This window comes from Eptesicus fuscus, chromosome 4 (assembly GCF_027574615.1).
Source record: "Eptesicus fuscus isolate TK198812 chromosome 4, DD_ASM_mEF_20220401, whole genome shotgun sequence".
NCBI classification, from domain to species: Eukaryota; Metazoa; Chordata; class Mammalia; order Chiroptera; family Vespertilionidae; genus Eptesicus; species Eptesicus fuscus.
Window position 1 is genome coordinate 8,275,311 of NC_072476.1, and position 71,442 is coordinate 8,346,752.

The following is a 71,442-nucleotide window of genomic DNA, read 5'->3' on the forward strand; positions in this document are numbered from 1 at the left end:
ACGATCCTGTGTTCAATTCCTGGTCAGGGCACGTACTTGGGTTGCAGGCACATGCAGAAGGCAACCAATCCATGTGTGTGTCTCTCATATCAATGTCTCTTTCTCTCTCTCTCTCTCTCTTCTTCCTCCGCCCCTCCTTCTTCTACCCTCTTTCCATTCTCTCTGAAAAGCAATGGAAAAATATCCTCAGGTGAGGGCTAACTAACTAACTAGAAAAGGTTTCCTTGGGTGAGGACTAACAACAACAACAACAGATTCTTCCTCCGAATACAGTCTGATTCTGAGGATTAATTAATTAATTTGTTATTTCACTCCCTTTGGTTAAGGCGTTTTTTGAATCGTCCTTGGGTAGTTTAAGGGATCTTCTGAGGTCCTTTGTATGAAAATAGCAACTGAGTCTGGCATTCTTGCTCTAAACCAGTTGGTTCTGGTGGAGGGAGGTACATGTTGGAAATAACAGCAGGGGAAATGGGCTTCTTGGACCAGCTCTGCTACTAAACTTGCCTTGCAACCTGGAGAATTTCCTCTTGGGGTGTTGGCTTAGATCAGGGTTTTTAAGCTCAAATGTTTGCAGAAGCTGAACAGTAAGTGGAGAAACTGGGGTGTGTGGCAAAATAAGGAGTGGTGGGAACCCTGCAAAGTTGGAGTACGTCCCATTTAAATAAAACAGAACCCTAATCCATTTTCTCAGTGGTTAGAGCATCAGCTGTCAGAGTGAAGAATTGGTGGGAGCTGGAGGGGTGGGGAAGGGAGAGGCAACTAATCAAGGGGTGTCTCTCACATCAATGTTTCTCTTTCCTTGTCTCTCTCCTTCCCTTCCTCTCTCTCTAAAAATCAATGGGAAAAATATCCTCGGGTGAGGATTAACAACAAACAAACAAACAAACAAATGAAAACACCAAAAAATGGAGCAGGTAATTTTTCTCCAAAGGAAATGTGTTTGAGGGCCAGGTCTGGATCAGCTGATACCTCAGGGCCTTTCTTCCAAAGGTGCTCCACAAAACAAAAGATGGTGCTGTTAGTTGGCAGGCACTAAAAAGGAAGGGGCTTATTGTAGCTCCTGTGGCCTAAGGACCATGCTGACAAGCAAACTCTAAGGGGTGAACTTCTCATATGTCTGTGCTCTTTTCTGCAGACAGTAATCCAATGACATATTTAGCTATGGTTTTCCTACTGGGAATGCAGAGCAGGGTTCTGGGGGCAGCATCAAAATTAATTGTGGTTAGGTTATTATGGGTCAAAAGGACCTGAGCCCAGCCAGCATGGCTCAGTGGTTGAGCATCGACCTGTGAAGCAGGAGGTCAAGGTTCAATTCCTGGGTTTCGAGCTTGGTTCCCAGTGGGGGGCGTGCAGGAGGCAGCCAATCAGTGATTCTCTCTCATCATTGATGTTTCTGTCCCTCTCTCCCTCTCCCTTCCTCTCGAAATAAATAAAAAAATATATTTTTAAAAAGGACCTGAAAGTAAGCTGAGTCAAGTTTTATTGGTCTATTCTGGGGGTCTGTGGTCAAGCAGCAGCATCTAACTGCTGAAACCAGGCGAGGGGGCTTCCCTGTTTGCAGTGTTGATGTGCTTGAACCTCCAGTCTGTTTGTGAGGCCACCTTCCCTCAGTCAACCGTCTCATGGAAAGATAATTCTAGCTTAAGCCACTTTTTACCCTCAAACTTCAAGAAGGAACCTAAGAAAATAGGGTTTTGATTCTGTAACTGGACAAACAATGGGTCCATGCTGCCTGTCACTACATAAGCCAATTAAGCAGAGACAGGCTTGAATCACATACGAGCATTTACTCCAATACTAGAGGCCCAGTACACAAAATCCTTGCATGAGTAGGGTCCCTAGGCCTGGCTGAAGATCAGGGCTGATCAGGTTCCACGCCTCCCTGCCTCCTTCTCCCCTTGCTCCCTCAGTGTCTGCTGCTGCCACTGGTCGCCTGCCATGTCCCTGCCTCCCCGCCTGCTCCACCGCCAGGCTTCTACCCCCCACCTCTCTGCCTCCCCGCCTACTTCTTCCCTCAATTCCTCAATGCCCTGCCAGCTCCTCTGCCACTGGTCGCCTGCCATGTTCCGCACTGTCCCCTGGTGGTCAGCATACCTCATAGGGAGCAATCGAACTCCAGGTCTCCCGGTCAAACTCCTGAGGGGACACTTTGCATACACACAAACACACACACACACACACACACACACACACACACACACACACACTAGAGGCCCAGTGCACGAAATTCGTGTGTCGGGGGGGCAGTCCTTCAGCCATGCTTGCACCCTCTAACAATCCAGGACTGCTGGTTCCTAACCACTTGCCTGCCAGCCTGCATGATTGCCTCTAACCACTCTGCCTGCCTGCCTCATCATCCCTAACTGCTTGCCTGTCTCATCACCCCTAACTGCCTCTGCCTGCCTGCCTGATTACCCCTAACTATCTCTGTCTGCCTGCCTCATTGCCCCTCATATTACCCTTTTACTATTATACATAGTTGCCTTACTCCAAGTTATAAGGACCTGCTTATCATAGAGATAGAAAAGTTTTAGTTTTTACTCTTGATCATGGCAATTAACTAACAAATGGCCACCAAAAGGGTGATTTACCAAAGGGTGTATAGCAAATGGTTCTGTTAAGTCTTCTTCCATGAAAACGTGCATGTCGTGCATTGTATCTGCCTGGGTACATGAAAGAGTGAAGTTTCTGTCTGTCTTTGCAATCATATGAGCGAATTGTGTGAGACCCCAGCCCAGTCTGGTTTGGTGCTCACAGAATAATAGAGCTCTTTTTTTTTTCTTTGCTCCATTGGTGGAGATTTCCTAGAAGTTGCAGGATATCTTCCTTTTAATTTTTCCTTGACACTCTGACTTATGTCTCTCACCTTTGCTTTCCCTCAGTCCCCCACCCACAACAGTAACTTTCTCCAGGCTCACTTCACTGGAGTGTCTAGGACTGTGGTCGGCAAACTGCGGCTCGCGAGCCACATGCAGCTCTTTGGCCCCTTGAGTGTGGCTCTTTCACAAAATACCACGGCCTGGGCAAGTCTATTTTGAAGAATTGGCATTAGAAGAAGTTTAAGTTTAAAAAATTTGGCTCTCAATAGAAATTTCAATTGTTGTACTGTTGATATTTGGCTCTGTTGACTAATGAGTTTGCTGACCACTGGTCTAGGAGATCATACAATGCATCCGCCACCAGAACCACGATTCCTAACATTCCTGGTGCTCCCCACGCTCTCGGCTTCTGCTTCTGGTCCAGGGGCTGCCACCAGTACGACAACTCCCAGCATTTCTGGTGCTCCCTGTGTTTCTGCTTGTGGCCCAAGGCCCCTCTCCTCCTACTGCACAGCCTGGTCCGAGACCCCTCCTATCCCACTGTGAGGCTGAGGCACGGACGCTGGCCTTGCGTCACCGTGAGCCCAGCATCCCTTGCTTTGGCCCGAGTCCCCTCCCCTCCAGCCCACAGGCCCTTCCTTTGACCCAAGCCTTCTGCATGCCGGCCTAGGCCGGCTCCATGTCCACCGCCCACAGGCACCTCCTTCAGGGGTCGGCCTGGGTGGGTGGGAAGCTTGGTTTCCTCCGTTGCCAGGGGCAACCCAAGCCTCCTGCTCACTCTGGCTGGCTCCATGGCTGCCGCCATCTTTGTCCCACTAATTTGCATACTCACTCCTGATTGGCTGGTGGGCATCATGAAGTGATGGTCAATTTACATTTTTATTTTTTATTAATGTAGATATATATAGACAAGAGCCTGGTGCATGAAATTAGTGCACTGGGGGGGGGGGGCGGTTGTCCCTCAGCCCAGCCTGCACCCTCTCTAATCTGGGAACCCTCAGGGGATGTCTGACTGCCAGTTGAGGCCCAATCTCTGTCAGACATCCCACTCACAATCCGGGATTGCTGGCTCCCAACCGCTCGCCGTCTGCCTGCCTGATTGCCCCTAATCACTTCTGCCTGCCAGCCTGATCACCTGCTAACCACTCCCCTGCTGGCCTGATAGATGCCTAACTGCTCCCCTGCTGGCCTGATCGTCCCCAACTGCCCTCCCCTGCCAGCCTGGTCACCCCCAACTGCCCACCCCTGCAGGCCTGGTCACCCCCCCCCCCGCCACAGATTGTCCTCCCCTGTCAGCCTGGTCGCCCCCAACTGCCCTCCCCTGCCAGCCATCTTATGGTGGCCATCTTGTGACCACATGGGGGCAGCCATCTTTGTGAGGGTGTGACAGTCAATTTGCATATCACCTCTTTATTATATAGGATTGCCGGCAATATGGGAGAGCAGCAGGTCGCCCACAAAAATCTGCTCTGCCCCCCACCATAAGCCAGTTGTTTATATCAGTAGAAGTACAAAGGAAAGTAGGCAAAAGGGCAAATGGGCAGTTGACAGATATGCAAAATGGCTTAGGGTTTTTCAAAGGGCTTAGTGATGTGCAAGGGCTGGGATTATGGGGGAAATAGCCAAAGGGTGGGCCAAAAGGTCCGTTAACAGGTAAGCAGGCTGGAGATTTGCAAAGGCCTGCAGGTATGCAAAAAGGCTGTCTGGCGCCTCTGGTTTCTGCAGCAAAGTTTATCTTTCCATGATAATAGGCAGCTCCAAATGTGGAGGGCAGGCTGCATTTCCAGGTGAGCTCCCAGGTCCTGAGTGCACTGCCAGCCAGGTCAGAATGTGCCTTCTTTAATCAGAATGAAACAATCACGGTTAACAGAGCAGGATTAATATTTCCTACAATACTAGCTGGTTCCCCAACATTCTATTTCTGCCCCTTTCACTCCCATTTTAAGGGCATTTGTTGGCCTCTGGAGTGGCAAAGAAGTTTCATGGCTCAACTCTGATAATAGCTGCCCTGACGCTATCCTGGGAGGACCCTAAGGCTAGACCGCAGTCCAGGAGGGAAGGTGCTGTGGTATTAGCCTCATTAGCCCTGAGTATGGTTGTGTATATTTGTCAATATCCTCATAGTCTCAAGTGACTGAAACTTAATCTCAGGCAGGAAAACTGCTTGGCTTACAGAATCCAGGACAGGGTATTAACAAGAAGGGAGTGGAGATGCAGAGGGGCCTGAGGAGCACTATGGACCAGCAACTGGAAGGTGTTCCAGGTCCTCTCAGCCCCTCAGTCCCGTCTCTGCACATGAGTTTTCTTGTCTCCTGCAGAGCAGTCATCTCACATGACAGGAACCATAACCACCGACAGGTTCTCAGATGCGCACTTCGTGGCCTCCCCCGGAGACAGAGTGCCTTTACACCCTTCGGTAACAAGCACACACACACACACACACACACACACACACACACACACACACATATTTGAGAAAGGGATTGTGGACAGCTCAGTCTGGATTTAAAAAATTTCAAGTAATGACCCGATAACAGCTCCCATGAGAACGGCACAGTTGGGCTCCGCAGGAAGAGAAGTGTTAGAGCCAGGCTAGCATGGAGAACAGGACTTTCAAATGGTGAGTTTCCCACAAAGGGGCTGGTCCCATGGCTGCCAACCTGAGCTGAACTCCCAGGGGGTGAGAGAGAAGGAGAAGGCCCTCAGGAAGGTGTACCAACCTCATCTAGTAGCTATAATCCCTCTTTGCCTGTGGTTCCTGAGCTGGGAAGAGAAATCCTAAATCCTAAGTCACTAAGTTGTGCCTCCAAATACTGGTCAGCTGAAACCAAACTCCAGCCATGAACCAGAAATGTGCCTCGTCTTGTGGAGGGAAGTCCTGCTCCACGACTGACCTATTAGCCATCTCTTCCCGAAGCAGGTGGTGACTGAGAAGTCCGTGCCTGCTTCCTGAGGACTGCTCCGCCATGCAGTGGCTGATGAGGCTCCGGGTCCTTTGGGGCACCCACAAATCCTGCCACACCTTCCAGCCTGCCCCTTGGCACTTGCGCTCCCAGTCTGTATCAGCAACTGGCGCCCCGCGATGGAATGACCATGATACACCTGAGAAATTTAACTTTGCAAGTGATGTCCTGGACTACTGGACTCAAATGGAGAAGGTGAGGAGGCGCCTGTGACGGGGGGTGAGGATAGGCGTGATCTCTCTGGCTTATCTTGCTCCTCATAGGCTGAGGGCACAGACCCGATAAAGCGTCTGCCTCAACTTACCAGTGTCATGGGAAAAGCTTATGTTTTAGGGATCAATTCTCAATTCTCATTCTGGCCACTTCCACTCTTCTCTGAGTCTCAGTGGTTTTATCTGTGAAATGGGGACAATCTCCCTTAAGAAACATGACAGCAGGTAAAAGTATCTGGTACAGTCAGATAATAGTGACCAAATGCAAAGTTCTAACTACAAGGTCAGCAACTTGATGTTCATCTGAATTCTGACCTTCCACTGATGGGACTGTGAGCCTCACTGGAATTCATCTCATCAAACTTGGGCTCAACTTCAGGCTGCACAGAGGGAAGGGACAGGCCCCCTGCTGGTGCACCTGCGCACCTGACAGGTAGAGCTCAGTCAGCTGTCCTCCTGTGAGGAGAGGAAGGCCAGCTGCAGGCCTGGCTACCAAAGACGACTGGGGTGTGGCATTGGGGTCTGTCCAGAGAAACCAGTCCCTCAGCCTCTAGAGTTTACAGGTCTCTTCAGAAGACACCAAGTGCTGGAAACCGAAAGGGGAGCAGTGATGTGTACCCCAGGGGATGGGGTGGACAATGGGTGGTGTTCCAGCTACTAAGTCCCAGCTGATGATGATCACAGTGTGAAAAGTTACCCAACATTATCTTTGTAGAAAGAGAAAATTCTCCAGCAATGCAGTCTGACAGTTGATGGAATTTTTAAGTTTCCCATGGATTTAACATATGCGTTCACGTGCTAGTGTTCAAGGCCTATATGCCTTTCATGGGGCTTCTTCCTCCTTTCTCTGAGTTTTCATAATAACTCCCAGGAAAATAGAGCCTTGGTTAGGAGAGCCCTTTTATGATCCACATTTCCCAGATGAGAAAACTGAGGATCTGAGTTTTTCATAACCTACAGAAATTACATGCCTAAGTAGAGGAGCAGAATTTGGGTCCAGGTTGTCGAGTTCTAAAATACATTTTTAAACCTGTTCTCATGATCTGATGATGCCAAATCTTTTCCTTCAGACTATAACTTGACTTCCATTACTGCCCAGACCAAACATCTGACGAAGACCTTTGGGACTGTGAGATGGGCCGGAGAGGGAGGAGGTAGAGAGGAGGGAAGGAGCCATCACTTTATTCTCGCATTTATCTTCATAAAATTCTTATTCATCAGTTCATGCATCCACCCAGGGAGATAACCACCAAGTAAATAGGGTTCCCCATGAAATACCTGTTCTTGTTGGGTTTTATATCATTGTTATCAGTCACTGTCAAGTCATCCATATCTCCCAATGTCCCCCAGCACCCTCATTCCATTAATTTTCATGCTCACAACACTTCTGATCTGTTTCACTTTTCCAATTGCCTTAACCATGATCAGTGTCTCTCTAGTGATGTGTGGTGTCTTACACCTAGAAGTTTCTCAACTAACATTTGTGGAATAAATTAATTTTAAAACCTGCCTTACAATCCATAGATCTTGGTGCTCCTCCTATTAAAGACTGCAGAGGGCATGCCACTGGGGTCCACTCAGCTCCCTGAACCTCCCTTAAAACTTAACAGTCTTAAGTTAGAAATCCAACATTTTTATGTGCCTCTCTCCTGATTGTTGTGTGTGTATGTGGGTGCGCGCGGTCACGCAAAAAATTCTATATAATAAAAGGCTAATATGCAAATTGAAGGAACTGCAGAGTGATCAGTCCCTATGACACGCACTGACCACCAGGGGGCAGACACTCAACACAGGAGCTGCCTCCTGGTGGTAGTCAGTGTGTTCCCACAGGTAGAGTGCCGCTCAGCCAGAAGCCAGGCTCATGGCTAGTGAGTGCAGTGGCGATGGTGGGAGCCTCTCCTGTCTCTGCAACAGTGCTAAGGATGTCTGATCACTGGCTTAGGCCTGCTCCCCAGGGTTACAGGGCCTAAGCCATCAGTCAGACATCCCCCAAGGGTTCCTGGACTGCAAGAGGGCGCAGGCCGGGCTGAGAGGACCTCCCCCCACCTCTGAGTGCATGAATTTCATGCACTGGCCCTCTAGTTCATTATAAAACAAAAGAAAGTGCTTTGTCACCCTGGTTAGGTAGCTTAGTTGGTTCGAGCATCATCCCAATCCACCAAAGTTGTGGGTTTGATTTTTGGTCAACCAATGAATGCATAAATAAATGGAACAACAAATCAATGTTTCTCTCTCTCACTTCCTCTCTCTATAAAATGAATCAATGAATAAAATTTTTAAAGAATACGAGGCAAACCTTTTCTACATGCAATAAACTCACATGTGTGGAGATTTTGTTTGTTTTATTGTGACTTGGATGTCTTTATTTATCCTCACCCAAGGATATTTTTTCCCATTGATTTTTTAGAGAGAGGGGAAGGGAGTAAGAGGAAGAGGAGAGTGAGAGAAACATTGATGTGAGAGAGACACATCCATTGGTTGCCCTGACAGGGTCTGGAAATGAACCTACAACTGAGGTATGTGCCTTTGGCTGGAAATCTAACTCTAGACCCTTCAGTTCACAGGTCTACGTTCTAACAACTGAGTCAAACCTGTCAGGGCTTTTTTTTTAAATTAAAAATTGCTTTCAATTACAATTGACATACAATGTTATATTCATAAGTTAAATAAATGTGTAATCATTAGGTTGTATACCTGAAACTGAGCTCTAGACTATTCCTATCACCCCAAAAGCTTTCTTTTGTCCTTTCTCAGCCAATCCCCTCCCACCCCCACCCTGGGCCCCAGGCAACCACTGACCTGCTCTTGCACCCTTTTGTGTCTGGTTTCTTTTACTCAGCGTAATGTTTGTGTGGATTAGTTGTTTGTCTTTTTTTTTTTTTTTTGTAATCCTCACCAGAGGATATTTTTTTCATTGATTTTTTTTTTTTTTTTAGAGAGAGAATGGGAGGGTGAGGGAGAAAGAGAGAAAGAGAGAGAACATGGACATGTGAGAGACACAGCCATTAGTTGGTATCTGGCCGGGATCGAACCTGCAACCCTGGTTCTTGCCCTTAACCAGGAATCAAACCTGGAACCCTTTGGTTCAAGGGCAGACACTCTAACCGCACTGGCCAGGGCTGTTCATTTCTTTCTACTGCTGAGTTACTTACTCAGTGTTTTATCTTTTAAAATGATTTCTCAATATCCCTTGGTTTCAGATCTCACCCCTTAAAATTTTAAATTTCAAATCTAGTTTAAGGATTGTATTTTATCTTCTCAAAAACTTAATGTCAATATCACATTATCAAATTAATCCTTAGCACAGAAATACATAACTACTAAAGTGATATCTTCTTCAAGGTGCAGGAGTTAGGATCTAACACAGTCCAAATTCTGAGCAACAATTGTTTTCTATCTTGTTATACCAGCTTTTTCATCATTTTTACAATCCTGCAGAAATCTTGTATACTGAAATAGGCTCTCTATAAGCAGTGCACAACTTGTCATCAGTACTTGTTAATATTTTTTAACCTGTAGGGCAAGAATTTTTTCACAGCACTGATTTTTTTTTAATATATTTTATTGATTTTTTACAGAGAGGAAGAGAGAGGGATAGAGAGCTAGAAACATCGATGAGAGAGAAACATCGATCAGCTGCCTCTTGCACAACCCCTACTGGGGATGTGCCCGCAACCAAGGTACATGCCCTTGACCGGAATCGAACCAGGGACCCTTGAGTCCGCAGGCCGATGCTCTATCCACTGAGCCAAACCGGTTTTGGCAGCACTGATTTTTTTAAAGCTGTAGAGACACACATGTATATGCACATATATTAATCTTATCTCAGATGAGATACATTCTTTGGTTCCAATCATCTGAGTCAAAAAATCATGTTGGTGCATCTATGGGGGGGAAATTGCTGGAAAAATATACACTAAACCATTTCAGTGCTAACATGCAGGGAGTAGGAATGTGATGAGAAATTTGAAGAAATCCTTTTGTGTATAAGAACCTTTCTGCTCATAAGTTTCTGTATTGCCTGAACTTTTACTCTGAACATGTTTTGTTTTGAGAATAAGAAATCTTTTTAAAAAAATCATGTTCATTATGGAAAACTTGGGGAAAATAGACGGTTGAGTTAAACAAAAAAATTGGCCATAAATATTTAAACCATTTACATATGGGCACATATGTGTGCCTTGTTTACCATGATATCTTTTTGGTATAAGAACAGTGCCTAAGAAATAATAAGATCTAACTAATATTGAATGAATAAGTGAATAATTATGATTAAATTTGAATTATAATGTAAATATGGTTTTGCTTATATAAATTGATATGTTGTTAGCATTTTATTGCAAAAAAACGGTTTTATTAATTCTATAATTTTGTTGACAGCATATAGTTAGATCCTGCCAATCTTTCTCTTTGGGAAATTTAGTTCCCTTTCCTTTAAAGCAATTACTAATAGGGAAGGACTTACTACTGCCATCTTGTTAATTGTTTTCTTGATATCATAGCTTTTATTTTTGTCCCTCATTTCCTCTTTTACAGCTTTCTTTTGTGTTTGGTTGATTATTTTTGTAGTGATATGTTTTGATTCTCTTCTCATTTCCTTCTGTGTATATTCTGTGAATTATATATATTACATATAATGTCTTAAAGTTATAGACATCTATTTTAAACTAATAACAACTTAACTTCAATTGCTTATAAAACCCTATTTCTAAATAAATTTAAATAATAATAAGAATTATAAAGATATATAAAAAGAAAAAAGACTTATATCCAAAATATAGAAAGGACTCAAACTCAACAAGAAACAACCCACTTAAAAAATTGGCAAAAGATTCTGAACAGATATATCATTTGAGAGCCACACACACAGCAAACAAGCCAACAAAGATACTCAACATTACTTTTTATTAGGGAATTTATAAATAAATGAATAAATAAATAAATTCCTACATCTCACTCGCCACTGAATGTTGCCAACAAGTTTCACTCTTTTCCTTCTGTCCCAGAGAGGGGCTGGGGACCCAGCGACACCTCCTCCCAACCCTGGGACCCCACATCAGAGAAGGGGGGTGCAAAAGTGAGCAGAGCATCACACCATGCCCCACCGTTCTGAGTGTGGCGTTAGCTGTGTGGCCATTTGCTGGTTGCTGCAGATCCTTGACTGTTTCAAGAGCCCCAACAAAGCCATTTCAGTCTGTTTACTTGATGTTTCTCTGAAGGAATAGGGCCTGGACCTTCCCAGTCTGCTTCTTACAAATTTCACCATTAGAGGTAACTTAATTTTAAAAATGAATTTCCCCAAATATTCAGAGCCTAAACTAGCCTCTTTTATTGTGTAGCAATTATGATAATAGTCATATTTATTGAGTACCTACTGTTATGTACACTTTACTCATTAAATAACTCATTTAGATTTTATGACCTTCTAGGTAATATTGACCCACTTCATAGATAAGAATGCTGGAGCACAAAGAGAACGCACTGTCTACATGAAACTGAGACACGTGGGGATGGAGCTTTTTAAGTCTTCAACTGGAGACATGAAGCTATTCATGGTTTTATATGACTTGAGAGGAGATGGCTACAGTAGACCAAAAGAAGTTGGCTGGATCACACCCGAACTTTACTTGGCTCTTTAAATGATTTAAAATGAGGTCTCAGGCCCTAGCCTGTTTGGCTTAGTGCATAGAGTGTTGGCCTATGGACCAAAGGGTCCCAAGTTCGAGTCCAGTCAAGGGCATATACCTTGATTGCAGGCTCTTCCCCAGCCTGGGCACTGGTCAGGGCCCATACAGGAGGCAACCAATGGATGTGTTTCTCTCACATCAATATTTTTCTCAGTCTTTCCCTTTCTCTTCCACTCTCTCTAAAAATCCTCGAGTGAGGATTAAAAAATAATAATTAAAAAATAAATAAATAAAATGGGGTCTTAATTCCTGAGCTATGCTCACACTGGAATGTGCCTATGACAGTGGATTGGGGAAATAAGTGCCCTTTTCCTCTGAAGCAGGAAGTAACACATGGTGTATGATCTTGACCAGGAAGGCAAAAGAGGCCCCAACCCAGCCCTGTGGTGGGTGAACAGCCAAGGAGACGAAGTGAAGTGGAGTTTCAGAGAGCTGACAGACTTCACCTGCCGCGCAGCCAACGTCTTCACGCAGACCTGTGGCCTGCAGCAGGGAGACCGTCTCGCCTTGATTCTGCCTCGAGTGCCTGAGTGGTGGCTGGTGACCATAGGCTGCATGCGAACAGGTCAGTGACTCAGAGAGACCCGTGGGGACCTTAGGGATGTCCTAGAGCCAACTGGTCCAGGAACACCAGGTGCTTTCTCCTCCCCCACATTCTGTCTTCTTCACAGTCTTTCCCTTTCTCAGACTCCCTCACATATTTGTACCCCTTATCCCTCACTCTGTCCCTCACCCTCACATACGCTCAAACGCAATGTCACACACACACACACACACACACACACACACACACACACACACACACACTTTCTCTTGCACAGTCTCAGACATTATTACTATTGTGAAATTCATAAATTGTTAACCTTTTGCCATATTGGAGCCTCAAACTGAGTTAGTAAAGAGTCAGTTGCAAACATTGCGACACCCATAAATACCATGTAAATACTCATAAACCCTGGATCCCAGACATTTCCTTCACATCACCACAGCAGGCTTACCAAACAAGAAGTCTGACATTGGTACAATATATGTTACTTGATAGCTATCCACAGTCCACATTCCCCAATTGCCTTAATAATGTCCTTGACAGCCACTTCTTTCTTTAAGTCCAAAATCCAATTGAGGTTCATGCATTGCATTTAGTTGTCATGTCTTCTCCGTCTCCTTTAGCCTAGAAGGGTTCTCTAGCCTTTTCTGCATGGCAATGACATTTTGAAGTGTCTAATCCAGTTGCATTGCAGGCGGTGCACCCAAATGTGTATTTCTGACTCTTGCTTCATGATTATATTCATCTTAAAACATCTTAGCAGCAGTGCTGGGAGGACAGTGCTGTGTCTTTGTCGGTGCATCACATGAGGGGCCTATGCAGTTGTTTTGTCTTCCATCAGTGACACTGTTGATCTCGTTAGAAGGGTGGTAGTCAACTGTGTCAAGGCACCTTTTCTCTTCCTGACCAGTAAGAAGTCTGTGGGGCAACACTTATGAGTCTAGTGACTATCCTGCTCCCACTGACTTTCACCCCATGGTTTGAGTGTCCACTGGTGATTCTTGACTGAGTTGAATATTATTATGGTGGTTTTACATGAGGATTTTCTGTTTATATCACCCCCTCTACATTCATTAGTTAGCATTTTTCTGTAGAGATTTTCATTTCCCTTTTAATTGCTTATCTATCTATCTATCTATCTATCTATCTATCTATCTATCTATCTATCTATCTATCTATCTACCTACCTACCTACTTACCTACCTAGCTAGCTATCCAATTTAGAATCAGAATGGAACTCATGGATTTTTTTAAATCAGTTGAATCATATGTTCACACAACAGTCTGTTCATGCTCTTGCTTATATATTCTTTCTCTCTTTTTTCCTCATAAAATAGTTGATTAATCCATCTAGTTCCTGTGGAATCAAACGTTAATAGCAACAGCAGAGGGAGCATAAAGAAGCCATGTGACCTGTATAGCCCATGAGAAACCCAAGATGTGAGCTGAGCCCTCTGGGAAAAGCATAACTAAAGAGGATTAGAAGCAGAGAAAGGGAATTCCAAGAACAGGCTCGGCACACGCAAAGGCTTACAGTCAGGAGTTGCCTATGTGAACGGCCATTTTGAAATAGAGAATAGAGGTGTGGGATAGCAAGGTGGAGTGTGGGCAGCATCTTCAGTGTCAGAATGGGGAGCGTGGAGTTTTCTGGAGAGAGGACACAGGTGTTAGTGAAGAGAAGTGAAGGAGAACGTGGTGGGCAGGCAGGCTAAATGGCCATCTCAGGAGTGATTAAAGAAAATTGAGTTTATTTAAGGAAAACGGGGTGGGGGATGGGATACCCAAAGGGAAGGGCTGCACAGCGCCGAGCCAAGGGGATGATGGTGCGCCCAGGAGCAGGAGTTTCATCCTTCTATGCTGTCACGGTGGGAACCTATTGTCGTCAGTGGGTTTGGGCGCTGAGCTGGTGGGGATGGAATGCAGGTGTGCCATCGGGTGTCTTCAGGACAATTTCACTCCCTTATATGGTCTGATTCCTGGTGTCCAGCAAGCATTTCCTGGTCTTTGTTCTCCTGTGGCAGGAAGCTTACAAATGGCTGTCAAGGGTTGGATTGCCTTCTAGTCCTAACAACAGGAAATGTGGGAAGAAAGTTGATGCTCTGTGGAACTTACACAGATTATAATATGGAAGTTCCTGGGCAAGGCATCTGCTGGGGAGATTAGAACCCAATAGGTGCACACAAATACTTGAACTAATTGTTGGTGACAGCAGATGGAAGGCAGGGAATGTAGGAAAGTTCCAGGGACAATGTGGTTAATTTGGACGTGAGGGATGAAGGAAAGAAGGGATTCCCAATGACACAGGGATGAGAGAGGGAGTGGGAGGAGAAAAGTGGGGGCTGGGATGCAGCTATTCCTGATGTCAGAGACTCTATCCTCCTTGCATCTGTGCTCCCAGGCCCCGTGTGAACTATTGTAAGGTAGGATCCACCTGTCTACTGGCTGCACCCATCTAGAGTAGAAAGGTTTAGGTCAAGCCTTTCAAATGTTAATGTGCATGGGAATCATTTGGAGGTCCTGTTAAAAGGCAGATTCTGGCCCTGCCACCTTGGCTCAGTGGTTGCACATTGACCTATGAACCAGGAGGTCATGGTTCAATTCCCAGTTGCGGCAGGTGCCCCAGTTGCAGACTAGATCCCCAGTGTGGGCGTGCAGGAGGCAGCCAATCAATGATTCTCTCTCATCACTGATGTTTCTATCTCTTCTCTCCCTCTCCCTTCCTCTCTGAAATAAACAAAAATGTATTTTAAACAAAATTTTTAAAAATGCAGGTTCTGATTGGGTAGGTTTGGGTGAGGAATGATGGTGCTGAAACTGCGGGCCTTTGCAAGGCAAGGGGTTAGGGGATTTGTATGCAGATCAGCCAGGCCTGAAGGCCATGGTTGTGAAAGAGAAAGTGAAACAAATAATTTCTTTCTCATCCCCAGGGATTATCTTCATGCCAGGGACAACCCAGATGAAGGCCAAGGACATTCTCTACCGACTGAAGGAGTCTAACGCCAAGAGCATCGTGACCACAGATGCCCTGGCCCCGGAGGTGGACTCTGTGGCTTCTAAGTGTCCCGCTCTGAAAACCAAGCTCCTGGTGTCTGACCACAGCCGTGAGGGGTGGCTGGACTTCCGATCTCTGATTAAGTGAGTTTCGGGTGTGATGGAGGTGCTCTCTGAGGAACGGTGGGAGAAGGCCATGCACACCCAAGCGCTGTAGACAGACAGCCGGTGGTAGGAAGCTCACCAGGCCTGGCTCCAGAAACCTCTTTCCAGCTATGTCCCTGACCTGCTGTGTGACCCTGGGCTACTTCCTTCCCCTCTCTTAGCCAAGGTTGCTTCATCTGTAATATCAGGACATTGCACTTCTATGCTTCTCTCCCTAAACTTTGATCACCCCTGGGATGTGAAAGGAGGTGTACCATCAGAGTATTACTGTGTTTCAAGTTTCTCGTAGGTGGGAGTCTAAAAGACTATTCATATATAAATATAAATACATATATGGGAATAAGTTGAATGAGGGGTTAAAATGGATCCTTAAGGTGAAAGCTGAGACTGGAAGAAAACATGAGGCTGTGACTGGCAGAGGCTTTTGGGGGCAAACATCTCCCAGAGTGTGGGTGCCCTTCGAAAGTTAGGGAAATGCCAGGAGGTCAGAGAGACCCTCCACCTCCAATCCTTTAATTCTGTGAGCCTTCAGGCATTTTTTACACTGTCCACCTAAGAAACGCCCAGACCTGCAGGAAAGTTTTATGAGTTTATTTGAGCCAAACTGACAACATGTGCTGGGGAGCAAGACCTCAAATGTTCCGGGGGAAAAGAGTTTTGTAGCTTCTCTCATGCATTTGAAACTCAGGAGGGGACACAAGAAAGACTAAGGTGGGAGAAAGCCAGGTGGGGATGGGATCACAGGATAGTTAAGATTCTCTGCTCCCTTGAGGGGTCACACCCCCTTCAAGGGATATTACTTTCCGTATTTCAAGGGCGTGTTAACCTAGATGCACAAGAGCAATGGACAGGCTTGCTTAAGGCAAAGATAACCCTTTCACCAGAGAAGCTCTGTGTCAGGGGCCTGACTCCCGCCATGCCCTGCCCGGGCAGGGATTTATGATCAGATCACCTGGGAGCTTAGTTCACAGAGCCCCTGTTCCACCCGCAGCTCAAACCTTGCTGGGTGTCTTTTCTTTGTCTCTTTTCTTTTTCTGAGGTAACACTGGTTTATAAGGTATAAGTTGCACTGCGTTTGTTTTCTTGAAGGAACCCTTCTGTTTTTAAAGTAAAATGTTACTCAACCTCAAAAGGCAAACACAGTGACATCATGCCTTGTATTAGACTCTAAGGTTTGGAGTTGGGGCTCTCCCTCTAGGGAACACGCCCTCACCTCCCCCTGCGCTACCTTAGCCTCTCTCTCTCCTCAACACCAAGGGCCCTTCTTCTGCCCGAACTAGTTTCCTGAGCCAATGCAGCCCCTCTGGCTCACCTCTACTACCTCTGTGGCTTCTAGAGAAACTTTCTTTTATAATTTGAATAAACAAATAAAGTTAGAGAGTTAAACAACAAAAAATAAAAACTTAAATAAATAATATTGTTGCCCAGCCCTCATGTCTCAGTGGTTGAGCTTCGACCTATGAACCAGGAGGTCAAGGTTCTATTCCTAGTCAGGGCACATGCCCTGGTTGCAGGCTTGATCCAAGGTGTGGGGAGGAAAAGGGGAGAGGGCATGCAGGAGGCAGCCAATCAATGATTCTCTCTCATCATTGATGTTTCTACCTCTCACTACCTCTCTCTTCCTCTCAGAAATCAATAAAACATACTTTTAAAAATAGTACTGTTGAAAAATCCCTTAAATTGCCCAGAGTCAGGACTGTACCATTTCTCAGCAAGAGCCAGTGTTCCCTCCAGCATTTGGATGATCCACAGTTTATTTGATCAACACAGGAAGCTCACAAACCCAATCATCGCAGGCCAGGCCCGGAGACTGAGTGTAGAAGCTCCCAGGAATCAAGGCCCACTGATTCTTCCTTCTTTCACTCTCACTCTCCCTCGCTTCCTCTGCTCCTTCCCCCTCCCCCACTTATCACCAAGGTTATGAAGTGAAATTCCTGTAAAGTTAGTTTGTATGAAAGCAAGCTTAGTAGTGTGAGTAAGAGGACAGTCTATGCATCACACTGGGTTTGAACCCTGGCTCTGCCAATTGCTGGCTGTATGTCTTCAGGCAAATTACCTAACCTCTCTGAGCCTCAGTTTCCTCATCCACAAAGGGAGCATGACAGGTTGGGCATAGTCACCTCTTGGGATTGCTCTGAATATTGAATGAGTTCTTATTTGTAAGTCATTTACTAGTAGAGCATTTTCAAAAACAGTAAGTTCTATTTCAATGTTTGTTAAATTATAAAATACTCGGCTGTGTTTTCCCCATTTTTTAAATGAAGAAATGTCAGTGCTCTTACCCAAGTCACCCATAAACTCTGTTTGATGCTTCAGACCTGGAGACCAGTGTTCCCTCCAGTGTTGCAAAACCCCAGGTTTCTCCACTGGCCCGGTAGCTAGGTTGGTTAGAGTGCCAAGGTTGTGGGTTTGATCCCTGGTCAATGCACATACAACAATCAACTAATGCATGCATAAATAAGTGGAACAGCAAATCCAAGTTTCTCTCTCTCTCTCTCTCTCTCTCTCTCTCTCTCTCTCTCTCCCTCTCCCTCTTTCTTTCTCCCTCTCTCCCTCTCTCCCTCCCTCCCTCCCTCTCGCTCCCTTCCTCTCTCTAAAATCTATACAAGCAAACCATGTTACTGCCTTTGACCCTCATGTTGTTTCTTTGGCTTACCCTAAGGGTGGGAGCCAGGAGACTTGACTTCTTTTCTGTTCAATCCCTTTGTAGGTCAGCATCCCCAGATCACACCTGCATTAAGTCAAAGACCACGGACCCAATGGTCATCTTCTTCACCAGTGGCACCACTGGCTTCCCCAAGATGGCAAAACACGGCCATGGACTTGCCTTGCGACACTCCTTCCCTTCATGGTAGGAAAGAGGCCACCAACTTAGTGGCTGGGTCACACTCTGGGGCAAGGGGTGTGTGTGTGTGTGTGTGTGTTGTGGTGTGTGTGTGTGTGTTGGGAAAGGTGCTCTAAGTAGAACCAAGTCCATCCTGCTTCTCCCTTCTGCTCTCTTTGGTTCAGACCACTGAGGGTCTCAGAGGCGAAGGTCTGGACTTCTAAGTGTGTGTTCACAGAAGCGTCCCAGTGACAAGGGGGTCCTGCCTGAGCACCTTCACAGGTGTGGAGGGGACATGGGTGGAGGCAGCAGGCATTCTGCAAGCTGCACAAATGACAAGCCATGTGTCTTTGTCACTGGTTCCAGGTTTGGTGGGAGGAGGACAGAAAGTTCTAGCGATGTAAACTGTACAAATACGGAGGTGGAGTTTCCCAATCATGAGCCATTAGGGGGAAGTAATACCTGGAACCAAGCAACTGCCTTTAACCTAAAATAAATAATTGTAGAGGCTGAAGACATAGCCTTGGGTTATCCATGTAATAAATTTTAATCTAAACATCTTTTCCCTCCTACTTCCTCCTTCCCAACTAGTAATATGCAGACCAGACCAAGTTTTGTGGGGAAGTATGGGACTTGGTTGGAAAGTCTGTAAGGAGGATTTTCCAAAGAGTCGGAGGCCTCTGGGGGACCTTGCCAAAGGCGATAGCCCCTACCTTGACTTTTCCAAACAAGACTGATCCCCTCAGTGTTTTGGTGGAATCTCTATATTTAATCTTTAATACCCGACGTTGAAGAAGCATGTGCTTTCTAATGATATTTACCCTGCTGATTGTATCTAGAGGTTAAATTCAGTTCAAGCTGTTGTTACAATAAGAGGGTAACAGTGCAGGCAATCAGGCTGTTTTGGTTCCTAAAGCCAAACAAGCCCCTTAGCCTTCTCTTTCACAGAAACGTGTGTCAAAGAAATCTGTTCATCCGTCTCTCAGGGTCTGCTGGTCAGCCCCGGCAAAGTTCTATGTGTTTTGTACCTTATTAAGCAGACCAGAGGACAGAGAGGTGTCTTGTGGACACTGGGCATCTGTGCTAATGATATCACTTGATCAGCAAAACCCTGGAGGAATGGGGGAGGAAAGAAGGGGAGAGTTTATGTGTAGTCAGAATAACACAAGCAAAGGCATAAAGATATAAAAGGTAGCATTCATAGCCCCGCTGGCGTGGTTCAGTGATTGAGCATTGACCTATGAACTTGGCTCAATGCCAAGTCAGGGCACATGCCAAGCTTTTGGACTCTATCCTGGTGTGGGGCATGCAGGAGGTAGTCAATCAATGATTCTCTTCACCATTGATATTTCTGTCTCTCTTTACCTGTCCCTTCCTATCTGAAATCAATAAAAATATATTTTAAAAAGTAGCACTCATAGAACTACAGAGATTTGAGAGGAGCTGCTGCTCAGGGTGTCAGGGAGGCACAGATGGGAGCAGCTGAGAAAGTGAATGGGGCCCAGAGCACACAGGGTCGTGGGGACATTGGTGTAGAGATTGGAAAAAGAGTGGGCAGTATCGAAAGGTTGTGAACAAGGGAGAGACCTAATCAAATTTCTATTTTGAAAAGATCACTGTGGCTGCAGGGTAGAGAATGGCTGGGAATAAGAATAGATTTAGAAAGACCTGTTAGAGGGTCTTAGAATAATTTAGGTGCAATATGGTGGTGGTTTGGACAAGGTGCTGGGGACTCGGAGGAAGTTAAGAAGTCTGAGATTTTAGGAGATAGAATGGGAAGGTGTGCTGGCAAGATTTGGGAGGTGGGAGGGGCTGGAGAGTCAAGGTGGACTCCCAGGTTTTGAGCTTGGACAGTAATGACATTCACTGAAACACAGAGAGCACTGGAGAATAATTAGTCCAGGGAGGCAGGAGAGATTAGGATGCTCTGGGATTGAGATGCCAAGAGACATCCCAGAAGAGGTGTCCAGTGGGCAGTTGGGTCTGAAGCTCAGAACAGAGGTCCTTAGCTTGTAATTTCTGTGGTGTGCCACAGCCCTAAGCGATGGGAAGAGGGAGTGTGAATGGCTCTCCCGGCCCCTCCCTACTATTGGAAGAGCTCTTCAAAGCCATAGCTTGCTAATGGGAGAGTTGAGTTTTTCTCAAGAAGTTATGCACACAGAGGTCCCTCAGAAACAGTAAGAGTAGGTGGAAAAATGCTTCAGACCTAGCTGAGTAGCCTCTGGATTCAATTTTCTTTCTCTCCATCTACAGCTGTTTCTGTTGTATGTGTGTGTTTTTAAAAATTAAATCTTTATTGTTCAAAGTATTACATATGTCCCCCTTCTCCCCCATTCCCTCCATCTAGCCCACCCCACCCCCTGTTTTTTTTTAATTATTAGTTTTTAGTTAATCTTCACATGAGGATATTTGTTTTTCATTGATATTTAGAGAGTGTGGGAGCAGGAGAGACACAGAGAGAGAAACATTGATGTAAGAGAGACACATCAATTGGTTGTCTCCCATGCACACCCCAACCAGGGCTGCCTGCAAGTGAGGTACATGGCCTTGACCAAAATCAAACCCGAGACCCTTCAGTCCATGGGCCAACGTTCAAAGTACTGAGTCAAACTGGCTAGGGCTGTTTCTGTTATGTTTTTTAAAAAATATATTTTTTATTGATTTTTTACAGAGAGGAAGGGAGAGGGAGAGAGACTTAGAAACATCTATGAGAGAGAAACATCAATCAGCTGCCTCCTGCACACCACCTACTGGGGATGTGCCTGCAACCAAGGTATGTGCCCTTGACCAGAATAAAACCTGGGACCCTTGAATCCGCAGGCCGACACTCTATCCACTGAGCCAAACCAGTTAGGGCTTTCTGTTATGTTTTGATGCTGTTCTCAGAAAGGCCCCTCCCTTATTATCCCTGATGGCTGCACGCATTGCCCAAAACTGTACCAGTAACAGATTTGAATCCAGAAAAAGAGCAACAGACTTCAACACAGTTTTCCCAGCCTTAAGGGTAATTATGATTGAACCAGTTGAAGTGGCATGTGACCAGGAAATCCGATTGGCCTGCCTTTGGGTTTGGGATGGGAGTGAGTCTGGAGCCCCACACTAACCACATGAATTCAGAGTGAGAGGGGTGGCTCGCTATCTCAGAACCAGATTCCCCAGCCCTTGGTCACATCCTCCTGTGGTTACAAAGCTGAGGCCACTGTATTTTGGAGTCAGCAGGAAAGTACTGCAGCTGAAGACCTCTGATGTCCTCTGGTGCATGTCAGATCCAGGTTGGGGTATGGCTGTTGTGGGGACCCTGCTTGAACCATGGACAGCAGGGTCTACAGTCTTCATCCATCATCTGCCCCAGTTTGACCCTAAGGTCATTGTAGAGGTAAGAGGACTAATCTCTCAGTGTCAACAAACTCCAGGAGAAACTCATGTTTCAGGCTCAAAAGCTGGCCCCTGCGGAGAATAGTGTATAGAACAAAGCAGCCCATTAGGGTGATATAACCTGGGCTCTGGGTGTCTCAAAATGTGAGGCGCTGAATCAGTCAGTGAACCACCCTGAATACACATTTTGAGAAATTAAAGCATCCAGCACAATCTCAGGTCTCCTGGCTCCTCCAGGGCCAGGTGGCTGGTGTGTGTGTGTGTGTGTGTGTGTGTGTGTGTGTGTGTGTGTGTGTGTGTGTGTTGACTGAAGTGTTTAAAAACAGAGCCTTTGGAATATGATGGTTTCAGTTCCTTTTCACACCTTTAACATTCGTTAGTGGTAACCTCACCTCTCTGAGCTCGGTCTCCTCACCTGTCAGATGGAGTTTTAATAATTATGACCTCATCAGATTGTTGGGAATATTGAGATGACACAGGCAAAGTGTGTAAAGTGCTTAGCCCTCAGGCCTGCACCTGAAAACACTCAGGAACTGGCAGCAGTTGCTGTTATTGTTATGCGTACATCATGGTGATGATTGAAGTTGCCTCCATAAACCCTTTCTTTTTTTTTAAATATATTTTATTGATTTTTTTACAGAAAGGAAGAGAGAGGGATAGAGAGTTAGAAACACCTATGAGAGAGAAACATGGATCAGCTGCCTCTTGCACACCCTCTACTGGGGATGTGCCCCAACCGAGGTACATGCCCTTGACCGGAATCGAACCTGGGACCCTTGAGTCGGCAGGCTGATGCTCTATCCACTGAGCCAAACCGGTTTCGGTTCCATAAACCCTTTCAAGTGACTTCCCTGCACCTGAACATGCTGTTTGTGTCTGCACTCACTGCACCCTGGCTTTCTTTCCCAGACCTGCCTCTCCACCTCTCAAGTCCAGGCCCCTCCCCTCACCACTGTGGGGCCTGTTCTTCTCCAGGCCCTCCCATTGGAGCCCCTCACTACTCATCTTTAATCCATTATACCCTTTCTTCTATATTATCAGTCTCTCACTTTTCATCAGCTCTACTCCCTCAGTCCATAAACACATTCATGTTCAATATACAGATACTGGAAGAATTAAAAAATGAATAAACAGGCTCTTTTAGAAGGGAGATCAGGAAAAAAAAATGGTAATAATGGCCAGTATTTTGTTGTTGTTTTTGCCCAGTATTTTTCATCTTAACTATAAATATAAAATTTTTCTCTGTTCACCTTGTAGACACTCTTTAAATACCCCATCACCCAGTGCCTTACTGCACCCTCTGTATTTCGAATGATTCTGCAGCAGAATTTTAGCAGGTATGTAGAAGTGGCTTGTTGTAATCACAATCTTTGGGTAGGATTTTAAGGAGTCTGCTTCAATGTGGTCTTGGTGTCGGTGGGAAACAAGCTATTCCACAGGGTTCGGAGGAAAGAATCCCAAGGATTCACACACAGGAGATTGGGATGTGTTCAATGTGGTTTATTTGTTAATGTAACGTCAATAGAATTCTCCTCTGGGCTTCCCAAGGCCCATCTCTTGGCCCTGCCCTGGAAAGTCCAATCTCGTCTTCAACAGGCCAACGCAGAGGCCAATGCCCCGAGTTTCTGCTTCATAAACCTTTGGGCCTAGAAGTCTCCCCCAGGCCCAGGTGGCTGTAGACCTGCATGGTCGTTTGCTCCTGGGCGGGAGGGACAGGAACAAATTGGGCCAGTGGGGTCCCAGGCATGAGAGAGAGCCAGATACCCCCTGGGTCTCAACCAGGAGCTTTTTCAAAACAACCAGTTAACTTCCCAAGATTCCAGGGGCATGCATGGGTCCACCCCAAGTCAACTATCTTATCCCAGGTTAGACTGACATCCTCTGTGGTCCAACACCTCCCCCTGTGCCATTTTGACTTTACTGGGCAGTTCCTGATCTCCCCCGTGCTCCCTCTCACACACAACCATGTACCAGAGGGGGGAGAGAAGGGTGTTAAACCCCTTGCGGGACTTTGCTCCCATTCCTTGGGTGTGAAACTGGAGCTTCCTGGTGAAGCAAACAGGCCTCTGCTTCCCAGCTGACTGTGCTCAACATTGTCAGCCTCTCCCCTGGCTGTTTCTTTCAATAACCAGCCAAGGATGGTCATGGTCTGACTGTTTCAACTCTGGTTCTTTGAGGGCATTGAGAGCTAGTGTGTACGTGTGCATGTACGTGTGTGTGTGTGTGTGTGTGTGTGTGTGTGTGTGTGTGTGTGTAATGCTGGTAGCAATAATTATCAGCCAGTTGAATTCGTTTATTAAGCAGGACTAAGATCCAAATGAAACAGTGAGCCTTGTATCATTGTGGGTGTTTTTCTTTTTTAAACTTTTTTATTGTGAAATAACAAACACAGAAAAATACATAAGACATAAATTTATAGATTAAGAAATTTTTGAAAACTAAACCAATATGTAACCACTCATTCAAGCCACAATAAGAGAATATTGCCAGCGACAGTGACTTACTCAGACCTCTCCAACTCCCCTAAAGGAACTCACTATCTTGACTTTTATGGTATTCACTCATTTGTGTATTTTTTTCTTCCTCCGCCTCGCCCCCCCTGCCCCCGCCCCCGCCCCCCGTAGTTTAACTCCTAAGGAAATATCAGTCTCTTTTACTTTCTTGTGAGCTTTGTAATCATATAATTCTGTAATATGCAGCTTCTTTTTACAACGTTATATTTCTAAGGTGAGCGCATGTTGCATTATATTGCTGTAGCTAACTTTTACTGCCGTATAATATCCCATTTTATGAAAAATCCACATTTTTCCATCCGTTCTACCACTAACGGACATTTGAGTTGTTTCATTTGAGGGTGATTGATAACTAGCACTGTTCTTGCACATTCACCCTGTGCACATTAGCACTCACTATGTAGGGTCTTTCTAGGAGAATTTGCTGAGTCACACTGACACCGCATTCTACTCCCTATTTTCCAAAGTATCCAATCGCTGTGTGCGCCCACTAGCAGGGAGGCAGGGTTCCCTTGTTCCACATCTTTGGCAACATTTGTTCTTGTCAGAGTCTTTCATTTTTACCAATCTGATGGATGTAGTGTTATTTTGCTATAGTTTTATTTTGTATTTCCCCGTGTTTGTAGATTAATTTTGAGCTAAACTGTAATCTTGTCTTTGAACCTAATGCACACTTATACATATTTTAGAGCCATTTAAATGGAAATGGCTGCTTCAAAAATCAGACCTAATAACATTTAGACACAGAGTTAAAATGTCGAGGACTTGAACAACAACCCTTCCGAAGCTAACTCTGAAATATAACTTGCTTTTATTCACAAAGCCCCCATCCCAGCATGCCCTTGGCGTCTGCCTCTATCTGTATTTCAAAGCTCATATGACAGCCACATTTTGCAACATTCCTCAGATGATGAACTTGGTCCAAACCCAGTAAAAATCCAATCAGGGAATCACTAATGACTCCCCTGGAGACTCTGCTAATTTTACCTACTTTGCAGAAAGCTCCAGATGAGTGAGGAAGACACCCCTAATGAAACCAGCCCTCTTGTCCACCACTCCTGACTCTGTGTAACAGAAGAGGTGTTGGGGGGAGAGGAGGAGGTAGGGGAGCCGAATATCTGCTCTGAAGCTCTGTAGACACCTGTCTCCCTCAAGCCTCAGGTTCCCCAGTCTGGAGCATTGCTCTGCTGGCGGAGAGGCCGTGCTGCCTGAGGAGCAAGAGAAGTGGAGACAACGGACGGGCCTTCTCCTCCACCAGCTCTACGGGCAGTCGGAAACGGTAGGTGGACGGGCCCCACAGGGCCGCCCAGCCCAGCAGAGAAGCTGAATCTGCCAGAGCGTGTGCACAGGCCCCACTGTGTGCATAGACCCCACTGTGTGCACAGCCAGCAGAGGGCAGCTCTGGAGTTCCAGGCAGATTGGCCCCAAATCAGTTTGCAGAGAGAGAATTCACACACAGTCTTGGACTTGTCAAGACCCCAGTGTGCTGACGGCTATTGGACAAAACCTTCCATGGGGGTCTGAGGACAGGGCTACGTCCCTGGGATCAGGGGAGCCGGGAGGAGCGATGGCAATGGAGACGCCCCCTGCCTCATGGAGGCCCCACCTGTGAGTGCTGCCCAGGTCACCCTCCCTCCCTAGATCAGCAACCACAGGGCCAGGCAGGAGCTGGCCCCGAAGCTCATCTCTGGGTGTGTATGGGGGCAGCACACACGTGTGATTGTGGGGCACAAGCAGGACCGGAGGAGGGAGCAGGGCCATCACACACACACACACACATACACACACACACACACACACATGCAGTGTGACTCCCAAGGGTGTCAGTGAGCACGCAGTGGGCAGGCCGTACAGCCTGCTGTGCTGTCTGGACCCTCAAGGGCTTCAGTGGTAGGAGGAGGGGCTGCCTCTCTCCAGAAGCATCCTCAACCCCCTGATGCTGACACAGCCACTCGCCCGCCTCCCACCATCCCCTCAGCTCACAGAGTCACCCTCTCAGGACCTGTAGGGCGGGCTCTCTTGGTCCTAATTAACGTTTGTCTGACGATGTGCTGTTTTTTAATAAATTGTTTTATTTTGGTCAGTGAAGTGGTCTGCTTCCAGGCCTGAGGAATGTGAGGGCTCTGGGCCTGACCTTGCTTGGCTCACAGCTCACTGTTGGACGAGGAGAAGCACCCGCTACACCCGTAACCCCGCCCCTTGGCGTCCACTGCTTGAGCCACAGATACTCCTCCTGGCCGCACGGAGCCTCAATGCTCAAAGCTCTTGCAACCCGCTCCCTCCCCTGTGGGCGTTGCCGCGTCCTGAAGTGAGCAGCAGCTTGGAGAGGCAGACCTTCCTCTGCCAGGAGCTCTGGTCTCAGTTCCTCTCAGCATCGCCAATGGCAGCGTCAAGCCCATAGGCAGACCATGGAACCTGCCAGAAGCTCGACCTCCCTGTCTCCAAAATGGGAATAGAATGCCGACCCTGCGGGAGGTGGCGAGGGGAGTGGAAGGGAGTGTGCAAGCCCTGGCGATGCCCAGCCTGCACATCCCCCAGGGCCAGCCCGCTGTCCTCACTGATGTGGGGAGCCGTGCGCCAAGTGTCAGGGGTGCAGAGCCTAAGGGGCGTCTCTAAGCTCAGACACTTGTTATCTACAGAGGGAAACACCCCCAAAAGTCAGTATAAGGCCTGTTGGCAACAACAGAAATGCGGGGAAATGCCACCAGAGGACGATCACCCAGTACTTCTCTGGGGCCTGAGTGGGCTGGTTACCATAAGGAGCCAGGTGAGCTCACTGGTGGGAGCCTGAGCAGCTTCCCGCCCCGCAGGCTCTGAGAGGGGGTGCCCACCCGGCCCCTTTGACAGGTCAGACCCAGGGCATTAACTCATCTGTGTGACTGTGCAGGCTGAGCTTTAGGACAGATGTGAGCTTCAGAGAACCAGGAAGGAGGCGTAGTTCACCAGGAGGGCAAATGGGGGTGGGAGTGGTGGCAGAGGCACAGTCCAAGTGATTCCAGCGCAGCCCCGAGGGCAGATGAGGCAGGGTTCCTGTCAGGATCAGTGTTGAGTAAGTGTTGGTCAAATGGACACATGCCTGGCATGCAGTGGGCACTCCCCCACCCACCACACCCCCACAGCCCGAGCTCAGCCCTGTGCTCCTTTCTTGGCCTCCCCCACGGGACCCTGTGGCCCCGGCAGCCGGCACTGGCCCAGGACATGTCCCATGTCGGGCGCAGTGAATGTCTGCTGAAGAGCTGGGCCAATGCCCTGAGCCCAGGACGCAGAGCTTCCAGCTCCCCCACAGGCTCTATGAGCAGCGCCCCATGGCCCTGGGAGCAGGGGTGCCGTGAACCATTCTTGCTGCTCTGTGACCCGCCTGGAGCCTTTGACAACTGGTCTTCTCTTCCTTTTGTGCACAGGGATTCACATGTGGCACTGCCCGGGGGTCACAGGTCAAGCCCGGTTCCATGGGGAAAGCCATCCCACCCTTCGACGTCCAGGTTTGGTCCTAAAGGCGTGGCCAGGGAGCACTGAGGGCTCAGCTGGGATCAGCCCCGTGTGACACCAGGCGGCAGAAGAGCCGCGCCCCCTGCCCGAGTTGTCCCTCCTCCTCTCCTAGGTCCCCTCTGGTTTCCTGGGAGGGTCAGTATTGTGGGCATCAGTGCAGCTCACCGTGCCCGCCGAGGCCGCGCACACAGCCGTGGCGCACAGGACCTGGAGGCGCGCCGGCAGCTCTGTCCACCCTCCGGGCTCTTAGCTTGTCCTGACCCTGTTTTCTAGCTTGAAGACACATGCGGTGTCCACACCAGGAAACAAACACGCCCATGACTTGCTGATTTCAAAGACGTGACAGCTTCATTCTGTTTTCTGACAGGGATCTCCCCATGGTCCCCACTGGTGTCACACGCATAAGCCAGGCAGAGCTTGGGGGGGGTGGAGGGGCAGGAGGGCTGGGAGCCCTGCAGGGGGCCTCACGGACCTCTTGCTCCAGATCATCGACGACAAGGGCAACATCCTGCCGCCCAACACTGAAGGCAACCTTGGCATCAGGATCAAGCCCACCAAGCCCATCGGCCTGTTCATGTTGTATGAGGTGAGGGCGCCCCGCCTGCAGCTCCTGGCCCGAGCACCCCTACAGCGATAAGGGAGGGGACTCTATTGTGCATCCTGAGACTCCTCCCATCTCCCGTTATGTGCTCCAGTTCAGTGAAGCCAGGTCTAGTTCACGCAAAGCTCACAGCCTTTCCTCTCCTGACCCATGTGGCACTGGGGCGGTAGAGAAGCCGGGCTTCGGAATCATCGGACTTGGGGCTGATGGTTAAGAATGCAGGCTTCGGCTGGGTTCACATCCTACCTCCAGTTTACCAACGGGGTGTGCGCAAACCTGGTAACTGTCCTGAGCCTCCTGAGGCCTCCCTACCCCACTCCTCAGAGCAAACCACCTGAGCCTCCTGAGGCCTCCTCTTCCCCACTCCTCAGAGAAAACCACCTGAGCCTCCTGAGGCCTCCCTACCCCACTCCTCAGAGCAAACCACCTGCAGACCGTAGGGGTCATGTGTTTCTCCGTGTCAAATACATGGCACAGCTACAGTTCAAACCCATGTCTTTCAGCCCCAGAGACTAATGGGAAATCCAGGGATCACAGAAACCTGTGATGGGCTCTAAGGAAACCTGCTGAGACTCCCGACCAGATAAACCCTAGCCCTCCCAGGGTAGTAGAGGCCACTAAGAGGAAATTCTCAGCTTCCAAGATGGGCCATGGAAGGCTGGGCACACCTGAAATGGATCTCAGATTCCATCTCCTTTCTCCAAAAGAACAGCCATCAGAGGTTCTCTCTTGGTGTCACTGTTGTCATCACTATGGCCTCCAGGGGGCGCTTCTCCTCATGTGATACTATCTACCCACAGTAAAATCTGCTGGCTAAACCATTCATCAATTTTGTTTGTCTTTTCAAAGATCCAGCTCTTGGTTTCATTGATTTTTTTGTATTGTGTTTTTAGTCTCTATGTCATTTATTTCTGCTCTAACCTTTATTATTGCCTTCCTTCTACTTACTCTGGGCTTTTCTTGTTGTCCTCTTTCTAGTTCCTTAAGTTGAAGGGTTAAATAGTTTATTGTAAATTTTTCTTATTTTTTTATTTTATTCTTTTATTTTTATTTTTTTTTTTATTGCTTAAAGTATTACAAAGAGTAGTACATATGTCTCCTTTTTTTTCCCCCATTGACCTTCCCCCGGTCTCTCCTACCCCCAGTATCTTCAGTTCATTGGTTATGCTTTTTTTTTTTCTTTCTCTTTTTATTTTATTGATTTTTTACAGAGAGGAAGGGAGAGGGATAGAGAGCTAGAAACATCGATGAGAGAGAAACATCGACCAGCTGCCTCTTGCACACCCCCTACTGGGGATATGCCCGCAACCAATGTACATGCCCTTGACCGGAATCGAACCTGGGACCTTTCAGTCCGCAGGCCGATGCTCCATCCACTGAGCCAAACTGGTTTCGGCCATTGGTTATGCTTATTATGCATGCATACAAGTCCTTTGTTTGATCTCTTACCTCCCCCCGTCAAACCTTCCTAGCCTTCCTGCTGTATTTTGACAGTCTGTTCGATGCTGCTCTGCCTCTGTATCTATTTTTGTTCATCAGTTTATAATGTTCTTTATTACCCATAAATGAGTGAAATCATGTGGTATTTTTTTTCATTGCTTATTTCACTTAGCATAATGCTCTCCCGTTCCATCCATGCTGTTGCAAATGGTAAGAATTCCTTCTTTTTTACAGCAGTGTAGTATTCCATTGTGAATTTTCAAATCCACTCATCTGCTGATGGGCATTTAGGCTGTTTTCAAATCTTGGCTATGGTAAATTTTGGTACTATGAACACAGGGGTGCATATATCCTTTCTGATTGGTGTTTCTGGATTCTTGGGATATAGTCCTAGAAGTGGGATTACTGGGTCAAATGGGAGTTCCATTTTTAACTTTTTGAGGAAACTCCATACTGTTCTCCACCAGAGGCTGCACCAGTCTGCATTCCCACCAGCACTGCAGGAGGGTTCCTTTTTCTCCACATCCTCTCCAGCACTTGTCATTTGTTGATTTGTTGATAATAGCCGTTCTGACAGGTGTGAGATGGTACTTCATTGTTGTTGTTTTGATTTGCATCTCTCAGATGATTAGTGACTTTGAGCATGTTTTCATATGTTTGTTGGATTTCTGAATGTCCTCTTTTGAAAAGTGTCTATTTAGGTCGTCTGCCCATTTTTTGATTGGATTGTTTATCTTCCTTTTGTTAAGCTGTATGAATTCCCTGTAAATGTTGGAGATTAAACGCTTATCGGAGAAAACATTGGCAAATATGTTCTCCCATGCAGTGGGCTTTCTTGTTGTTTTGTTGATGGTTTCTTTTGCTGTGCAGAAGCTTTTTATTTTGATGTAGTCCTGTTTGTTTATTTTCTCTTTAGTTTCCAATGCCCAAGGAGCTGTATTGGTAAAGATATTGCTACGACAATGTCTGCTATTTTGCTGCCTATGGCTTCTTCTAAGATTTTTATGGTTTCCTTTCTTACATTTAAGTCCTTTATCCATTTGGAGTTTATTTTTGTGTATGGTGTAAGTTGGTGGTCTAGTTTCATTTTTTTTTGCAAGTATCTGTCCAGTTTTTCCAACACCGTTTATTGAAGAGACTGTCTTGACTCCATTGTATGCTCATGCCTCCTTTGTCAAATATTAATTGAGCATACTTGGTTCTCTGTTCTGTTCCACTGGTCTATGTGTCTGTTCTGGTGCCAGTAGGAGGCAGTTTTGAGAACAGTGGCTTTGTAGTATAGCTTGATATCTGGTATTGTGATCCCTCCTACATTGTTCTTCTTTCTCAAGAATGCTGCAACTATTCGAGTCTTTTTTATTCCAGATGAATTTTTGGAGAGTTTGTTCTAGGACCTAGAATCTAGGTCTTTGGAGTATGCCATTGGTTGTCTAATGAGGATTACATTGAATTTATAGATTGCTTTGGGTAGTATGGACATTTTAATTATGTTGTTTCTACCAATCCATGAACATGATATATTCTTCCATTTATTCATGTCTTCCTCTTTCTCTTTTTTAATGTCCTGTAGTTTTCAGAGTACGGGTCTTTTATGTCCTTAGTTATGTTTATTCTTAGGTATCTCAATTTTTTTGGTGCAATGGTAAATGGGGTTGTTTTTTTCGCTTCTCTTTCTGTGAGTTCATTACTAGTGTATAAAAAGGCCATAGATTTTTGGGTGTTAATTTTGTATCCTGCTACTTTGCCAAATTCACTTATTAGTTCCAGTAGTTTTTTGATGGGGTCATTGGAGTTTTGTACGGATTGTATCATGTCATCTGCGAATAAGGACAGTTTTACTTCTTCTTTTCCAATTTGGATGACTTTTATTTCTTCTTCTAGTCTGATCGCTATGGCTAGCACTTCCAGTACTATATTGAACAGGAGTGGTGAAAGTGGGCATCCCTGTCTTGTTCCCGTTCTTAAGGGAAATGAGTTTAGTTTTTGCCCATCGAGTATGATGTTGGCTGTAGGTTTGTCGTATAAGGCTTTTATTATGTTGCAGTATGATCCCTCGATTCCCACTTTGCTGAGAGTTTTTATCAAGAGAGGGTGTTGGATTTTGTCAAATATTTTTTCAGCATTGATTGATATGATTATGTGATTTTTATCTCTCAGTTTGTTTATGTGATGTATCAGGTTTATTGATTTGCAGATATTGTACCATCCTTGTATCCCGAGAATAAATCCCACTTGGTCATGGTGTATGATCTTTCTAATGTAATGCTGAATTCTATTTGCTAGAATTTTGTTGAGGATTTTGGCATCTATGTTTATTAAGGATATTGGCCTGTAGTTCTCTTTTTTGGTGGTGTCTTCATCTGGTTTTGGGTTTAGGGTAATGCTGGCTTCATAGAAAGAGCTTGGAAGTGTGCCTTCCTCTTGAACTTTTTTGAAATATTCTGAGGAGGATAGGTTTTAGTTCTTCTTTGAATGCTTGGTAGAACTCCCCTGTAAAGCTGTCTGGATCAGGGCTTTTGTTTGCTGGAAGATTTTTGATTGCTGCTTCAATTTCTTCAGTAGTTATCGGCCTATTCAGGTTTTTTTATTCTTCTTGATTGAGTTTTGGGAGCTTGTATTTTTCTAAGAATATGTCCATTTTATCTAGGTTGTCCATTTTGTTGGAATAGAGTTGTTCATAGTATTTTTTCATAACCATTTGTATTTCTGTGGAATCAGTTGTTACATGGCCTTTTTCATGTCTGATTTTGTTTATTTGGGTCCTCTCTCTTTGCTTCTTGGTGAGCCTGGCTAGAGGTTCATCAATCTTGTTTATCCTTTCAAAGAACCAGCTCTTGCTTTTGTTAATCTTTTGTATTTTTTTTTGTTTGTTTTTTTTTTTGGTCTCTATGTCATTTATCTCCACTCTGATCTTTATTATTTCTTTCCTTCTGCTAATCCTGGGCTTCCTTTGTTGCTCTCTTTCTAACTCTTGAGTTGTATGGTTAGATAATTTATTACCATCTTTTCTTGTTTTTTGAGATAGGCCTGCAGAGCTATGAACTTCCCTCTAAAGACTGCTTTCTCTGTGTCCCATAGATTGTGGATTGTTGTGTTTTCATTTGATGCCATGATGCTTTTTGCTTCTTCTTTAATCTCTTTGGTAACCCAATCATCCTACCTAATAATAGACAAATATGCAAATTGACCATAGCTCCGACACACCCACAAGCCACGCCCACCATCCAATCAGAGCGAGTATGCAAATTAACCCAAACCAAGATGGCTACAGCCACAGAGAGACGGTTTCCTAGGTAACAGAGGAAGCCAAGCTTTCTGCCTGCCCTTGCCAGGCCTAAGCCTCCACTCAAGCTACAAAGTTTCAATTATTGAAGGTAAACAAATTCAAACAAATGGCGGCAGGATGGAGCTTGAGAGAGCAGGCCAGGGCTGCCGCCGGCAACAGGGGAAGCAAAGCTTTCCGCACACCCTGGCTGGGCCCACCCACTTAAGGCAACAAAGTTTCAATTATAACCCCAACAGAAAAGGCTGCCGGCCTCGGAGGGAGCCCCAGGCTTGGCTCCACTCCAGGCTACAAAGTTTCAATTGTAGAAGAAAAATAAATTCCAGATACCAGGGCCTCCGCTTGGGTTGCCAGGGGGCATGGCCGGCCTGCAAACCACCATAGGCCCCTCACTCAGGCCGCCCCACGCCACAAGGGAACCCCCACATGATCTGGGACACCCTTCAGGGCAAACCAGCTGGCCCCCACCCCTGTACCAGGCCTCTATCCTATCTAATAAAAGAGTAATATGCAGATTGATCATCACTGCAACACACAATATAGCTGCCCCCATGTGGTAAAGATACTGCCCCCATGTGGACACAAGATGGCCACCACAAGATGGACAGCAGGAGAGGGCAGTTGGGAGGCACCGTGCCTGCAAGGGAGGGCAGTTGAGAAGGACCAGGCCTGCAAGGGAGGGCAGTTGGAGGTGATCAACCCTGCAGGAGAGGGCAGTTAGGGGTGTCCAGGCCGGTGGAGGAGGGAAGTTGGGGGCAAACAGGCTGGCAGCAGAGTGGTTAGGGGGTGATCATGCTGGCAGGCAGAAGTGTTTAGGGGCAATCAGGAAGGCAGGCAGGCAAGCAGTTGGAAGCCAGCAGTCCTAGATTGTGAGAGGGGTCCCATATTGAAGAGGGTACAGGCTGAGCTGAGGAACAACCCCCCTCCATGCATGAATTTCGTGCACTGGGCCTCTAGTTGTTTAATAACATGCTACTTAGCCTCCATGTGTTTGAATGTTTTGGAGTGTTTTTACTGTAGTTGATTTCTAATTTCATTCCATTGTGATATGAGAAGTTGCTTGATATGATTTCAATCTTCTTGAACTTATAGAGACTTGTTTTGTGTCCTAACATGTGATCTATCTTTGTGAATGATCCATGGGCACTTGAGAAAAATGCACTCTATCCTGCTACTTTAGGATGAAATGTTCTATAAATGTCAATTACATCCATCTGATCCAGTGTGTCCTTTAGAGTCACTGTCTCTTTGTTACATTTTTGTCTGGAAGATCTATCCAGTGAAGTCAGCAGGGTGATAAAGTCCCCTACTATAATTGTGTTCTTGTCAATCTCTCTATTAACATCCTCTAGCAGTTTTTAAAATCTATTTAGGTGCTCCTATATTGGGTGTATATATGTTTACTGTGGTTCTATCCTCTTGTTGGATCCATCTTTTTTGTATTATGTACTAAAGTGATCTTTCTTGTCTTTTGTGATGGCCTTCATTTTGAAGTCTATTTTGTCAGATATGAGTATTGCTACTCCAGCTTTTTTTTTCCTTTCCATTTGCATGAAAAACTTTTTTTCCATTCCTTCACTCTCATCGTGTGCATGTCTTTTGTTTGGAGGTGGGTCTCTTATAGACAGCATATAGTTGCCTCATGTTTTTGTATCCATTCAGCTATCCTATGCCTTTTGATTGGACCATTTATTTCACTTACATATCCTATGCCTTTTGATTGGACCATTTATTTCATTTACATATTATTGATAGGTACTTATTTATTGCTGCTTTAATTCTGTATGTGTAGGTTTCTCTCTCTGTTTCTCCTTCTCATTACAGCAGTCCCTATAGCATTTCTTGTAATGCTGGCTTGGTGGTGATGTACTCCTTTGGCCTTTTTTTCTTGTCTGGGAAGCTCTTTATTTCACTGTCTATTTTGACTGATAGCCTTGCTGGATATAGTGATCTTGGTCTTAGATCCTTGCTTTCCATTACCTTGAGTACTTCATGCTTTTCCATTCTGGCCTATAGAGTTTCTGATGAGAAATCAGGTGTCAGCCTTATGGGAGCTTCTTTGTAGGTAACAGTTTGCTTTCCTTTTGTTGCCTTTAAGATTCTCTCTTAGTCTTTAATTTTTGGCATTTTAATTATGATGTGTCAAGGCAGAGGCCTGTTTGGGTTTTTCTTGCTTGGAGTTCTCTGTGCCTTCTGAACTTGTGTGACTTTTTCCACCACCAGGTTAGAGAAGTTTTCTGCCATTATTTCATCAAACATTGACCAGCTGGCTCCTGCACGCACCCTACTGGGGATTGAGCCCACAACCTGGGCATATGCCCTGATCAGGAAGTGAACTGGTGACCTTTTGGTACATGGGATGACACTCAACCAACTGAGCCACACTTGCCAGGGCCATAAGCTTTCTTTGAGGATAGGATGAGATGGTACTTGGGGAAGAAAATTCATTTAGCAAATGTTTATTGACATCTTCCATCTGTTCAGCCACTGTGTTATATTAATATCAATTGTCAGTGTATTTTGTCCATTAATTGACCAATAGCATGCAATGAGTTTTTCCATGTAAAGCAAATAGACTCAGAGAGATTAAAAAAGTTGCACAGGTGCCTGGTGGAGTGAGAAGCAGGATTCAAACCCAGATCTGAGCCCCAGGTTGCAGCTCAATATCTCTAATCTCACTGCTTCAACAAGAGTGCTGTTCTCTCTGCAGAATGACCCACTGAAGACAGCCAAAGTGCAGTGTGGGGACTTTTACAACACTGGGGACAAAGCAACTATTGACGAAGAGGGCTACATCTGGTTCCTGGGGAGGGACGATGACATCATCAACGCCTCTGGGTAGGTGTGGCTGACCTGGGCCTGGCAGGCTCTAGCTTGCTTCACCATTCCTCAGTGCCTTGGGGATGGGACCCACAGCCTTTCCTGAATGCAGCCATTTCTACAGGGCCCTGGCCTGGGGTATCTGTGCATTTCCCCCAACATCAAAATAAAGTTCAAGAAGGCCTGGAAGTGCAACCACAGGAGACATCATGCAATTTAAAGGGGATATATGATTGGAAAGGGAGACCTTGTTTGAGCCCCCATTTGTCCCCATTGGTTGGAGAAATTATTCTCTGTGTTCCTCTAATGGGACACATGTCACAGAACAACAACAACAATAGCAGCTAAGCTCATGGAGTACTTACTGTGTGAAAGTACACTCCTCTGTGCTTTGCTTAACCCAGTAGATGCCATTATTGTGCCTGTTTTACAGATGAGAACACTGAGTCACTGAAAGTTTCCAAGATAGTGCAGGGAGAGGCCCAGATTTGAACCGAGGTAGTGTGGCTCCTGATCTGCTGTCCCTACCGCTTAGGTGATGTAGGGAGAAAAAGTGACACAAGTAACAACTTCCCTTGGATGCATCAGGGAAATTAGGTTTGTTTTACTTTTTAAATTTCTCCATGAGATGCTGATGTAGTGAGACAGAATTTCCCTAAAGGTTTAAGACAAAGTTTGAGGCTCCCAAGACTACAGTAAGAGTCCTGCTGGACAGTTCCTGTGCCACGCTCACAGCCCTGGAGGACAGCCTCCCACCCCCACCGCCCACCAGAGGCAGTGAGGGGAGGCCCTGGGAGCATCTGAGCTTGCAATGCCCAGGTCTTCACATCCTGGTCCACACAGAGCCTTTTCACAGTCCCCTGGCTCTCGTGAAGGTTGCCCTCTGTGCCCAGGGAAGTGTGACTCCCACACATGAGATTGGAGGGCCTGGGTCACTCCAGCCCTGGCATCTGCTCAGAAGCAGAGCAGGAACCATTGGTCCCGCAGGTACCGCATTGGGCCAGCAGAGGTGGAGAACGCCCTGGCGGAGCATCCGGCGGTGGCTGAGTCAGCTGTGGTGAGCAGCCCGGACCCGATCCGAGGGCAGGTGAGGAGAAGGACAGGAGGTCATGGGGTCTGCCTGTGGGCACTGGAAGGCTGGTGCAGGGGAAACTGCCAGAGCAGTGGGTATGCGGGGCGCACTTACACCATGTGGGTAGCAGGAGGTACTGTGGCATCATCCGTAACAATCCTGACTAGATACTGGGTGTGCTGGCTCATTTAACCCTCATAACTACCTAATGAGTTAGAGAATCTTACTTATTATACCCTTTTAATAGACAGAGAAACATCATAAAGAAGTTAAATAACTTGTCCGGATTACACTGTGGTGGAGCCAGGATGTAAATCTCAGCACTCTGTTTCCATTGCAATCACTGAATTTATTGAGCACCTACTAGGTACAAGGCCTGTGCAATTAAACGGGGACATAAATAACAATATAAAAGCAATAAGGTCAGCCCAGCCTGTGTGGCTCAGTGGTTGAGTGTCGACCCAGGAACCAGGTTTGATTCCCATTCAGGGCGCATGCCAGGTTGCAGGCTAGATCCCCAGTAGGGGGCCTGCAGGAGGCAGCAGAGTGATGATTCTCTCTCATCATTGATGTTTCTATCTCTCCCCCTCCTTTCCTCTCTGAAATCAATAAAAACGTATTTTATTTTATTTTTTTAATATATTTATTGATTTTTTACAGAGAGGGAGGGAGAGGGATAGAGAGCTAGAAACATCGATGATAGAGAAACATCGACCAGCTGCCTCCTACACACCCCCTATCGGGGATGTGCCCGCAACCGATGTACATGCCCTTGACTGGAATCGAACCTGGGACCCTTCAGTCCACAGGCCGACGCTCTATCCACTGAGCCAAACCAGTTTCGGCAATAAAAACGTATTTTAAAAGAAAAGAATCAACAACTACTTAAAAAACAAAAACAATAAGGTCAGTAAGCAACCAACAATTATTAAATGACCGCAGGTTCCAGGCACAGAACTGTACATACATTAGTGCTAAAAATGGTGATGAAAATAATGATGCTGAGGATAATAACAAAGTTAAACTAGGTGCATATTTTATGTGTACTAGCTCATGGAATCTGAACATAAGGCCATCATGTTCAGCTCCATGGGATGAACCTGTACTCTGCGCACGTCACAGAGAAGGAATTTGAGGTTAAGTAATTTTGCAAGGGAAAGAGTAGAAATTGAAGTATTTGGATTTGAACCTGGTCTTGTCTGTTTCCAAAGGCTCGGGTGTCAGCTGTTTTGCCATTCATTGCATAAACACTTACTATTTAAACCAGGCAACTGGGTGACACTGACCCTGAGCCCCCGCTCTGGTTCTGCGTTGCAGGTGGTGAAGGCCTTCATTGTCCTGACCCCACAGTTTCTGTCCCATGACCAGGACCAGCTCACCCAGGAGCTGCAGGAGCACGTGAAGTCAGTGACGGCCCCGTACAAGTACCCGAGGAAGGTGAGTGGGGCCCATGCTCGTGCCCTTCTGAGCTCCGCTGCCCCAAGTCTGGTCGGGTGGCCGGGAGAGGCTGGAACCGAACATAGAACGAGCATTTTCTCTGCAGAAGAAGCAATTGGGCTTAGGGGTGGATGCCGCCAACTGAATGGGATGGAACCTCTGTTCTGGGTCAGAAACCCCAAAACGTGCTGCACATTACTATGAGGGCAAAAAAATCAGACCAGTGCCCAAAGCTACCCAAGGAGGGTATTTAACATCTTTCAAAATTTGAAAAAGACATCCAAGTCAGCCACTTTCTAACTATTCTTAAGCGTGATTCATACTAAGAAATACATTTGATATTGCCCCTCAATACTTACTTATGTACACAACTAACAAATGTTAACAAAATTATATATATCCTTAAAACATGCAGTCCATTCTTTTTTAGATACAAAATAATTAGCCCTTTACATGCAATAAACATTAATATTTCAAAGAAAACAATTTTAAATATAATAATGTTACAAGCAATAAACAATATTTCAAGAAAAATTATTTCAAATATAATAATATTACATGTAATAAACATTAATATTTCAAGAGAAAAAAGATTTTAAATAGAATAATATTACCAAAACTGTATCAACATAGCATAATATCACAAAAGTTGTAGAAAATATTAAAAATCTGCAAATAACAGGATTACTTCTATTCTAAATTTTTTTTCCTCTGGCTCTATTTTTATTCATCAGTTTATGTTGTTCATTATATTCCACAAATGAGTGACATCATGTGATATTTATCCTTCTCAGACTGGCTCGTTTCACTTAGCATAATACTCTCCAGGTCCATCCATGCTGTTGCAAATGGTAAGAGTTCCTTGTTTTTTATAGCAGGGTAGTATTCCATTGTGTAGATGTACCATCATTTTTTAATCCACTCATCTGCTGATGGGCACTTAGGCTGTTTCCAAATCTTAGCTATTGTAAATTGTGCTGCTATGAACATAGGGGTGCAATCCTTTCTGATTGGTGTTTCTGATTTCTTGGGATATATTTGTAGATGTGGGATTACGCGGTCAAATGGGAGTTCCATTTTTAGTCTTTAAGGAAACTCCATACTGTTCTCCACAGTGGCTGTACCAGTCTGCATTCCCATTGGCAGTGCACGAGAGTTCCTTTTACTCCAGATCCTCGCTAGCACTTGTCATTTGTTGATTTGTTGATGATAGCCATTCTGACAGGTGTGAGATTGTACTTCATTGTCCTTTTGATTTGCATCTCTTGGATGATTAGTGACTTTGAGCATGTTTTCATATGTCTCTTGGCCTTCTGTATGTCCTCTTTTGAAAAGTGTCTATTTTGGTTCTTTGCCCACTTTTTGATTGGATTTTTTATCTTCCTTTTTAAAAAATTTCTTTATTGGTTGTGGTATTACATATGTGTCCTTATTCCCCCATTACCCCCCAACACCCTGTTGTCTGTGTCCATTGATTAGACTTCTATGCATGCATATAAGTCCTTTGGTTGATCTCTCCCCCTTACCCCCACCCTCTCCTACCTTCCCTGAGGTTTGAGGTTCTGATCGATGTTTCTCTGCCTCTGGATCTGTTTTTGTTCATTGGTTTATGTTGTTCATTATATTCCATAAATGAGTGAGATCATGTGATATTTATCTTTCTCTGCCTGGCTTATTTCACTTAGCATAATGCTCTCCAGCTCCATCCATGTTGTTGCAAATGGTAAGAACTCCTTCTTTTTTACCGCAGCATAGTATTCCATTGTGTAGATGTGCCACAGTTTTTTAATCCACTTATCTGCTGATGGGCACTTAGGCTGTTTCCAAATCTTAGCTATGGTGAATATCTTTCTTTTGTTAAATTGTATCAGTTGGAGATTAAACCTTTGTCTGAGATAGCATTGTCAAATGAGTTTTCCCATGCAGTGGGCTTTCTTATTTTGTTGATGGTTTCTTTTGCTGTGCAAAGCTTTTTATTTTGATGTAGTCCCATTTGTTTATTTTCTCCTTAGTTTCCACTGCCCTAGAAGCTGTATGGGTAAAGATATTGCTACAGCATAGGTCTGATATTTTGCTGCTTATGGATTCTTCTATGATTTTTATGGTTTTCTGTCTTACATTTAAATCCTTTATCCATTTTGAGTTTATTTTTGTGTATGGTGTAAGTTGATGATCTAGTTTCATTTTTTTTGTATAAATTGTTCCAATTATCCCAACACCATTTATTGAAAAGACTATCCTGACTCCATTGTATGCTCTTGCCTCCTTTAGCAATTATTAATTGAGCATAATGGCTTGAGTTGATTTATGGGTTCTCTGTTCAGTTCCATTGGACTATATGTCTATTCGTGTGCCAGTACCAGGCCGTTTTGAGAACAGTGGCTTTGTAATATAGCTTGATATTTGGTATTGTGATCCCTCCTACTTTGTTCTTCTTCCTCAGGATTGCTGAGGCTATTTGAGGTCTTTTCTCTTCTTGCCTTTAAGATTCTCTCTTGGTCTTTAATTTTTGGCATTTTAATGATTATGTGTCGGGCATGGGCCTTTTTGGGTTCTTCTTGTTTGGGGATCTCTGTGCTTCCTGGCCTTGTGTGACCTTTTCCTTTACCAGGTTAAGGAAGTTTTCTGCCATTATTCCTTCAATCACCTTCTTTATGCCTTTCTCCCTTTCTGCCTCTTCTGGCACACCTGCTATTTATTATTGTTATGTTTCATGTTGTCCCACAACTCCCTTAAGCTGTCCTCCTGTTTTTTTATGTTTTTTCCTTTTGTTTCTCTAATTGAATGATATTTTCAACTCTGTCTTCTAATTCACTGATTTGATACTCAGCTTCCCCTAATCTTCTGTGTATTCCTTCCACTGTGTTCTTTATTTGTGTTATGTCATTCTTTATCTCAGACTGTGCTTTTTTCATAACTACTATATATTTTTTCATGATGTTGAGCATTTTCACCATAATTACTCTGAACTCTGATTCAGATAAATTTCTTATCTCTGCTTCATTTATCTCTTCTTCTGGAGAATTCTCTAATTCTTTCATTTGGGGGTTGTTTCTTTGTCTCCTCATTTTGACTGTCTGTTGGATTTGTGACTATGTATTAGGTAGATCCTGTACACCACTCAATCTCTAGTGCAAGACAGTGTTAAAGGCTATTTCTGACTAATTAGATCAGGCAAAGACTCAAAGCCTCCAGTGCCTGCTTCTGCCTACAGACTGAAAGGATTCTGACTTGAATTGCCCCCAGGCAATTGTTGGCAGGTGTGGCAAGAGTTTTTTCAACAGGGTGGGGCAGTTGCTTCTGCCTGGAGGCTAATTGATACTTTTAATCTCTTAAGTGGCCTCAGGGCAAGGTGTTTTCCAGTAGGGTGTATCACCTGTCTCCGTCAAGGCAAGGCAAATGTCTATGTGGAGAAGATGACCCCTTGAGGGAATGACTCAGCCCAGTAAACTGGGGTGTCTGCCTTCTGAGCTCTATCCCCCCGAGTCCACATTCCTAGGTTATGCTCTCACAGCTCCAGTCCAGTTCACCCTCCCTCTGCCAGAGGACAAGGTGGGTGTCTCCACAGGGAATTTAGTGCATTGGCCCTTTAAGAGGGTGCCTGAATTTTCAGCTGTTATTCCCTGGCAGACAGCACCTCACTGCTTTTCACAGAAGATGTTATGTGGGTATCGTCCTCATTTTTTATTATCTCTGCTGGGGAGCTCAGCTTGGGGATTAAACCCCAGAGTTCTCAGTGGCACCCCCCACAGCTGAAATATCTCTCCAGGACTTCAGTTGCTGTCCTTGGGCACCCAGCCAGCCCTTTCCCACCTCCACCACTCCGACAAGTCTCCATTCAGTCTTGACTTTCGTTCCTCAGACATCAGGGTTCTCTCCTGCAAGTTTTCCTTTGATTATTCAGGAAATTTTTCTGTATTTTAGTTGTAATACCAGTTTGTTCCTGTGCAGCATCCACTTACTCTGCCACCATTTTAAATCTCATCTGTGGCAGTTCATTCTTATTCTTTTTATTCTGCTGCATTTGTTTTTCTGTTTACATCTTTATTTTTTTTCCATAAGATAGTTTTATTGATTATTTAAACAACATTGCAGAAAATTAACAATAATTTACATTTATGTTGTCTTTTTCATCTTTTATTTTTTTTATTTTTTTATTTTTTTAAATTTTATTTATTTATTTTTTTTTACATTTTTTATTGAGGTATTATATGTGTACATATCTTACCATTACCCCCCCACCCCACCCCCACACATGCCCTCACCCCCCAGAGTTTTGCGTCCATTGTTTATGTTTATATGCATACAAGTCCTTCGTTTGATTTCATATCTCCCCCACCTCTCCCTAACTTTCCCCCTGTAATTTGAAAGTCTGTTTGATGCTTTACTGTCTCTGTATCTATCATTTTGTTCATCACTTTATAATGTTCTTTACTATCCATTAATGAGTGAGATCATGTGGTATTTTTCTTTCATTGACTGGCTTATTTCACTTAGCATAATGTTCTCCACTTCCATCCAGGTTGCTGCAAATGATGAGAATTCCTTCTTTTTTATGGCAGCATAGTATTCCATTGTGTAGATGTACCACAGTTTTCTGATCCAGTCATCTGCTGACGGGCACCTAGGCTGTTTCCAAATCTTAGCTATGGTGAATTGTGCTGCTATGAACATAGGGGTGCATATATCCTTTCTGATTGGTGTTTCTAGTTTCTTCGGATATATTCCCAGGAGTGGGATTACTGGGTCAAATGGGAGTTCCATTTTCAGTTTTTTGAGGAAACTCCATACTGTTCTCCACAGTGGCTGCACCAGTCTGCATTCCCACCAGCAGTGCACGAGGGTTCCTTTTTCTCCACATCCTCGCCAACACTTGTCGTTTGTTGATTTGTTGATGATACCCATTCTGACAGGTGTGAGATGGTACCTAATTGTTGTTTTGATTTGCATCTCTCGGATAATAAGTGACTTTGAGCATGTTTTCATGTGTCTCTTGGCCTTCCTTCTGTCTTCTTTTGAAAATATTCTGTCCAGGTCTGTTGCCCATTTTTTTATTGGATCATTTATCTTCCTTTTATTAAGTTGTATAAGCTGCCTGTAGATGTTGGAGATTAAACCTTTATCAGTGATGGCATTTGCAAATATGTTCTCCTATACAGTGGGCTTTCTTGTTGTTTTGTTGATTGTTTCTTTTGCTGTAAAAAAGCTTTTTATTTTGATGTAGTCCCATTTGTTAATTTTCTCTTTAGCTTCCATTGCCCTAGGGGCAGTGTCAGTGAAGAAGTCTTTTGGCATATGTCTGAGATTTTGTTGCCTGTGGTTTCTTCTAGTATTTTTATGGTTTCCCGTCTTATGTTTAAGTCCTGTGTCCATTTTGAGGTTATTTTTGTGTATGGTGTAAGTTGGTGATCTAGTTTCATTTTTTTGCATGTATCTGTCCAATTTTCCCAACACCATTTATTGAAGAGACTGTCTTGACTCCATTGTATGTTCATGCCTCCTTTGTCAAATATTAATTGAGCATAGTGGTTTGGGTCGATATCTGGATTCTCTATTCTGTTCCATTGATCAATATGTCTGTTCTTGTGCCAGTACCAGGCTGTTTTGAGAACAGTGGCTTTGTAATACAGCTTGAAATCTGGTATTGAAATCCCACCTACTTTATTCTTCTTTCTCAGGATTGCTGTGGCTATTCGGGGTCTTTTATTATTCCAGATGAATTTTTGGAGAGTTCTTTCTAGGTCTGTGAAATATGCTGTTGGTATTTTGATGGGGAGTGCATTGAATCTATAGATTGCTTTGGGTAGTATGGACATTTTAATGATGTTGATTCTACCAATCCATGAACATGGTATGTTCTTCCATCTGTTTACGTCTTCCTCTATCTCTTTTTTCAGTGTCCTGAAGTTTTCCACGTATAGGTCTTTTACCTCCTTAGTTAAGTTTATTCCTAGGTATCTTAATTTTTTTGGTGCGATGGTAAATGGGATTGCTTTTTTAGTCTCTCTTTCTGTAAGTTCACTATCGGTGTATAGAAATGCCATAGATTTCTTGGCATTAATTTTGTATCCCGCTACATTGCCGAATTCATTTATTAGGTCTATTAGTTTTTTTATGGAATCTTTTGGATTTTTTATGTACAATATCATGTCATCTGCAAATAAGGACAGCTTCACTTCTTCTTTTCCAATTTGGATGCCTCTTATTTCTTCTTCTTGCCTAATCGCGATAGCTAATACTTCCAGTACTATGTCAAACAGGAGTGGTGAGAGTGGGCATCCTTGTCTTGTTCCTGTTCTTAGGGGAAATGGTTTTAGTTTTTGCCCATTGAGTATGATGTTTGCTGTGGGTTTATCATATATAGCTTTTATTATGTTGAGGTATGATCCTTCTATTCCCACCTTGTTGAGAGTTTTTATCAAGAAAGGGTGTTGGATTTTGTCAAATGCTTTTTCTGCATCTATTGATATGACTATGTGATTTTTATCTCTCAATTTGTTTATGTGATGTATCACATTTATTGATTTGCGGATATTGTACCATCCTTGCATTCCTGGGATAAATCCTACTTGGTCATGATGTATGATCTTTCTGATGTATTGCTGGAGCCGATTCGCTAGGATTTTGTTGAGGATTTTGGCATCTATGTTCATGAGGGATATTGGTCTGTAATTCTCTTTCATTGTGTTGTCTTTATCTGGTTTTGGTATTAGGGTGATGCTGGCTTCATAGAAGGAGCCTGGAAGTGTTCCTTCCTCTTGAAATTTTTGGAATAGTCTGAGGAGGATAGGTTTTAGTTCTTCCTTGAAAGTTTGGTAAAACTCTCCTGTGAAGCCATCTGGACCCGGGCTTTTGTTTGCCGGAAGCTTTTTGATGACTGCTTCAATTTCTTCCATAGTTACTGGCCTGTTGAGCTGTTTAGATTCTTCCTGATTGAGTTTTGGAAGGTTATATTTTTCTAGGAATATGTTCATTTCCTCCAGGTTGTCCAGTTTGTTGGAATAAAGTTGTTCGTAGTATCTTTTAACAATCCTTTCTATTTCTGTGGGGTCTGTTGTTATTTCACCTCTTTCATTTCTGATTTTGTTTATTTGGGTCCTCTCTCTTTGCTTCTTGGTTAGCCTGGCTAGAGGTTCATCAATCTTGTTTATCCTTTCAAAGAACCAGCTCTTGGTTTTGTTGATCTTTTGTATTGTTTCTTTGGTCTCTATGTCGTTTATCTCTGCTCTGATCTTTATTATTTCTTTCCTTCTGCTTACACTGGGCTTTTCTTGTTGCTCTCTCTCTAATTCTTTGAGTTGTTGGGTTAGGTAATTTATTACCATTGTTTCTTGTTTTTTGCAGTAGGCTTGTAGAGCTATGAACTTCCCTCTCAGGACTGCTTTCGCTGTGTCCCATAAATTTTGGATTGTTGTGTTTTCATTGTCATTTGTTGCCATGATGTTTTTTATTTCTTCCTTGATGTCTTTGGTAACCCAGTCATGGTTTAATAGCATGCTGTTTAGTCTCCAAGTGTTTGATTTCTTTGGGTTGTTTTTATTGTAGTTGATTTCCAGTTTTATGCCACTGTGATCTGAGAAGATACTTGGTATGATTTCTATCTTCTTGAATTTGGAGAGACTTTGCCTATGTCCTAACATATGGTCTATCTTTGAAAATGACCCATGTGCACTTGAGAAGAATGTATATTCTGTGGCTTTGGGGTGAAATGTTCTGAAGATGTCGATGAATTCCATCTGGTCTAGTGAGTCATTTAGGATTGATGTTTCTTTGCTGATTTTTTGTTTAGAGGATTTGTCCAATGGTGATAGTGGGGTATTGAAGTCTCCTACTATGATTGTATTGCTGTCAATCTCTCCTTTGATATCTTCCAGGAGTTTTTTAATGTATCTTGGTGCTCCTGTATTGGGTGCATATATGTTTACCAGAGTTATTTCTTCTTGTTGGATTTCTCCCTTTAGTATTATGAAGTGGGCTTCATTATCTCTTGTTATGTCCTTCACCTCGAGATCTAATTTGTCAGATATAAGTATTGCTACCCCAGCTTTTTTTTCATTTCCATTCGCCTGGAAAACCTTTTTCCATCCCTTTACTCTCAGTCTGTATGCATCCTTTTTTTTTTGAGGTGGGTTTCCTGTAGACAGTAGATATCTGGGTTTTGTTTTCTTATCCAATCTGTTACCCTGTATCTTTTGATTGGGGCATTTAATCCATTTACATTTAAAGTTATTATTGATAGGCACTTATTTGTCGCCATTTTTATTCTATACCCCTGTGTTCCTTCTTTGCTTCCTATTTCTTTCTTTCTTTCTTTCTTTCTTTTTTTTTTACAGCAGACCCTTTAGCATTTCTTTCATTGCTGGTTTGGTGGTGATAAACTCCCTTAGCCCTTTTTTGTCTGTGAAACTCCTGATTTCACCTTCAATTTTGATTGATAGCCTTGCTGGGTACAGTATTCTTGGATTGAGACCCTTCCTTTGCATGACTTTGTATATTTCATTCCATTCCCTTCTGGCCTGATGAGTTTCTGTTGAGAAATCAGTTGCTAGTCTGATGGGGGATCCTTTGTATGTAACTGTCTGTCTCTCTCTGGCCTCTTTTAAGATTCTTACTTTGTCGTTGGTGTTTGCCAATTTAATTATAATGTGCCTTTGCGTCTGTCTTTTTGGGGTTCATTTTGCTTGGAACTCTGTGAGCTTCTTGGATTTGTGTGGGTTTTTTCTTCCCTATATCAGGGAAGCTTTCTGTTATTATTTCTTCAAACAGGTTTTCTATTCCTTGCTCCGTTTCCTTTCCTTCTGGTACCCCTATTATCTTGATGTTGTTTTGTTTTGTGTTGTCCCGAAGTTCCCTTAGGCTCTCCTCATGCTTTCTAATTTTTGTTTCTAGAAGCAGTTGTAATTGGGTATTTTTTTTCCATCTTGTCTTCTAGCTCACTTATGCGGTCCTCTGCTTCTTCTAGTCTTCTCTTGATGCTTTCTATTGAGTTCTTTACAGCAGCGATGCCATTTTTCATTTCTTGTTGGTTCTTCATTTCTTCTTGGTTCTTACTCATATTGTCGAATTTGTCTTCCATCCTTTTCAGCCACCTTATGATCATTTCTCTGAATTCTTTCTCTGATAGGTTGTTTGCCTCTAATTCGTTTACTTCCTTTTCTGGTGATGCCTGCTTCTCTTTCCTATGGGGGCTATTTCTTTGTCTCCCCATGGTCTCTCTTCTCCGGATGTCTGGTTATATAGTTCTCTCTCTCTCCGGCATTGATTTAAAGGTACAAAATACAACACAACCAGGCACAACACACAAGGCACTGAACAGAATTGTATTCACGATATTAATAACCTCCCATAAAGGTAACCACCAGAGAAAGACAAATTTGGGAATAGGAGTGGAAGAGGGAGAGTAAAAAGAAAGAACAAAAAAAAAAGAGTGTGAATCTGAACTTGGGAAAAGAGCAGAAAAAAAGAAGAAAAGAAAAAAAAGTAAGAGAGACAAGAACGATACTAAGAGAGAAAAGGGGAACAAACTATATATATGGGGAGTAGACTCCACTAGAACAACCACTATTCCCGGCAAATTCCAGCAACACGAGCCTGGAGATTAATACAAACTGTAACACCAACTAATATCAAGTGAGGCAAGGGAAAACAAAAGTAAAAAACAAACAAAAACAAAGCAAACAAAAGAACCAAACAAACAAACAAAAAGAATAATCAAAACAATCTCATAAAAAAACATAAAAGTTCAATCTAATCAACATTCAAGCAAACAACAACAAAAGGCCAGCGAGAAAAATAATTATTTTAAGGTAGCATAGAGAGAGGTATGTATGGATTTGGAGCAAGGGGTTGGGAATTGGATATATAAGTAGGGTGAAATTTTAGCAGAGGGTAAACTGAAAAAGTAGGGAAAATCTATAGCCAGAAAGGGTTAAGATAAACCGGAGACCAAAAGGGGAAAGGTTAGGAGGAGAGTGATGGCAAAATGTTAGCGTTGAGATAGGGTAAGCGATGAAGAGATGCAAATAGAATGTAGGACACTAATCCCACAATACAAGAAAGAGAAAATCAAATGACATTAAAAAAAAAAAAAGTAAAATAATAGTAATAATAGTGGTGATTGAAAATAAAAATGTAATAATTAAAAAGGTGAAAATCGAGTGAGGAAAAAGAAAAAAATTTAGTTTCTTAAGTAAAAGATGCAAAAAATGAAAATAAAAAAATTAGAATAAAAAAATTGAAAAAAGAATTAAAAATTAAAAAATAGGAAGACTAAAATGTGCAGTAGCGGCTGTCATTCACTTCCTCTATTATTCTGTTTGGTACGCCTGTTTCCAAGTCTGGGCGGTATTTCAGTTCAGCTTCGTTCCACTGCTTCTCAGTGTTGTAAGCCAGTCCTGCTTTTTAAGCCGGCCGTGTCTTAATTTCTCGTATTTATTTTTTATTACACCAGAGACAATTAGCGTTTCAGCCCCTGGGTGGCAGGGTTTCTGAATTGACTTCCGGGCCTCTCTAGCTTTTTTTTTTTTCTTTTTTTTTCCCTCTATGGCACTCACTACCGGTTTGTGGAGGTGTGCGCCTCAGAGCTGCCTCTCCGATGGATACACCAAGCTCCGCTCCCCAGGTTCCGGAAAAACAACTCCCCCCTGCAGTCTTTCAGGGTTTCCACCTGGGTTTTTCTATGTATTGGGCTTAGCAATCAGAGTCGGAAAGAGCCCAAGTGTGCGGACAGTGGGTCTGTGCGCCAGACTAAGGAACCTGCACTCCTTTGAAAATTCTTAGTCTGATCCTCCTCGTCAGATTAAAATGAGTTGCTTTTAAGAGGTTACTTCTGTTAGCAGCTCAGAGGACCCCCTTCCACATTCACGGATCACGGCAGCTCCAACTGCCGCCGATTTTTCTAGGCACAGACCTCCTGGTTCCTGCCGGTCCTGCAGCTGCCGCGCTTCCCTTACCCAGCGCTTCCCTCACCCACCGAGGGGATTAGAAACCACTCCTTATTTCAGGTGAAATCTGACCTTTCCGTGGTGCAGTGAAGAGTTCCTTTGAATCTGAATGTTTGCGCCGATAGGGGACCGGTGTTCTGGTGCTCACAGATGTTCAGTGTTTGCAGTTGTCGCGGAAAGTCAGGTTTCCAATAAAATCCTCCTTTCCTTGCAAAATGGCGAGGCGCCCGGTGAGCCCGCAGCTCCGGGAGGAGACCCAGCCCCTGTGGGTGCTGCAAGGTCAGGGGAACCCTGGCCAGCACTCCCCCGCCTTCTCCTGGAGTTTAGCTGTCCCTTGGCTTGCCAATATACACTCCCCCTGCGAACCTCTTCTGCTCCTACTCTCCGCCCCAGGACCAGACTCCACACACGACTCTATTCCGTCGCCATTTTTTCTCCTCTCCTGTTTACATCTTTATTTATTGTCAATCCTCACCTGAGGATATTTTTCTATTCATTTTTAAAGAGGGTGTAAGGGAGGGAGGGAGAGAGAGAAATACTGATGTAAAGAGACACATCAATTGGCTGCCTCCTGTACGCACCCCAACTGGGGCCTGGGATGGAGGTACATGCCCTTCATCTGGAATCAAACCCTCGACCCTTCGCTGTGTGGGTCCACGCTCCAAGAACTGAGCCAGGCCGTCCAGGGCTGCATTTGTTTTAAATATTGTGTGAAAATAACAAAAAAGTTCAATAGAGAAATTATTAAATGATGTGTTAAATAAAATATTATCCTGTAATTGAAAATGCTGTCGATTTTTTATTTTTAACATAAAAGTACCACTATATATTATTAAGACAAAAAAAAGCAGGCTATGAGAGAATATACATAATAAATATTATTGAATTTGTTGATAAACAAAGCTTGAAAGGATACGTATGTCAACAAGTGAACATTTCCTACATTGTCTTAATGTTTATAGTCAGTGCATGTTGTAAAGCTGTGTAGCTAACAGTTACTGAATATTTACTTCACGTACCAGGCCCTGGATTCAATGCCTCACATACATTCTTATTTCATTTAATCCTCTCTGCAGCCTGTAACAGTCTAACCATGTATTTTATGGAGTTGAAATTGAGACTCAGAGAATAGAGTTTCAGCCTGCTGCAGCCTGTTTGGGGACGTGCAGGGTGAAGAGAGGAGTGGGGACGGGTAGGAAGTGACAGCAGGACTCAGGATGGTTTACTTTCTCCTCACCCAGGTGGAGTTTGTCCCTGAGCTGCCCAAAACCTACACTGGCAAGATCAAACGGAGTGAACTTCGGGAAAAGGAGTTCGATCAGATCCAACAGCAGTAAATTCAGCATCCCTTCTGAGTGTGACCTTGGGCACACGCCTGGCTTCCTTGGTGCCGCCACATGGCGGGGGTGAAGTAGGGGTGGTGAGGGCTGATTGGGAATGGCCCAGGACTGCCAGCATTCCCACATTTCTGTTCAAGTTGACATTAGTCACTACCCTGCCTCCAAGGCTCTTGTTCCTTTGGATTGCCCAGGCTGGTGCTCAAATTGGGGCTGAAGATAATAAAGTGCTAACATCAACATCAAGAGTGATGCATTGTGCATTCATCATGTACATGAACCTGTGGTAAATGCGGTCCCTCCTTGCCCTCCCCCCTCCCCTTAGAGAGAGCACAGGGCCTGGTTCTCGCTCCTGTTGTCTCCCGCACACACCCCAGTGCTCCCATGTGGCCCTGCAAGTCCAGTAGAGGTCCAGGACCCAGAGATCCGGGAGTGATGCTCCAAGCAGCCCAGGCACCTGCCTCAGCTAGGTCCCAGCCTAGGCCCGGTGTGGGCAAGTGAGTGACCTGCTCTCCAGAGACCAGAGTTCCACAGGACTCTCCCAGCCTTCTCCAGAGGTGGCCAGTTCCTCATTCCCAGGAGGGGCCAGGGGCCTAGGAGTCTTACCCCTCAGCTTTCCCCCATGTGCACCCACCTACACATTTCTTCCCAGGGATCCAGGGTCTTCCTGCCCTTCTCCCAGGGCCCAGAGTTCTCCCTAAAAACTCTCCCTCCACACTCTTTAAGTTCTTTCTGCCATCAGAGTCTTCTCCAACCCCTACCCAAACTGGGCATGGGGTTCTATGAACTGACCCTTCACTTCATCCATCCTTGGGATGGGACCCCCTGGGGCACATCACAGGCTGGGAGAAGCAGGGGCAAAAGGGGCTCTGCCTGGGGGTGAGGAAGAAGCACTTATTGTCTACTTTTCCCTCACCATAGGGAGTCACTCTTAGGGAGATTGCCTCTTAAGCCGTTTGCCAAGGGGCACAGACACACAAACACACAAGGAAATGTACAGATACTGCCTGGGGGTGATGTATGCCTTTAGCCTGATTTTTGTTGTTTTTTGTTTTGTCTGGGAAGCTTTTAATTTAACAGTCTATTATGAATGACAGCCTTGGTGGATATAGTAATCTTGGTCTCAGATCCTTGCTTTCCATTACCTTGAGTACTTCATGCTATTCCCGTCTGGCCTGTGCAGTTTCTGATGAGAAATCAGGTGTCAGCCTTATGGGAACTCCTTTGTAGGTAATAGTTTTCTTTTCTCTTGCTGCCTTTAGGATTCTCTCTTGGTCTTTAATTTTTGGCATTTTAATTATGATGTGCCTGGTCATGGGCCTGTTTGCATTCTTGCTTGGGGTTCTCTGTGACTTCTGGACTTCTGTGACTATTTTCTTTACCAGGTTAGGGAAGTTTTCTGCCATTATTTCTTCAAACATATTCTCTGTCCCTCCCTTCCTTTCTGCCTCTTGCGGCACACCTACTATGTGAATATTGTTGAGAGATTCGCAACACAGGAAACAAAATACAGAAAGTCCGGCCAGTTAAAAGGGGGAGGTTTTAATCTTGTGCTCCGGGGCAAAATTCACTTTCGCTGGTCCGAGGGTGGGCCAGGGAAGTTCGCATCAAAAGGGAGTGTCGGTACTTCCTTTATACAGCTGTTTAGTGGCAGCGGGGGCGGGGCGGAGGGCATGCATGCATTGGCTCTGAACTTCCCCTACAGTGGGGCCAGTCTATGTCCATGGCCAGTCTAACATCCCGGCCTTTTGGTGATAGGGGGCGCTGAAATCGTCCTGGTTACTTCCTGTTGACCAGGTGCGAAGAGGGAGGGGAGTTTTTAAAGGCCAGGGTCAGGCAGAGGCGGGTTGGAGGGCAGCTGAGTGTAGGGGTGGAGCAGGAGCTGGTTTACAGTCACCCATGACGTCTCCGCGATCCCAGAGCAGATGAATTTGAGGAGGCAGGGGACTAGGAAAAAAAAGACACAGATGAGAATTAGGGGCCCTATCAGGGGAAGGATCCAGGTAGCTAAAGGGTTTTGGAGCCAACTGAAAAGAGAGTTGTCCTAGGAGCGTCTTGCACGTAATTCTTCACTCAGCTCAGTCAGGGTCTGCAGGTTCTGTTCCACACACTCATTGATGTAGTAGCAGCATTCTCCTTGAAGGAACATGCAGGTTCCCCCTTTTTCTGCAGTAGGAAGGTCTAGGGCCCGTTGGTTCTGCAGGGCTATTTGGGCTACTGATGTTACTTGCCGCTGCAGGGAGGCTAAGGAGGCGGTAGTAGACTCCAGGGCTATCTGGAGTTTGTCATTGAAATCCTGAGCAGAGATTATGCTGTTCCCAAGGCCCCCCACCCCTGGCTAGGACTACCGAGGCAGCGATACTTACCCCTAACATGACAGTGAGGAAGGCAGCCTGGCGGGCCCGGAGATGGGATGAAGGCAGCAACTAGGTGAGCTCCGACTCTCCATACAAGGTTAGTTGGAGAACTACTGTGACCCCAAAGCAAAGCCCGGGGTCAGAGGAGTTTATGCAGTTGCTTAAGGTGCCGTTGCACTAAAAGAAGGTACCCGGGCTAGCCTTGGTGGAACTGGCTGCAGTGTGGTTTTGGGTACAGTTCCAAGTGACCCGTCCCACAGTTACCGGGTTGCTGGTCTGGTAGCATATCTGCGGGGGCAAGGTGGGTTCTGGAGTTTCGGGTTCCCAGAGGTGAATGCCAGACAGGGGAGGCTGACATTCACCTTGTCCCTGGGTTCCTGGAGGAGTCATGAGCTGGACGGCAGCCAGCAAAGGTCTTTGGAGAGAGACGCATAGAAAGTAGTACGAGACATTGGGCAGGGTGCAGGTCTCCTTAAGGAATAGTAGAGTGTGTTGGATAAGTTGGAGCCAAGAAGACAGGACTTCTACCCAGGGGGAATCAAGCAGCTTCCCTTTAAGGGACTGTTTGGCTTGTAGGATGCTGTTGGAGACCTGGATTTGGGCCTCCTGGGCCATGACATATTCCCGGGAGATGTAGATGGTCCCTGAAGGGGTTGAGCTCCAACCACTCCCATATAGTTTTCCCATAACGCCCGCAACCCATCGCTGGTCCCAGGGGTCCCGGACCCTGATGTTGAAGGTCCCGTCCTTCCAGAAAAAGGGGCCAGACCTGACCTCATTGTAGGCATCATGGATGACACAGCCTGACCAGAAGCAACCCCCATAGGTGTTGATGTTTCTATTACACCTGTCTGGGTTCTGCTGGTCATAAGCAAAACAGGCATATGGTCAGCCACCATTGGACACTGACTAGAGGTCGACAGCAATCAGGATCTCCGCCTGGCATCTGACCAGAGGGCAGTCCTGAGATTCTATCTGCCAGTGACTTGTGTGCTGTCCCGGTCAGAGGTTTCACGGACCTTGAACCTCCACACATAAGCAGGTGAGGGTGGTTGTAGGTTTCCCAGGGATGGGAGGAGAAGGAGGGGGGGGGGGTCTAAGGCGGCGGACCTTAGTGGGGCCCAACACCTCACATTTATAGAAGTCATGCTGCTCCGGGGTCCTCTTGAGTCTGGAGAGGTGGTGCCATGATGGATCGCCAAGTAGTTTGGCCGCGGTGGGGGTTGTGAGGATTACTGTGTGAGGTCCCGTCCACCTGGGCTCCAAGGCCTTGGAATATAGATTCTTAAGGAGGACTGAGTCCCCCGGCTGGAGGGCTGGTCCTGGCCTGGGCAGAAACCTGTCAGCGTGTTCCCAGAGTAGCTGCCTGAGTAGAGATAGGAATGGAAGATAAGTAGCCAGGGGAGGAAGGTCAGTAGGAAGATGATGGTTGAGCAAGAAGGGTCTCCCATATAGGAGTTCAAAAGGGCTTAAGAAGGTGGGGCTCCTTGGTATAGCCCGGATTCTGGTCAAGGCCATGGGCAGGAGGTCCAGCCAGGAGCTGCGAATTTCTAGAGAGAGTTTAGTTAGATGGTCTTTAAGGAGGCCGTTGACCCTCTCGACCTTACCCGATGATTGTGGGTATGTGCAGTTTCCAGGAGATTCCAAGAGAGGTGCTAACCTGCTGAACGACCCTTGCTATAAAAGCTGGGCCGTTGCTTGATTGTATGGAGGTAGGGAGGCCGAACCTTGGGATTATGTGTGTTATTAGGGTTGCAGCCACAACCTCAGCAGTTTCCTTGCAGGTAGGCAAGGCCTCTACCCACCCTGACATGTTAAGCAGATACTTGGTCTTCTTGTGGGGAGGCATATTGGTGAAGTCTACCTGCTAGTCCTGCCCTGGGAGGAGTCCCCTCATTTGATGGGTAGGAAAGTTGGGGCACATTCCTCCCTGGGGTGAGCAGAAGGGGCAGGCACTCATGACTGCCTCTCGCAGTGTGGGTGAGGTAAAGAGGAGTTCGAGGAACCTCCAAAGTGCCAGTGGTCCAATGTGCAATGACCAGTGGACCCGATGGGCAGTGGGAAGGGCAATTTTGTTATTTATGAAGATCCATCCCTCAGGACCAGAAGAGCCTCCCCATTGTAGGAGTTTATTTTTTTCTTCTTCTGTATACTGAGGGGTAATGGAGGGAAGGGAAAGAAACAGTACCGGGGCTGGGGACCCTTCACCTTGAGTTAAGCCTCTGGCCACCGCGTCTGCTCGGGTGTTTCCCCGCGTAACCATCGAGGAGTCAGTCTGATGGCCGCGGCAGTGCATGATGGCTACCTGGGAGGGAAGCTGTAAGGCATCAAGTAAGTGTGTTATGAGTCTAGTGTTGATAATAGGTGAGCGTTTAGTGGAGAGAAAGCCCCTCTCCCTCCAAATAACGGCATGGCAATGGGCTATCAGAAATGAATATTTGGAGTCTGTATATATGTTTACCCTCCTCCCTTTGGCCAGATGTAGGGTGAGGGTCAGCACAATGAGCTCAGGCTTTTGAGAGGTGGTACCCTCTGGGAGCCGGGCCGCCTCCAGGGTCCGCTCGGGTGTTACTAACGCATAGGAGGCTTTCTGACATCCCTGGGGGTCTAGGCACGAGCTTCCATCTACAAACAGTTAAGGCAGGATCAGAGAGAGGAAGATCTGAGAGTCCTGCCCAAGGTTGAGTGAGGGCCTCGACGACCTCGGGGCAGGAGTGCATTGCCACAGGTTGGGTGGAGGCAACGGGAAGGAGAGTGGCTGGGTTCAGGGCTGGGGACTGGGTCAGGGAGATGTCAGGATCCTCGAGGAATAGGAGATGGAGTTCCTGCATGCGAGAGGGGGCAAGGAGAGATAAGGTTCGGTGTGCCAGAAGATCCTGTAGTCTATGGGTGAAGAAGACCTGTAAGGGTTTGCTGGAGGCAGATCTTCTGGGCCTCCTTGGTGAGAGCAGCGGCTGCAGCCAGAGCCCAGTGGCAGGGCTGCTATCCCCGAACCATGGGATCAAGCTTTCTGGACAGGTAGGCTACGGGGGTGAAGGCTGGCCCTAGGGGCTGGGTGAGGACCCCCATAGCTATTCCCTGTTTCTCATCAGTAAATAGTTGGAAAGGCTTAGAGATGTCCGGGGGAGAGAGAGGGGGAGATGCCAGAAGGGCACCCTGGAGCTTAGAAAAAGCCTGGTGAACGAGGGAGAGTGAGGAGAGGGGGCTACTGGTGTTTCTTTAGAGGCCTGGTATAGGGCTTAGCTAGGAGAGCAAAATTTGGGACCCAATGGCAGAAGAATCCTACCAGCTCTCAAAAGGACAGGATCTGTTCCGCAAAAGTGGGAGGCTGTAGGTCTCATATTGCCTGTGCTCGGTCAACTGTCAGTCCTCGGGAATTGGACGTCAGACAGATCCAAGTAAGTGATGGTGGGGGCCGACAGTTGCACCTTGCCAGGGGACACACGGTATCCTTTTTCCCCTAGATAATTGAGGAGGCCAGCTGTCTGCCTCCGAGAAATGTCTAAAGAGGGGCTGTAGAGAAGGAGATCATCTACATACTGGAAAAGAGTGCTGGGTTCTAATGAGCATTCTTGGAGGTCTCTGGCTAAGGCCTGGCCAAACAGATGAGGACTATCTCTGACCCCCTGGGGCTGGACTGTCCAGGTGAGTTGGTGGGATACCTGCTCGTCTGGGTCCTCCCAAGTAAATGCAAACAGATGGTAAGAGTCTGGATCCAAAGGGATGGTAAAGAAGGCGTCCTTGAGGTCAAGGACAGAAAAGTGGATTTGGGAAAGGAGAGTGTAAGGATTGGGGACCACTGGGTGGATGGGGACCACTGCTTCATTGATTAGTTGGAGGTCCTGCACCAGCCGGTAGGTCCCGTCTGCCTTCCTAACGGGGAGGATGGGGGTGTTGCAGGGAGAATCGATAGGTATGAGGAGACCCTGCCCAGAAGCCAAGGAATGAGGAGTTTGAGCCGTCAGCGATGAGTTAGGGAGATAGGAAACTGGGGATGGGAGGGAAACGAGGTGGAGTCCTTAAGTCTGATACTGACTGGGGTATGATGTCTAGTAACCACCGGGGTAGAGGTATCCCATACTATTGGGTCAACAAGGGACGCAGGCAGTGGGAAATCAGCGTTCCCGTGAAAGGAGGGGGCCAGAAGCAGAAAAAGCAGAAAGGCCGAAGGGCTATGAGTGAGCTGCAGAGTGGCCCCTAGTTTGGTGAGGATATCTCGTCCTAAAAGGGGTATGGGGCATGAAGGCATGACTAGGAATTAGTGGGTTATAGGGCTATCATCAAGAAGACAGGGAAGGGGCCAGTGGCCCGCGGGCAGGTGGATTTGCCATCAATACCCATGACTGAGATCGTGGAAGGGAAAAGTGGCCCAGAAAAGGAAGGCGGGACAGAGAAGGTAGCCCCCGTATCGACCAGGAAGGAGACCTGCTTACCCACTACCTTGAGCGTTACCCTGGGCTCAACAGCGGTGATGGGGGTTGTCGAGTCCGGGCATCTTCAGTCTTAAGCCAGTCCCAGCATGGCCAGTGGTGGGTCATGACCTGGAAGGGTGGCCTCTCTATGCTGAGACGCAGAGGGCCCATCACTTATCCACGGGCAGTCACTTTTCAAGTGGCTGTTTTGACTGCATGCCGGGCAGGGCTTGGTTGGAGCCCTAGGCCAGGGACACTGCTTTGCTCAGTGGCCTTTGTTTCTGCACTTGAAGCATTCTCTAAGTGGTGTTCATCTTCTCATTGCAGCCCCTCCAAGTGGCTACCGGTGGCCTCAGAGCTGCAACCAAGGCTTGGGTTTGAGGGTTCACCTTTTGTCGAAGGCAGGCCTCCTGATCTGACTCTGCCTACTCCTCACGAGCATTAAAAACCTTAAAGGCCGTATTCAATAGATCCCGGACCGGTGTCTGAGGGCAATCCTCCGCCTTTTTTAACTTTTTTCGAATATCTGGGGCCGGCTGTGAAATGAAGTGGGTGGCTAAAATTGTTGATCTGGCCGGGGACTCAGAGTCCAGAAGAGTATATAAGGTCAGAGCCTCAGTAAGCCTGTTAAGGAAGACTGCGGGGTTCTCATCTGGTCCCTGAGTAACTTCCCTCAGCTTGTCAAAATTAACTACCTTGTGGGAGACGGCCTGTAGGCCGGCTATCAGACATTGGAGCATCTGGTCGTGATGTCGGCGCCCGTTTCACCTTTCAGGGGTATCTATTTGGTACTCCCAGCCTGGTTCCTGACGAGGAACGGCCTGGGCCCCCACCAGCATAGAGGCATCTGTAAGGTGGATCTGATCTGCGTGGTCCGTCGCTGCTCCTAAGACTCTTTCCCTTTCATTTGATGTTAGGGTGGAAGAGAGAATGACATGGATGTCATGCCAGGTGAGGTCATAGGCCTGAGAAAGGTATCGGAATTCCTTGATGAATGCAGTGGGGTTAGCGGGAAAGGACCCCAGCCACTTCTCATTTTGGGAGAGATCTGACAAAAGAAGGGAACATGGACCCTGACCACTCCCTTAGCCCCTGCAACTTCCTGGAGGGAGCAGAGGAGAGGAGGAGCCCTGGAGCAGGTGTGCCTGCTGACTGGAGAAGTAGGCGGGGGTGGGGGAAGGGGAAGGTCAGCAGGAAAGGGAGAAGGTGCTGGGGGAGGGATGGCAGAGGGAGGTCGGGGAGTGAAGATGGGAAAAGGGAGAGAATGGATAGCAGGGAGGAAGAAGCGATGGAGTATGGAGGTAGACAAGTCGGAGGGGAGGAAAGATTCTCAGGGGGCTCAGATAAGGCGGAAAGTGGAGGGGTGTCAGTAGGCAGAGGGGTTTTCTTGCAAGCTATGAGAACCTGGGCTGTGGAACAGAAGGAGCAGAGGGAGGGACAGGAGCGCAGATAGAAAAAGGCCTGGACATATGGGACCTCGGGCCACTTTCCAGCTCGCTGGCAAAAGTTACTGAGGTCAGTGAGGATGTTGAAATTGAAAGTCCCATTCTCGGGCCATTTTGATCCATGGTCCAATTCATACTGAGGCCATGCCACATTGCAGAAGTAAATGAGGCGTTTAGGACGCAGATCCTGGGACAAGCCTAAGCTTAGCCAGATAGGTGAGGAGACACCCTAAAGGTGTGCTAGGATCCGGTTTAGATTTTTGATTACCCATACTGAAAACCTGGGGTCAGTAGCCAAGGCTAAGGACCAGCATCTCAGTCTTTGGGCCAAGGCTACGGACGGGGAACCCAAGGGATGGCAGGGGACGTCTCCCCTACCTCCTGGGGTCCAGACAGAGGCCAAAAGGCTGGAGAACCGAGGGGTGGCAGGAACGTCTCCCAAGGTTTGAAACCCCTCCTGGAGGGGCCTGGAGGGCTATGCCCGGAAGGCAATCTCTGATGTGTACCGCGGATTACAGACAGAGACGCCGAGGAATGACCACCAGGGATCAGCACGAGCTTGAACATACCGCTGACGCTGCCCATTCAGGGGAGAGGCCTGAGGGTCCTGAGCCACAAGGAAAGAATAGGGGGGCACCCCGGACCATGAATGGTCAGATGGAATGCTCGCCCCTCCCAGGTTTCATGGCACCAAATGAGAGATTCCCGATGCAGAAAACAAAAGACAGAGAGTCCGGCCAGTTAAAAGGGGGAGGTTTTAATCTTGCGCTCCCAGGTGAAATTCGCTGGTCCGAGGGTGGGCCAGGGAAGTTCGCGCCAAAAGGGAGTGTCGGTACTTCCTTTATAGAGCTGTTTACTGGGGGGGTGGAGGGGGGCAGAGAGGAGGGCAAGAGCAGTGTGGAATTTCCAACTCAGGCCGGGAGTCCAGGAAGGTGCTAGTTATCTGTGTAACGATCTACCTTGCGGCTGCATGCATTGGCTCTGGACGTCCCCTCCTGTGGGGCCAGTCTATGTCCATGCCTCGACCTAACAATTGTTATGGTTTCATGGTGTCCCACTGTTCCCTTAAGCTTTTCTGTTTTTTAATGGTTTTGCCTTTTGGTTCTCTGATTGAGTGATTTTTTTCAACTCCGTCTTCTAATTCTCTGATTCCACCCTCAGCTTCCCCTAATTGGCTGTGTATTTCTTCCAATGTGTTATTTATTTGTGCTATGTCATTCTTTATTTCTGTTTTCAGAGGCAAAGTTACTATATCTTGTTTTTTCATGCTGTTGAGCATCTTTACCATCATTACCCTGAACTCTGTTTCAGATAAATTTCTTATCTGTGCTTCATTTATCTCTTCTTTTGAAGAATTTTCTTGGTTTTTCATTAGGGGGTTGTTTCTTTGTCTCCTCATTTTGGCTGTGTGTTTGGATTTGTGACTGTGTATTAAGTAGATCTGCTACACCTCTCAATCTCTAGTGCAGAACAGCGTCAAACACTGTTTCTGACTAATTAGATCAGGCAAAGACTTAAAGCCTCCAGGGACGCATTCTGCCTGCAGAATGAAAGGATTCTGACTTGAATTGCCCTCGGGCAATCATTCTCAGGTGTGGCGAGAGATTTTTTGTTTTTTGTTTTTTCAACAGGGTGGGGTAGTTGCTTCTACCTGGAGGCTAACTGTTATTTTTAGTCTCTTTAGTGGCCTCAGGAACTCAGCACTGTGGGGCAAGGTGATTCCCAATAGGGTGGGTCAACTGTCTTCCCCCTGGCAAAGCCTGCTGCATAGCAAATGTCTGTGTGGGAAAGATGTCCTCTGCTGCATAGGGGACTGACTCAGCACCAGAAACCATGGTGTCTGCCTTCTGAGCTCTAACCCCAGAGCCTCTGATCCTGGCTTCTGCTCCCACAGCTTCAGTTTGCTCTACCCCCCTCCCCTCTATATGAGCACAAAGTGGGTGGCTCCACAGGGAATTTTGTGTGTTGGCCCTTTTAGAGGGTGCCTAAATTTCCAGCATCTCCCCCAGGCACACAGCAACCCCAATGCTTTTCACCCAGATGTTATGTGGGTACCCTTATCAGTTCTGGTACTCTTTACTCAGGGGGTGGGCAGCTTGGGGATTAAACCCCAGAGTTCTCAGTGGCAAACCCCACAGCTGAGATATCTCTCCAGAACTTCAGTTGCTCTCTGTGGATACCCTACCTGCCCTTTCCCCACTCCACCCTTGCTACCAGTCTCTATGTAGTCTCCACTTTTGGTCCTCCACTATCAGGTTTCTCTCTAGCGAATCTTCCATTAATTATTAAGGCAGTTTTTCCATATTTTATTACTACTAGGTGTACCAGTTAATAATGGCAAATTTTGTAATCAAAGAAAACACAATAATTTCAAAAGAAACATCAAAAGTATTTTATGCAAAATAATGTCCATCACTAGCTACACAATTCCCCATCTTTCAGGTAATTAGTAGATACCGTCCCAAGAGAACTTTTCTCATTTTTTTAATATTTAATTTATTTATTTAATTTTATTTTATTGTTTAAAGTATTACACATAGTAGCACATATATCTCCTTTTGTTTCCCCAGTGATCTTCCCCCAGCCTTCCCTACCCCCTATCGCATGCCCTCATTGCACCCACCCCCATTGTCTTGTGTCCATTGGTTGTGCTTATATGCATGCATACATGTCCTTTGGTTGATCTCGTTCCCTCCCTCCCCGACACTCCCCAGCCTTCACGCTGTAATTTGATAGTCTGTTCGATGCTTTACTGCCTCTGTATCTATCTTTTTGTTCATCAGGTTATAATGTTCTTTATTTTCCATAAATGAGCGAGATCATGTGGCATTTTTCTTTCATTGCCTGGCTTATTTCACTCAGCATAATGCTCTCCAGTTCCATCCATGCTGCTGCAAATGATAAGAGTTCCTTCTTTTTTATACCAGTGTAGTATTCCATTGTGTAGATGTACCATAGTTTTCTAATCCACTCATCTGCTGATGGGCATTTAGGCTGTTTCCAAATCTTAGCTATGGTGAATTGTGCTGCTATGAACATAGGGGTGCATATATCCTTTCTGATTGGTATTTCTAGTTTCATGGGATATATTCCTAGAAGTGGTATTACTGGATCAAATGGGAGTTCCATTTTTAGTTTTTTAAGGAAACTCCATACTGTTCTCCACAGTGGCTTCACCAGTCTGCATTCCCACCAGCAGTGCACGAGGATTCCTTTTTCTCCGCATCCTCGCCAGCACTTGTCGTTTGTTGATTTGTTGATGATAGCCATTCTGACAGGAGTGAGATGGTACCGCATTGTCGTTTTGATTTGCATCTCTTGGATAATTAGTGACTTTGAGCATGTTTTCATGTGTCTCTTGGCTTTCCTTCTGTCTTCTTTAGAAAAGATTCCATTTAGGTCCATTGCCCATTTTTTTATTGGATCATTTATCTTCCTTTTATTAAATTGTATAAGTTGTCTGTAGATGTTGGAGATTAAATCTTTATCAGTGATAACATTTGCAAATATGTTCTCCCATACAGTGGGCTTTCTTGTTGTTTTGTTGATGGTTTCTTTTGCTGTGATAAAGCTTTTTATTTTGATGTAGTCCCATTTGTTTATTTTCTCTTTAGCTTCCATTGCCCTAAGAACAGTATCAGTGAAGAAGTTCTTTCGGCATATGTCTGAGATTTTGCTGCCTGTGGAGTCCTCTAGTATTTTTATGGTTTCCCGTCTTATGTTTAAGTCCTGTATCCATTTTGAGTTTATTTTTGTGTATGGTGTAAGTTGGTGATCTAGTTTCATTTTTTTTTTTTGCATGTATCTGTCTAATTTTCCCAACACCATTTATTGAAGAGACTGTCTTGACTCCATTGTATGGTCATGCCTCCTTTGTCAAATATTAATTGAGCATAGTGGTTTGGGTCGATTTCTGGATTCTCTATTCTTTTCCATTGGTCTATATGTCTGTTCTTGTGCCAGTACCAGGCTGTTTTGAGAACAGTGGCTTTGTAATACAGCTTAAAATCTGGTATTGAGATCCCTCCTACTTTAGTCTTTGTTCTCAGGATTGCTGTGGCTATTCGGGGTCTTTTTTTATTCCAGATGAATTTTTGGAGTTTTTTCTAGGTCTGTGAAATATGACGTTGTTAGTTTAATGGAGAGTGCATTGAATCTATAGATTGCTTTGGGTAGTATGGACATTTTAATGATGTTGATTCTACCAATCCATGAACATGGTGTGTTCTTCCATCTGTTTATGTCTTCCTCTATCTCTCTTTTCAGAGTCCTGTAGTTTTCCGCGTATAGGTCTTTTACCTCCTTGGTTAAGTTTATTCCTAGGTATCTTAATTTTTTTTGGTGCGATGGTAAATGGGATTGCTTTTTAGTCTCTCTTTCTGTAAGTTCACTATTGGTGTATAGAAATGCCATAGATTTCTTGGCATTAATTTTGTATCCTGCTACATTGCCGGATTCATTTATTAAGTCTGTTAGTTTTTTTATGGAATCTTTCGGGTTTTTTATGTACAATATCATGTCATCTGCAAATAAGGACAGCTTTACTTCTTCTTTTCCAGTTTGGATGCCTTTTATTTCTTCTTCTTGTCTGATCACAATGGCTAATACTTCCAGTACTATGTCAAACAGGAGTGGTGAGAGTGGGCATCCCTGTCTTGTTCCTGTTCTTAGGGGAAATGGTTTTAGTTTTTTCCATTGAGTATGATGTTAGCTGTGGAATTATTATATATAGCTTTTATTATGTTGAGATATGATCCTTCTATTCCCACCTTGTTGAGAGTTTTTATCAAGAAAGGGTGTTGGATTTTGTCAAATGCTTTTTCTGCATCTATGGATATGATTATGTGATTTTTATCTCTCAATTTGTTTATGTGATGTATCACGTTTATTGATTTGTGGATATTGTACCATCCTTGCATCCCTGGGATAAATCCTACTTGGTCATGGTGTATGATGTTTCTGATGTACTGCTGGATCCGATTTGCTAGAATTTTGTTAAGGATTTTGACATCTATGTTCATGAGGGATATTGGCCTGTAATTCTCTATCATTGTGTTGTCGTTATCTGGTTTTGGTATTAGGGTGATGCTGGCTTCATAGAAGGAGCTTGGAAGTGTTCCTTCCTCGTGAATTTTTTGGAATAGTCTGAGGAGGATAGGTTTTAGTTCTTCCTTGAATGTTTGGTAAAACTCCCCTGTGAAGCTGTCTGTCCCAGGGCTTTTGTTTGCTGGAAGCTTTTTGATGACTGCTTCAAGTTCTTCCATACTTATTAGCATACTAGAGGCCCAGTGCATGAAATTCATGCACGGAGGGGGGTTGTCCCTCATCCCAGCCTGTACCCTCTCCAATATGGGACCCCTCGAGGGATGTCCGGCTGCCCGTTTAGGCCCGATCCCACCGGACATCCCTCTCACAATCCAGGACTGCTGGCTCCCAACTGCTTGCCTGCCTGCCTTCCTGATTGCCCCTAACCGCTTCTGCCTGCCAGCATGATCACCCCCTAACCACTCTGCTGCCAGCCTGTTTGCCCCCAACTTCCCTCCTCTGCCGGCCTGGTCACCCCTAACTGCCCTCTCCTGCAGGGTTGATCACCTCCAACTGCCCTCCCTTGCAGGCCTGGTCCCTCTCAACTGCCCTCCCTTGCAGGCAGGGTGCCTCCCAACTGCCCTCTGCTGCTGGCCATCTTGTGGTGGCCATCTTGTGTCCACATGGGGGCAGGATTTTTGACCACATGGGGGCTGCTATATTGTGTGTTGCAGTGATGATCAATCTGCATATTACTCTTTTATTAGATAGGATAGAGGCCTGGTACAGGGGTGGGGGCCAGCTGGTTTGCCCTGAAGGGTGTCCCGGATCAGGTGGGGGTTCCCTTGGTGCGTGGGGCGGCCTGAGTGAGGGGCCTGTGGTGGTTTGCAGGCCGTCCACACCCCCTGGCAACCCAAGTGGAGGCCCTGGTATCTGGAATTTATTTTCCTTCTACAATTGAAACTTTGTAGCCTGGAGTGGAGCCAAGCCTGGGGCTCCCTCTGAGGCCGGCAGCCATTTCTGTTGGGGTTATAATTGAAACTTTGTTGCCTTAAGTGGGTGGGCCCGGCCAGGGTGTGCGGAAAGCTTTGCTTCCCCTGTTGCCAGTGGCAACCCTGGCCTGCTCTCTCAAGCTCCATCCTGCCGCCATTTGTTTGAATTTGTTTACCTTCTAATAATTGAAACTTTGTAGCTTGAGTGGAGGCTTAGGCCTGGCAAGGGCAGGCGGAAAGCTTGGCTTCCTCTGTTACCTAGGAAACCTTGCTCTCTGTGGCTGTAGCCATCTTGGTTTGGGTTAATTTGCATACTTGCTCTGATTGGATGGTGGGTGTGTCAGAGGTATGGTCAATTTGCATATTTGTCTATTATTAGGTAGGATTGAGCTGTTTAGATTCTTCCTGATTGAGTTTTGGAAGGTTATATTTTTCTAGGAATATGTTCATTTCCTCCAGGTTGTCCAGTTTGTTGGAATAAAGTTGTTCATAGTATCTTTTAACAATCCTTTCTATTTCTGTGGGGTCTGTTGTTATTTCACCTCTTTCATTTCTGATTTTGTTTATTTGGGTCCTCTCTCTTTGCTTCTTGGTGAGCCTGGCTAGAGGTTCATCAATCTTGTTTATCCTTTCAAAGAACCAGCTCTTGGTTTTGTTGATCTTTCGTATTGTTTCTTTGGTCTCCATGTTGTTTATCTCCGCTCTGATCTTCATTATTTCCTTACTTCTGCTTACACTGGGCTTTTCTTGTTGCTCTCTTTCTAACTCTTTGAGTTGTAGGGTTATGTAATTTATTACCATTGTTTCTTGATTTTTGCAATAGACTGGTAGAGCTATGAACTTCCCTCTCAAGACTGCTTTCACTGTGTCCCATAGATTTTGGATTGTTGTTTTCATTGTCATTTGTTGCCATGATGCTTTTTATTTCTTCCTTGATCTCTCTGGTAACTCAGTCATTGTTTAATAGCACGCTGTTTAGTCTCCATGTGTTAGATTTTTTTGGATTGTTTTTATTGTAGTTAATTTCCAGTTTTATGCCACTGTGATTTAAGAAGATACTTGGTATGATTTCTATCTTCTTGAATTTGAAGAGACTTTGCCTATGTCCCAGCATATGGTCTATTTTTGAAAATGACCCATGTGCACTTGAGAAGAATGTATATTCTGTGGCTTTGGGGTGAAATGTTCTGAAGATGTCAATTAATTCCATCTGGTATAATGAGTCATTTAAGATTGATGTTTCTTTGCTGATTTTTTGTTTAGAGGATTTGTCCAATGGTGATTGTGGGTATTAAAATCTCCCACTATGATTGTATTGCTGTTAATCTTTCCCTTGATATCCTCCGGGAGGTTTTTTTATGTATTTGGGTGCCCTGTATTGGGTGCATATATGTTTACCAGAGTTATTTCTTCTTGATGGATTGCTCCCTTTAGTATTATGAAATGGCCTTCCTTATCTCTTGTTATGTTCTTCCCTTTGAGATCTAATTTGTCAGATATAAGTATTGCTACCCCAGCTTTTTTTTTATTTCCATTCACCTGGAAAACCTTTTTCCATTCCTTCACCCTCAGTCTGTGTGCGTCTTTTTTTTCTGAGGTGGGTTTCTTGTAGACAGCACATATATGGGTCTTGTTTTCTTTTCCAATCCGTTATGATTGGGGCATTTAATCCATTTACATTTATAGTTATTATTGATAGGTACTTATTTGTCGCCATTCTATTTCTTTATGCCTGTGTTCCTTCTTCGCTTCATATATATATATATATATATATATATATATATATATATATATATATATTAACAGACCCTTTAGCATTTCTTGCATTGCTGGTTTGGTGGTGATAAATTCCCCTATTCCTTTTTTGTCTGTGAAGCTCCTGATTTCACCTTCAATTTTGATTGATAGCCTTGCTGGGTACAGTATTCTTGGATTCAGACCCTTCCTTTGCATGACTTTGTATATATCATTCTATTCCCTTCTGGCCTGATGAGTTTCTGTTGAGAAATCAGTCGCTAGTCTGATGGGGGTTCCTTTGTACATAACTTTCTGTCTCTCTCTGGCCACTTTTAAGATTCTTACTTTGTCGTTGGTGTTTGCCAGTTTAATTATAATGTGCCTTGGCATCGGTCTTTTGGGGTTCATTCTGTTTGGGACTCTGTGAGCTTCTTGGATTTGTATGGGGTTTTTCTTCCCTATATCAGGGAAGTTTTCTGTCATTATTTCTTCAAACAGGTTTTCTATTCCTTGCTCAGTTTCCTCTCCTTCTGGCACCCCTATTATGTGGCTGTTGTTTTGTTTTGTGTTGTCCCACAGTTCCCTTAGGCTCTCCTCCTTCTTTTTAAATTTTTTTCTAGAAGCTTCTCTAATTGGGTATTTTTTCCCACCTTGTCTTCTAGCTCACTGATGTGGTCCTCTGCTTTTTCTAGTCTACTCTTGATACTTTCTATTGAGTTCTTTACAGCAGCCATGTCATTTTTTTATTTTTTCTTGGTTCTTCTTCATTTCCTCTTGGTTCTTACTCATATTGTCAGCTTTGTCTTCCATTCTTTTCAGCCACCTTATGACCATTTCTCTGAATTCTTTCTCTGACATGTTGTTAGCCACTATTTCGTTTACTTCCTTTTCTGGTGATGCCTAGTTTTCTTTCATATGCAGACTGTTTCTTTGTCTCAACATGGGCTCTCTTCTCTGGATGTCTGGTTATGTAGTTATCTCTCTCCTTTCCTTGATGGAGTGTCTACCACCTCTGAAACCACGTGTTTGCGCCAATTGGGGACCAGTGTTCTGGGGCTCGCAGCTGTTCAGTGGTTTCCGCAGTTGTATCTTTTCAAGCTTCTGATAAGATCCACTTTCCCCTTCAAGCTGGTGCAGTCTCCACGTCCAAGCTGGTCGCTGTGAGAGCCCAATACCATTTATTGAAGTGACTTTCTTATGTGAGTACCATCCTCAATTTTGGTTCTTTCTGCTGGGGAGCCCAGCTTGGGGATTACAACCCAGAGTTCTCAGTGGCGCCCCCCACCACCATCACCAGCTAAGATATATCTCTGGGACTTCATTTGCTATCCTTGGGGGCCCAGCCAGCCTTTTTGCGCCTCCACCCCTCCTACAAGTCTCTATGCAGTCTCAACTTTTGGTCCTCGGACATCAGGGTTCTTTCCTGCAAGTTTTCCTTTGATTATTCAGGAAGTTTTTCTGTATTTTAGTTGTAATACAAGTTTGTTCCTGGGAGCATATCTGTGCAGCATCCACTTATTCTGCCACCATTTTAAATCTCATCTGTGGCTGTTCATTCTTATTCTTTATATTCTACTGCATTTGTTTTCAGTTTACCTCTTTATTTATTGTCAATCCTCACCTGAGGATATTTTTCCATTGATTTTTAAAGAGGGTGAAAGGAAGGGAGGGAGAGAGAGAGAGAGAGAGAGAGAGAGAGAGAGAGAGAAACATTGATGTAGAGAGACACATCAATTGGCTGCCTCCTGTACACACCTCAACTGGGGCCTGGGATGGAAACTGCAATCCAGGTACATGCCCTTGGTCTAGAATCAAACCCGCAACCCTTTGCTGTGTGGGCCCATGCTCCAACCACTGAGCCAGGCCATCCAGGGTTGCATTTGTTTTAAATATTGGGTGGAAATAACAAAAATATCCAATAGAGAAATTATTAAATGATGTGTTAAATAAAATATTATCCTGTAATTGAAAATGCTGTAGATATTTTATTTTTAACATAAAAGTACCACTATATATTATTAAGACAAAAAAAGCAGGCTATGAGAGAATATACATAATATTATTGTATTTGTTTATAAACCAAGTTTGAAAGCACACGAATGTTAACAAGTGAACATTTCCTACATTGTCTAAGTGTTTATAGTCAGTGCATGTTGTAAAGCTGTGTAGCTAAAAGTTACTAAATATTTATGTCATGTGCCAGGCCCTGGATTCGATGCTTTACATGCATTCTTATTTCATTTTATCCTCTCCGCAGCCTGAGATGGTCTAACCATGTATTTTACAGAGTTGAAATTGAGGCTGAGAGAATAAAGTTAATACAGGTAGAGCTGGACCGTAACCCACCTGTCTCTAACATCATCAGTGTTCTTGCTTTAATGTTAGGCTCTGCTGCCTCCTGGAGAGTAGAATAGGGGATGCATACCAGTTAGGATGGGCTAGATCAGTGGTTCCCAACCATTTCTTGGCCATGCCCCATCTAAGCATCTTCAAAATCCTGAGGCCCCCCTTTTGACATATAATTCTTATTATTCAAAAGTGAACTCCTGTTCGTGTGGAGGAAGCCTAAAAGGCCATTAACTTGGTCTAAACAAGCTTCCAAAGAATATGGCATCCATGAAAGAGAAAAATAAAAGAACAAAGGACAGTTGAAGCACTGAGGAAGAAATCACTAAGAAAATGTTAAAAAATAAGAATGTGAAGTGATATGAAAAAATAGCAAATAAAGTTTCAAAACATATAATGCAGAACTTAAATGAATAAATATGTCACAATATATATTTATATACTGTATATGTGGCCCATAGAACCATAAGAAATGGGAATAATTCACTGTTGATAACTCATTCTCAAATTGCTCCCCTTAAAAATCAAATGCCCCTGTGGGGCATGTGCCCCATGTTGGAAACCACTTGGCTAGAAGTTATTGTAACAAACAGCCCCAAAGCAGTGTGGTTTATTGTAAGAAATGCTCATGCCACATGTCCACTCTGGTCTCCTGGGACCAGGCTAGAGAAGCAGCCACCACGTAGGTACCTGCCAGGTGCTGTAAGAGATGAACAGAAAGGGTGGCCAGGCTCAGAGGTTCTGACTCTCCTGTGAGAGATGGCATGCATCATTCCACCACATATCATTGGTCAGAGCACGTCACAGGCTGCAGCAGCTTCACAGAGTCAGGAAAAGAACCTGAGGAACTTGGCCCCCACCATTGAGGCCACTACCTGCTGCAACCTGTTTGGGGGACCTGCAGGGTGAAGAGAGGAGTGGGGACGGGTAGGAAGTGACAGCAGGACTCAGGATGGTTCGCTTTCTCCTCACCCAGGTGGAGTTTGTCCCTGAGCTGCCCAAAACCGTCACTGGCAAGATCAAAAGGAGTGAACTTTGGGAAAAGGAGTTCGGTCAGATGCAACTGCTGTAAATTCAGCATCCTTCTGAGTGTGACCTTGGGCACACGCCTGGCTGCCGCGGTGCCCCACATGGCGGGGGCGACGTGGGGATGCTGAGGGATGATTGAGAAGGGACCAGGAAGCCAGCATTCCACATTTCTGTTCTTTTAAGTTAACATCAGTCACTACCCTGCCTCCAAAGCTCTTGTTCCTTTGGATTGCCTAGGTGGGCACTCAAATTCGTGCTGAAGAAAATAAAGTGTTGACATCGACATCCAGAGTGATGTGTTGTGCCCTAACGGGTTTGGCTCTGTGGATAGAGGGACTGCCTGCAGACTGAAGCATTCCAGGTTCCATTCTGGTCAAGGGCATGTCCCTTGGTTGTGGGCACATCCCCAGTAGGGGGTGTGAAAGAGACAGCTGATCGATGTTTCTTTCTCATTGATGTTTCTAACTCTCTATCCCTCTCCCTTCCTCTCTGTAAAAAATCAATAAAATAAAATAAAAAGTGTGATGCATTGTGAATTCATCATGTACATGAACTTGTGGTAAATATGGTCCCTCCTTGCCCTCCCCTCTCCCCTTGGAGAAAGCACAGGGCCTGATTCTCACTCCTGTTGCCTTCCGCACACATCCGTGTTCCCATGTGGCCCTGCACATCCAGTAGAGGTCCAGGACCCAGAGTTCCGGGAGTGATGCTCTGAACAGCCCAGGCACCTGCCTCAGCTAGGTCCCAGCCTGGGCCCGGTGTGGGCAAGTGAGTGACCTACTCTCTAGGGACCAGAGTTCAACAGGACTCTCCCAGCCTTCTTCAGAGGTGCCCAGTCCCTCATTCCTAGGAGGGGCCAGGGGCCTAGAAGTCTTACCTACCCCTCAGCTTTCCCCCATGTACTCCCACCCATGTGGATCTTCCCAGCCCTTGTCCCAGGGCCCAGTGTCCTCCCGAAGAACTCCCCCTCCACACTCTTTTAGTTATTTCTGCCATCAGAATCTCCTCCAACCCCTTCCTCAATCTGGGCATGGGATTCTATGAACTGACCCTTCATTTCATCCATCCTTGGGATGGGACCCCCAAGGGGCACAGGCTGCAAGGAGCAGGGTCAGAAGAGGCTCAGGCCGAAACCGGTTTGGCTCAGTGGATAGAGCGTCGGCCTGCGGACTCAAGGGTCCCAGGTTCGATTCCGGTCAAGGGCATGTACCTTGGTTGCGGGCACATCCCCAGTAGGGGGTGTGCAAGAGGCAGCTGATCGATGTTTCTCTCTCATCGATGTTTCTAACTCTCTATCCCTCTCTCTTCCTCTCTGTAAAAAATCAATAAAATATATTAAAGGAAGAAGAGGCTCAGCCTGGGAGTGGGGAAAAAGCACATATTGTCTCCTTCTCCCTCACCACAGGGAGTCACTCTAAATCCATTTGTCAGGGGGCACAGTCACACAAACTCACTGGGAAATATACAGATACCTCTTGGGGGTGATGTACTCCTTTAGCCTTTTTTTTTCCTGGAAAGCTCTTTATTTAACTGTCTATGGTGTATGATAGTCTTGCTGGATATAGTAATCTTCATCTCAGA

The 71,442-nt window shown here is 45.4% G+C and overlaps 1 protein-coding gene across 1 annotated transcript; it reads left to right on the forward strand.

The window, feature by feature from the left end:
- Nucleotides 1-5,753: 5,753 nt before the first annotated feature.
- LOC129148786 (acyl-coenzyme A synthetase ACSM1, mitochondrial-like) lies at nt 5,754-50,714 on the forward strand. Its single transcript, XM_054714520.1, has 13 exons — nt 5,754-5,977; nt 12,036-12,246; nt 15,156-15,363; nt 18,095-18,235; nt 21,425-21,584; nt 22,841-22,920; nt 25,252-25,375; nt 27,498-27,578; nt 28,070-28,171; nt 35,620-35,747; nt 36,717-36,816; nt 38,119-38,238; nt 50,423-50,714. The coding sequence occupies exons 1-13, from the start codon at nt 5,786-5,788 to the stop codon at nt 50,516-50,518; spliced, it is 1,743 nt and encodes a 580-aa protein (XP_054570495.1). The 5' UTR covers nt 5,754-5,785; the 3' UTR covers nt 50,519-50,714.
- The last annotated feature ends 20,728 nt before the right edge of the window (nt 50,715-71,442 follow it).

Coding starts and splice junctions, on each gene's coding strand:
- LOC129148786 (XM_054714520.1), top strand. CDS start 5,786: ATGCAGTGGCTGATGAGGCTCCGGGTCCTTTGGGGCACCCACAAATCC. Junction 22,921..25,251: donor CTGCAGCAGAATTTTAGCAG/GTATGTAGAAGT, acceptor GTCTCCCTCAAG/CCTCAGGTTCCCCAGTCTGG. Junction 28,172..35,619: donor GCCTGTTCATGTTGTATGAG/GTGAGGGCGCCC, acceptor TTCTCTCTGCAG/AATGACCCACTGAAGACAGC.